Source organism: Bactrocera dorsalis, chromosome 2 (assembly GCF_023373825.1).
Source record: "Bactrocera dorsalis isolate Fly_Bdor chromosome 2, ASM2337382v1, whole genome shotgun sequence".
NCBI classification, from domain to species: Eukaryota; Metazoa; Arthropoda; class Insecta; order Diptera; family Tephritidae; genus Bactrocera; species Bactrocera dorsalis.
Window position 1 is genome coordinate 52,462,026 of NC_064304.1, and position 72,089 is coordinate 52,534,114.

At 36.2% G+C, this 72,089-nt stretch overlaps 1 protein-coding gene and 1 pseudogene across 5 annotated transcripts; both read right to left on the bottom strand.

Annotated features, from left to right (window-relative positions):
- Window positions 1–2,624: 2,624 nt before the first annotated feature.
- Window positions 2,625–37,150, bottom strand: LOC105227753 (uncharacterized). Of its 5 annotated transcripts, XM_049448140.1 has the most exons (4): window positions 36,937–37,117; window positions 13,445–13,473; window positions 11,854–12,707; window positions 2,625–3,357 (listed from the first exon to the last, which is right to left on the bottom strand). In XM_049448140.1, the coding sequence occupies exons 3-4, from the start codon at window positions 11,864–11,866 to the stop codon at window positions 3,080–3,082; spliced, it is 291 nt and encodes a 96-aa protein (XP_049304097.1). In that variant the 5' UTR covers window positions 11,867–12,707; window positions 13,445–13,473; window positions 36,937–37,117; the 3' UTR covers window positions 2,625–3,079. The 5 variants fall into 5 exon arrangements, with proteins under 5 accessions (XP_049304097.1, XP_049304095.1, XP_049304096.1 ...); XM_049448138.1 differs by lacking the exon at window positions 11,854–12,707 and having other exon boundaries at window positions 36,937–37,150; XM_049448139.1 differs by lacking the exons at window positions 11,854–12,707; window positions 36,937–37,117 and adding an exon at window positions 36,662–36,678.
- Window positions 37,151–50,251: 13,101 nt separating this feature from the next.
- Window positions 50,252–54,812, bottom strand: LOC125776364 (uncharacterized; annotated as a pseudogene).
- Between the last annotated feature and the right edge of the window lie 17,277 nt (window positions 54,813–72,089).

Sequence of the window (72,089 nt, forward strand, 5' to 3'; positions counted from 1 at the left end):
TCTATTTTTTTTTTTAATAAATGCTTGAGATTCCGAAAAAAGGGTTTGGATAGAATAGCGGTACCATGCTGTGCAGTCCGTCATTTCCGTCAAAAAACTTGGAGGTATCACAAGAAGACCGTTTCATCGAGATCAGTGTTCAAGAAACCATCGCGGCTGTTGCATCGTAAATTCAGAAAATGCAAGGGTTTCGACTCGCATTTTGGAGTTAGCAGACGGTCGATTTTCCGTACAAAGTTCACATAACAATCGGTAAGTCCTCTAGATTTGCCTAACCGTAAGGAATGTTGCCAAAAAATTATTGAAATGGCCAATAACTTGTAAAATTGCCTGGGAAATGTTTAGTATCGCGCCGGTTTAGTATCGTTTATGGAGAAAAACAGGGGAGGGCTACCCCCCCTCACGCCCCCTTATTGGAAAGAGGAAGGATCGAACTTTTAAATAAATCCTCCCTCGACCTCCTAGAGCCCCTATAGACCTGTAGGGAGCCCTTTGAAAATGACCAAAAATCAGTGTTTTTGCTCATTTTTCCATACAAACTGAAACCAATGCAACCCAGCCAACATTTTTGTATGGACAAGAAATCGAAATAAAGAAAACCAAAATGTTTCAGTGCAATGTATATACATATTTAATTTCATCTATTAATGATACAAAGGGATCCGGGGTGATCGAAGTACTTTCGTGTAGTACTCCTTTCTGCGTTGGCGGCCTTCGGCCGCGCTCTAAAAAAATAACCCTGGTCGAGCGAATACCCGGGGTGACCGATGTACTTTCGTGTAGTACTCCTTTCTGCGTTGGCGGCCTTCGGCCGCGCTTCAAAAAAAAACCCCTGGTCGGTCCAACACCGGCGTGTATCAATTTTTTTCGCATAGAACTCCTTTTTGCGTGGGCGGCCTTTGGCCGCGCTTTAAAAAAATTACCCTGGCCGGTCCAACACCGGCTACGCCATCCACAGTATTTTAGCACTGAACACCTTTTCGCGCTCACTTCATACATTTGTGGCTAACTGGGTTTAATTTGTTCCCTTTTGTTCGTGCTTTCTCGGCAATTTGACAGTTCAAATTAGGCAGTCATTTTGGTTTTTCGCATTATTGAATTTAATGCAGAAAAAGGTGTATTTTATTTGAAGATTTACAAAGAAATTAACAATCAAAAGCAATTAAAAACATTACTAGTGGTTTTTATAATTCATAAGTAAAATATGTGCGTGAAAATATATCCATAATTGGTTTGGTACAATGCACAACAGATGAAAATACACTAGCATATATTGAGAAATTTGCAAAAAAATAGCATTTTTTAAAGTGAAATTTGGGAAAATTTGTGAACCGATTTTTATAAAATATGTTTTAAAATAAAGTTCAATAATTTAAGTATACATGCGTGTTTAAAATTTTCAATTTGGTTCTCTCGTTTAGGTACAGTGAGCCAAAATTAACCGGCGCGATACTAAACCCAACCCAATTGCCTGTTGATATCTGATGAGGCCCATTTAAATCTAAGCGGAAATGTAAAAACGTAAAATTGCCGTATATGGAGTCAAATCCAGAAGTAATCCGGGAGACTGAATTTCACTCACAACGAGTCACTTTCTATGTTCCCCGCATACTTAAGCGTTTTTTTCAGTTGAGTAACAGGAAAGCGATTTGCTTACCTATTTAGCTTTCATCATTTCTGATTTTTCTTAAAACCGTCGTCTTATTGTTTTTCTTTAGCAAGCCAAGAGAGCTCCTTTAGTTATTATATCGTTAAATTCGCGTACCCTCCAAAAAGTCACTGATTTTCACAATTTTTTTGTTGAAATTAACCAATGAGTCCGATTTTTTTTTTATATAAATACATTCATGACGAATACAAAATGATTTTTTATTGTTATTTTTTCGGTATACAATAGTTAAATAAATTGTTAAAATGACACGTAAAAAAAGGCATGTACGATGTCCACGATTGCAGCTGCCATTTTGGTCTAAAATGGAAGCTTTTTTTGTTTTTGTGTTTTTTTTTTTACTTTGACAAAATGGCAGCGGTTTAAGCAAAAAGTGTCGAATTTTACCAATTTTTTCGACAGTTTTTTGTTAGAAAAAAATATGGTGATTCCAAAAAAAATAAAAGCTTCCATAGCGCCATAGCGAATAACGTTGAAAATGTTCTCTCCAAATTGGAACTATATAAACTCAAATCAAAACTCTTCCTGTGAGAGTGGAAACCGCTTTGAAAAACACCATTCTGAGTTTAAAGATTGGAGTTGCAGTATTCCCCACTATGTTTCCTTTCTAAAAGAAACGCTGTAGCGACCTTAATAATATGAATTTCGATTTCAAAATTTGAGAGAATGTTTATTATAGTGTTTCCGATAATGCAACAAAAAAAGTCGATTTCTCGAAAATTTCACAGACGATCCTTTAAGTGCCAAGTGGATTAAAATTGTATTATTATCTATCCTATCGAAATCAATTATGCGTTTACTTCGTTTCTTAGTTTTGGTCAACTTCTGATTTATTAATTATATTTTTTCCAAAAGGTTGTTAAACAAGAAGTTGTCAAATAAAGTTTCATATTTTTTGTACCGTAAATAAAAGATTTTATTTATTGAAAATCATATAGTACATAAAATACCAATATTTAATAAGTTTACAGCATCGGTGAATATTGATATTGGGCGATGCTTTTAAGATCACAGATTAATCTCACTAGTTTTAAAATTAATATAAATTCTAATAATGTTTTTTTTTTAATATTTTTTTACATAATTTTAAGGCACTTATCTTTGTACAATACTAATTATAATGTTTGACATATAAATATTTAAGCGTAAATTCTTATATATAAATTTGCGAGTCATTAAATTTATTCTAACTGGTAAGTTTTATTATATGTTCGAAATTTTTAATTGAAATTGTTAGTTATACTTATACAGAGCGGGTTTCTCTTCACATAAAGAGATTCGATAAGTATAACTTCGCTTAAAATGGTCAACGTGTATACATTTTCGTTCCCTCGGTATAGAACAATATTGATGTGAAAATATAGGATTAAATATGTGTATAAAATTCAAATGCACCATAAAAGAATAAAACTATGAACCCCTTGATAGCGCTTTATCCATAAGATACCATGGTAAAAAAACACTAATAGCCACCGCCGCAACACATGTAGCACAGAGTGCTATAGTTGAAGTAATATTACTAGCAGAATAGCCGCCTTTTTTGTATTCAATATCTTCATGGGGATGTTTCTCAAATTCCAATACTTCAACATCAAAACGAAAACGTACTTTAGAACTGGGAGACTCCTTCCGCCAAACCAAGTGACCCGACGACTCACGTCGCTCCAAACTCCATTTAGGTTCCTGAGCTGTAAAGATTTACAAATATTTGTTAACCAAGTATCTCTCAATAATTCCAATATCAATATATAGTATAAAATAAATATAAATTTTCTGTCTCTATGTCCCTTTGTATACTTAAATCTTTAAAACTACGCAACGGATTTTGATACGGTTTTCTTTAATAGATAGAGTGATTGAAGAGCAAGTATTTTAGAAATACTGTTATTTTTGAGGTTTCTAATAAGATATCGTAAATAATTAAATTTTTCCGTTTACATTGCAAGCGCAGGCTGACCCCTATGATATTTATTAAAACAATGTACTAAGCATTGTTATTAGTTAGTATTAAAAATAATACAATTTCTAAATATTTAGAATAGTAGAACAGAAGTGCAACCAAGTATGCAGTGCAATGGATTATAACTTGCTCAGTAATCAGTCTATGAATATTATACCACATATGTACATCCCAAAAGACTGTTGTCATAACCTTGCCGACTTTTTCGTTTTTCTACTCTTGAGAACCGGTTCATCATATGCGCAGTCCACTAGAATGACTGTCTATTGGACTCCAGTATGAAATGATGTTGCCATGTTTCTATTGTCACACCGATTCGGGTTTATTACGATTAAAGAGCACTCAAACTCTTAAAATGTCGAAAATTTTAAATTTATTACAGATATTCTTATTTTACGTATGGAAAGTATTTACTATTTTTGTATTTGAATGTCATATAAACTTATAACGTCTGTCTAAGGATGTGATCCCCTCGAAGATTGAATATCTAAAATAGCAATAAGTCGTAATAATGATTTTTCTATTGAGTTATTTAGTTATTGAATGTTAGGCATGTTGACAGCCTAGGTCGTCACAATTTAAAAAAAATATATTGTGCTCTAATGGTTTAATTCCTAACTAATTGTTCGATATCTAACGCTACTTTCATAGGAATCCTTGATCTTATTGGCTAAAAACTGGGACATACGATTTTTACAATCTTCTCTTGAGGCGAATTTTTCATCAGTAAAATTATTTGCCATAGACATGAACAAAAAGTAATCACTTGATGCCAGGTGCAAACTATAAGGTGGTTGGTACCGGTTCACTATAATTTGACCACGATCGTTTTTCCTTGTGGTTGTCTTAATCGGCTCACTTTTCAACACCCGTTCCAATCCGCTTCAGTAGCGGCTAGATTTTGTTACGAATCAACAGGGATTCGCAGATGGAAATTCGTTCATGAGATTATATTGTGACACCCATACACCGATCTACTTTTCATATTCAACTTTATTTAAATGACACCAAACGATTTTTTGCCCCATGTTAAGCCCCTGAGCATACAAAACATTATATGGCGTCGGACTCGGGGACCTGAAAAGTCGTGGTTCAACTTAGATTGAGTGAGATGCTACCAAAACTTTTAAACACATATTTTGTGAATATTATTCCCATTTCTTCATTTGTACTTGATTTAAAGTGAAAGAATCAGATGTGCAATAATGTTCTCAGATCAGTGACGTAGCTACAACTTCGGGCGCCCGGGGCCAAGGATGTTCTAGCGCCCCCCTTTATCTACACACCTACAAGTTTCATGAGATGGTTCGAACAAAAGTGAACTTTTACAAAATATCTTCGATATTAAGTATGTAAAATGGTAGCTGTGGATAACGTCTGTATCTGTGATACACTGCACTAGATATAAATTTTCTGGCGTCCATTACAGTCAAACCTGGATAAGCGAGAGTTCAAGGGAGAACAATCTCATTCTCCCTTATAGAGGTTTCTCACTAACCCGTGTTTTTCGCTAATACAGGGACATGGGTAGCGTTTCTCTCGTATAAATGTACAGAGCAATAACAAGTCACAGCAAATACGAATGTAGTAAATGTGTAATATGATAGAACTAATGTGCATAATATGCACAACATATATTATGTACATATGTATGTATATATTTTTAATAGTGTGTATATTTTTATGTTTGTATGTATTTTTATTGTAGCTACTTCCTCCTAAATAAATAAAGCTCGACTGTCGCTTATAGCGGTGTTGATAAGTAGCGGACTCACTTATAGCCGGAACAGTGAAAAACGTAGAATCGTGGCCCGTGTCAGCTGATACGACCTATCTTATGGGCGCGCAATGTAATAGCCCTGACAGACGAGCAAAATTAATACGCCTTAAGCAACGCTAATGCGCATTGAAATTTTATGGTGACAGACGGCAGGCTTGTGCATTTAGACAACTGATAATGAAATTTGTTTATTTATTAAAAAAAAAAAAAGGGAAATAAAAATGAATAAGAAAAATTATTAATTGAAATTTTGGTAATTTTGTAAAATCAATAGAAATTTAACGAAAAAATCCGTTTATTATTATCTACGTCAAAAGATAATAGAGTGAAATTAATAACAATAATTGATTGTAATGCGTAAAAAGTGTGCAAAAAAGTTAAGAATATTGGAAAAATGGATAGCAACAGTGCGAAATCTGTCAAAAAATAGCAAACATTTTAGCAGTGTTGCCTATTATCATTTGGTAAATTCAACCAAATGCACGAAATTCTTGTGCATTACAAACTTCCATTAACATGGGTCAAATGCGCAAATAAATGTAAATTAAGTCCGCTAATGCATATTAGCGCTGTCGGCTGTCAGGGCTATAAGTGAACAACGTCCGGTGTGTTTTACGTGGGTACCTGCTGACGACAACCTTACTCCACGGCGCTCAAAAGCACAGCGGATCAAATCAATGCGTTGATCAGCGCCCTGAGAATGCTAAGCATTTTCAGTACCAATTGGCAGTGTGGAATGGACACACTAACCACCTTGGTCGGGTTCGAGGCCCATCTAAAACCTCTGCCGTGCTTTGGGTCCGGCACCCGGTTGCAATGCAACTCCACATTCAACTGACAAATTCAGTTCTTTCCGCGATTTGGGTTTTAACCACAACCACCACGCTACTCCCCGAGGGGCCAGTTCGCATGAGCAGGTTGGAGTTACCTCCAAGGGCTCCTGCTCCCCGTGGTACCAGAATTAAGTCTCCGGTCAGACCTCGTAGCCGAAACTACTACCAGTTGAGCTTCCATACTGCTCTGGACTGGTGGCCAAGGGTTGGACCCCATACATACATCACTTACACACACCAATCATACAAAAAACTAAAAACCCTAACTTCCAGCTAACCACCTTCGCCGCTTAAATAATTCACGCGCAAACGACCCTAACTGTTCGGTATTCCGACTAGTGGAGATCACGCCACTAACATCTAATCGTCCATCAGTCCAGCTAATCCCCATACCACCCAGATCCCTAATGTCCGAGTACATCGGGCACTCCGCAATTAAATGTGACCAATTCTCTAACCCCGCCCCACAAAAACACCCTGACGTATCTGAAGGTGCCTCTGATGCAAAAATGCATTCAGAGGCCCATGCCCCGTAAGCAGAAAACCCAGACTCAGACAAAATCTGAAATCTGGGTTATCCTCAACGAACCCAACGTCCCGAATGTACTCGTACGTCACTCGGCCGTTAGGACTATTGTCCCAACGTTGTTGCCACCTACACCTGACCCTATCATCTAGAAGCCTCTTGCTCCCTAGATATCCCTCCCTCTCCACATCATCGTCAGAAATCCAGTCATTCCGCAGCAATGACACACTCAAGTTCCTTCTTAACCTGAATGCAACAGCACGCTGTATGACAATCAGGTCAAGAGGGGGTGCACCTAACAAAACCTGCGTCGCATCCGTTGAGACGGTGCTATAAGTGAACAGTGAAAAACGCTAATCTCTTCTTTCTTTGCCGTAGGATGCCGTGGGAATCCACGGCATTTAGATTTTTGCCGTAGAAACGTGTCAGCTGATTGCTCTCTCACAACCCAGGGTTGCCAATATCGACATACGAGGGCTGTCCGATAAATAACCGACTTCAACGTGAAGCTAGCGGCACATCTGAAAAAAAGTTTCTACTTCAAATTGTGCATAATAGCTACTCGCCAAAATTTCAGAAATTTATCTTGCGCAATTATCTGTTGACAGTAATTTTTGTGAGTCTATTTCGGTGATTTCCCCAAAATGGAAAAAATTGAATATCGAGCTGTAATTAAATTTTTATTTTTGAAAGGCAATACGCCTTCACAAATCAAAGATGAGTTGGACTCTGTGTATGGTGACTCTGCACCATCGTTTACCACCGTAAAATTTTGGGCAGCTGAATTTAAACGTGGTCGCAGGAGCTTGGAAGATGATGAACGTCCTGGGCGTCCAAAACCTGTAACCACTAACTACTAGTACTAGACGACCCCCGGATTAAAATTAGGGAAATAGCTGAGATTATGAAGATGTCAAAAGAAACTGTTTGTCACATATTAAACCAAGATTTGGGCATGAGAAAGCTGTCCGCGCGTTGGGTGCCGCGTTTGCTTACGCTAGACCACAAACGTGCGCGCATGAACATTTCCAGCGCTCTGTTGGCTCAGTTTAGAGGCAATAAGACCGAGTATTGGCGCCGATTGATAACTGTAGACGAAACTTGGATTCATCATTATACGCCCGAAACAAAAAACCAATCTAAACAGTGGATTGAAAAGGGGGAACCAGCCCCAAAAAAACCTAAAGCTGTGCATTCGGCTGGGAAAGTGATGGCGAGTGTTTTTTGGGACAGCCATGGAATTATTTTTATCGACTATCTTGAAAAAGGAAAAACTATAACAGGAGCATACTACGCATCATTATTGGACAAGCTAAAGGAAGAAATTTCGAAAAATCGGTCACATTTGCAAAAAAAGAAAGTCTTGTTCCACCAAGACAACGCACCATCTCACACCTCAACAGTCGCCATGGCGAAAATTCACGAATTGCGGTTCGAACTGCTTGACCATATACCTTATTCGGCGGCCAGAGATTTTCGTCAAATGAGGAGGCAATCTCTTTCGTGAACTCGTATTTTGCAGACAAAGACGCCCAGTACTATTTAGAAGGGTTGCAGAGATGGGAGCATCGCTGGGAGAAGTGTGTGGAGTTACAAGGAGACTATGTAGAAAAATAAAAAAAAAATTTTGAAAAAGTCGCGTGCATCATGGTTAGGTTGGTTATTTATCGGACAGGCCTCGTACTGTAGTAATTATAAAAGTTGTCTTCAATATATTTCAAATTTTCTTAAAATAACTCAAAATCAGAGTCGAATGCTTTTATTTATAAATATAAAAACTATTTTTAATAGTTTGTTTTCAGTTTTGATATTTTATATTATAAAAAATTGTAATTGAAAACATAGATGTGTACAAAACTATATATGCGTATTGAGCAATGGCAACATTGTTCAAATGCAAACAAGCGCCATTAAAATAAACGTCAAATGAAAAATCTATTGAATTTATTCAAAAAGGAAAATACGTGTGTGCAAATAAATAATGGACGACGAAAAATTAATAGCTTTAGTACAGACTAAAAATGAACTATTTAACAAGAGCAGTCCATACTACAAGCTGCAATCCAGGAAGGATGCTTTGTGGAATAAAATCGGGAGAGAATTGAACGCAAGTGGTAAGTTGCTTTGTTATTTTTAACTGTTATAACTGTAGTTAATAGTAAATAAATATATTTATAAAGGGGAAATGTGTCGCGTAGATGGTTAAGACTTCGGGACCGGTACGGAAGGGAAGTGTGAAAGGCTAACGCCCCCTCAGGCAGCGGGATGGAGTTCCAAAGGCAGTGGCATTTGTTGGAGGCTATGAAGTTCCTGAAACCACATATCGTACCACGACCGCAAGTTTTAGTATATTCATGGGCACGAGTCGGAAGTGCCATCACCGTTATGGCCCTTGTCGGCATTAAGCCCAATTACAATATCGCTGCCGTCGCCATCGCCTCCTTTCCTAGTGGCGCAAAGCGTAGTGGAGAAACCATCCCCGACTCCTTCCATATCAATCTCGCTGCCCTCACCACCTTTCTCTACGCAGGTGGCAACCAAAAAGGGTAGAAAACGAGGGTAATCTGTGTCATCTACTAGCGAGGTTGACCAGAAAATGATTGAAGCCATCGAACTTAACAAAAATAGATGGTCATCAACGCAGCCAACTCAGCAAACCCAACAACAACAATCCGCAAACCCGGCTGTGCAGTCATTCTGCAATTTAATGGTTTCCATTTTAAATAAAATGGACGAAGAAAAACAAGCTAGGGCAATGGAGAAAATGTTGCAAGCTGCAGAGAAAAGCATAATATTAAATAAAATGAATTTAATATATATTATATAATTTAATAGAGAGTTAATTAATAGAGAGTTATGATGTAGTTATTTTTAAATTATTATTTTAGTTTTATTTATATGTTGTTAAATAATTAATTTATTATCTAAATAGTTCTAAACATATGCTTTTGTTTTTAATTAAAAAAAAAATAAATAAATGATCTCATGAATTAAAAAAAAGGTAATTATTTCTAATTAGGTCCTCCAGCAGCATATGGTCTTCCTGTAATAGCGTCTAAATTGTTCTGGAATGGTACAGATCCTTCATTTATAAAATAGTTAGCAAGTCTTTCTGGTAAGTTAAACGCATTTGAAGGACCTCCACGCACGTAAGTTCGCATTGGTCGTAAAGAGTTGTTTTCATTTTCCCGGCGCCACTCACCGGCATGAACAATGTTATGTCCTTCCACTCGATCTACATATGTAGTTCTCCGGGTAATACCAGCGATTGTGATCGTTCAACATTTTAAATTGTGTAAGGCTATGCAAGCCAACACAATTTTTTCACAATTTTTTGAATTACATTCAATCATTGTTTTCAAAATTCTCCAGAAAAAGGTTCCGGTGACACGTCAGACAGTGGCGCAGGTGGTGGCAGAGTGTTTTGTATTAATGCATTACCAAATGGAGTAAGTCGAAAGATTCCTGCATAAATAATAACAGAAATGCATTATACTAGAATGTTAAGCAATTTAATATACAGTACCTCCGTCACTTTAACTTCCATAGCTGCCAATACTAACTGCTGTGAACGTATATTTCGTTTCACATACAGCCATCAAAACGATGCTAAAGAATTTTTATAATTGTAGAACATCGAATTGGAATTGGTCGGGCACTTAATAGCAACGTGCTTACCATCAATTGCACCGACACAATTCGGAATGTTCCACATATTATAAAAATATTTTGCAATGTCCTTGTATTGAGACTCTGTTGGCTCGCTTACATAAATTGGGGAAAGTAGCTGCCAGAGTACTTCACACGTCTCTAATAAGATTTCGCGTACTGTTGACTTTCCTAACTTATAGCTTTATGCAATGCTCTGCACCGACACGTCTTGTGACAACTAGCTAACAATTGTAAGAAAAGTACATATACATATACATGCATACGTATATAATTTGCAAAACAAAACAAATCAACTTACAGTAATACCAACGAGAGCCTTTCCTCTGGTCCAATCCGCTGCCTTGGCTTTTTCAAGGATTTCCATACCAAATTCAGAATCAAATTATAGACGTCCGGCGGCATCCTTGTAGGCAAAACACGTTTTTCTGGTTCGCTGTTTTTCATTACCAGAGAAGTTTTTAACTGGTAACCACAAAAGCCTCAGTTATTATGAATTGGGCGAATTTTGCACCTTCTCTTTCGTTTTTTGTTTTAATACTTTTTATATAAACTATATAAAGAGAACAATTCGCACAAACTTAAAAACATTTCACCGCTATTGTCCACTTCCATATTGCTGCTGACACAATTTTTAGAATTGTATGAAATGTCAAGCAAATCAAATGTAAACAAAAGAGAACAGCTAATTTCTATGTTTTTCCTACGTGCTCAACTTTTTATAGAGGTCCATGAGAGAAAAACAACTCTCTCTTACAGAGGTTTCCGTTTCTCGCTAACTGATGTTTTGGGAGAATAAAATGACGGGTCCTGGCTTTTACTCTCACTTATAGAGTTTTCTCACTTATCCAGTTCTCACTTACTCAGGTTTGACAGCATAACACTTTATAATTAAAAATGCTTTAACGACATTTTGTAAAATCCAATGTACATGTCTACCGAATTTCAATTTTAGCTTGAATGGATAGCCGTAACCCGACTCATTTCGCCATTTTGGTAATTTTAAATTGTTGCTATCCTCGATTAGCACAGCGTTGGAGAGCAGCGAATCGGGCACCGATTTTCAAACAAACGGGCACCATTTATCTAACTTGTATTCTGACGCAAGCACAATTGTGCTACGCTTCTTTAATTTAGTTTTTCATTATTTTCTATGAACTATTGGGAGTGTTTTATTTGACCAGCAAATTAAGCCAACATATTATGTTTTTCATTCACAATAGCTTCAAAGTTCATTTTGATAAGTGAAAATGTAAACATAATAAAATTACAAAATTTTGTGGTTTGTTTAGGTTAAAATTAATAGAAATATGAAAATTTTTAAAAATTGTTTGTATTAATATCATCAAATGAACACAATAAATACATTTATAATAATTTAATATCAGGTTTACAAATTGAGAAATTCAAACTAACCTTTTCTCCACATCAGACAGTTTGAAACAGATTGAATATCAGCTGACTATTCCCGCCCGCATTGTCAACACACTTCGTTTTTAAGCGAAAATATGAAATAAGCTAAATGCGTTTTATTTGTCCATAATTTAGCTATTAGCTTATGATGGTCGAATAAAACACGGCTATTATATTTGATTTCATGTCCTATACGAGGGCTGCTATATATATTTCTGGCCTAATAATGAAAGTAGGCATATTTATCAACGAAAATGTTTGTTTTTTTTGTTGGATTTGGCTCGTCTTGGAAGACCCATACGGTCGATTGCTGTTTTGTTTCGGGTTCATACGCATAGATCCATGATTCGTCACCTGTGACGATCTTATAAACGTCTTTTGAAGCACCGCGATCGTATTTTTTCAGCATTTCTTTACACCAATCCACACGAGCCTTTTTTGAGCGATTGTCAAATTGGCCGGGATCCAACGAGAGCAAACCTTTTTTACGGTCAGGTGTTCATGCAATATCGAATGTATGCTGGTGGGAGAAATGCATAGGCATGCCTCTATCTGAAGGTATGTTACATGACGGTCTTGCATTATCAGTTCACGTACGGCATCGATGTTTTCTGGCACAACGGCTGTTTTTGGACGACCTTCACGGAATTCGTCTTTGAGCGAGCGTCGGCCACGATTGAATTCGTTGTAACAGTTTTTCACAGTGCTATAGAATGGTGCTTCATAGCCATACAAAGATTTTAGTTCATCGATGCACTCTTGTCGTGATAATCCACGTCGAAAGTTGTGAAAAATGATCGCACGCAAATGTTCACGAGTTAATTCCATTTTTTGGCGGAGATGAATTTTTTAATTCCCTGTAAATAAAACAATTCACGATTAAATGACAAAACGTTCTGAGTGATGTTATGCTAAAAATCTCAATCTTTCTAATGGAAATGTCAGATTGTACCTGGCAAAACTTAGTGTTGTCTAGTCCAGAAATATATATAGCAGCCTATGTATTTTAAAACCAAAGATAAAGGAAATTGTATTTCTATTTGTTATCTGAACCATTCACAATAGAAAAAGTGGTCTAAAATATGAAAACACGTTTATACGTAATCTGTACAATTTCAACTCAATAACTTTGTTGTTGCTTTTACATATGGTATATTTCTTTACAAGAAAATTGTGCGTAAATAGAGCGCGCAGAGAAATGCCGAATAATAGCAATAACAATATCTACACAAATTACATATAGTCAGTGCAACATGCTATGAAATGATAAGAAATGTTATCTAAATTAAATTCTTAAATCACTTACTTAATATATATTGTACTTTCAGCTTCATGTATATTATTTTAATTTTATACAAAACTAGTGCAACACTTCATTTAATAAAGTGGAAAAGTAATAAAAGCTAAAAATCTATATTATTCCTGTTGTTGATTTTAATTTCAAACCCATCTTATAAAAATTTTGTTAATTCTGTGATAATAATTGCGTACAAATGATCTTGTTTTGCCAAGACAACATATTGGAAAGATTACGTCATCTTTATTTTATTATATAAACAATTAATCTAAATTAAATAACTGGAAAAATACTCACGTGTCCCTGTCATATTAAAAATGGCCGGTCTGAAATATAAATATTAGTAATATTGATTAGGAAATGAACGAACATTTTTTGTAAAATATATGCATATATAAATAATTCAAAAATCTTATTACTTTTATACACCTGTAGAATATATATGTTTTATTACTTCAAAGGAATTTTTAACACCTACATAAACCTAAACGATATACTGGCGTACCTAAACAAAAGCATTAACTGTTGCGTTAACGCCGAAGCGGCATCTCTAAATTTATGAAACGAATTAATTGATTAATAATACTAAAATCCATTGGTACAATCACTAATTATCGCGCGACAAGATATTTTTCATAAAAATTACACTTTTTTCGCATACTGCAGCCAACTTTACTGTTTAAGAATTACAATTTCTTCGTTATATATATATATACAAATGGGGGGCTTATTAATAATTTTACTAAAATATAAAGTAACAAGGAAAATAGATACGCGGCTTGTAATGTTCCGAAATCGAATACAAAAGGCTTAGAAACATTTTCGATTCATTTATTCAAGCACGAAAAAAATGGCGGCACAACTGAAAGTTGGCGAAGAAAAACCAAGAATCCGCGGAAATTTTTTGAGAACAAGTTTTTTACAGTTTAACTCATATTTTGCTGTTTTGTATTTTATTTACATTTGATATTAATATGTGAAAAAAATAAGGACACTTTTTAAAAAAATACTATAATAAGTAAAAAAAGTAACTAGTTTTCATTCAGAAATGATGTATTAATTAATATTTTGTTGAAAATTCATTTTTATTTAAAATTGATCAACACCGCTTTGGCATAGAATCAACTAGGTTTTGGTAGACGGAAACTGGAATTGCATTCCATGAAATTTGAATAAGCTGAAAAAGCTCTTCATTATTACTTGGACACTTTTCTATTAACGACGCTTTCACCGTATACCACAAATTTTCAATGGATTTTAGATCCAAGGACTGTGGAGGCCACTCCATTATTGACCCTAAACCACCCGTTTGTACACTTAGCAGTGTTCTTAGGGCCGCTTTCCTGCATAAATATGCACCTAAATGGTATATTGTCTTCAGCGTTCTGTAACATAAATTCTTGTAGTACTGCCAAATAATCGGTTGCCTTCATAGTCCCCTGTACATCGGCTCCAGACCATTGTATGAAACGATCCCCAAACCATAATGTTTCCGCCACAGGTTCAACGGTCTTTATCGTAAATTTAGGGTGCTTGTTCAACCAGTGTTTTGGAAACATTCAGTAAATTCGCTACTTTTCTGTAGAAATTTCCTTATTTCACTAAATATTTAATATGTTCTCGAGTTTTCGGATCGCAATGCTTATCCTCTCCCATATTGATACAATAAAAATAAAAACCAGGGTTAAATTGATTGATATTAAAAACAAAAGTATCATTCTTCCTTATCTCTGCAAAAAACACGTTTTAGTAAGACTATTTTCGTTAATGATTTTAAATAGCACGCTGTGCTTAACTTAACCTTCTTATGGAGAAATACGTGTACCAAGTTTCATCATGATATCTCAATTTTTACTCAAGTTACAGCTTGCACGGACGGACAGACATCCGCATTTCAACTCTACTCGTTTCCCTGATCACTTTGGTATATATAACCCTATATCTGACTCTTTTAGTTTTAGGACTTACAAACAACCGTTATGTGAACAAAACTATAATACACTCCTTAGCAACTTTGTTGCGAGAGTATAAAAATTAATTGTTTGAAACATAACTGGCTCAATAATCGGAATACATACTTATATCGGTTTTCCGCTTGAGACAATTGTCTCATGTCTCTGATTGTCGCAATCTTCATTTAGTGACGCTGTTAGTCAGGAGTCTCATTTTGGTATTCTGGCAGATACACTATACTACTATACAGTATACTACTTTACTGTATCTGCCAGAATACCAAAATGAGACTCCTGACTAACAGAGTCACTAAATTACTATTGTGACAATTAGAGACATGAGACAATCGTCTCAAGCAGAAAACCGATATAAGTATGTATTCCGATTATTGAGCCAGTTATGTTTCAAACAATTAATTTTGTATTCTCATTGGCTAAAAGTGTAGAATTTGACGAAATTAGTAACAAATAACAGTTGACCTAAAGCAAATGGATGTACAAGGTTTGTCGCAAAAGAAACAGGTATATTAAATAAAACAACAAAAAATTTATGTTTTTCAAAAGTTATATTTTTTTATTCAAAGTAGTTTCCTTGTGCTTCGATACAGCGTTTAGCCCGGTCAATTAGCATTTCAAATGAGTGTTTGGTCATTTTTCGCAATGCTCTTGAGAATATCGGTCGTCGCCGTTAGGATAGCTGAAATGTCCTGAAACCAGTGTCCTTTCATGGCCAAATGAAGTTTTCCACATAAGTAAAAATCACAGGGTGGCAGATCAGGTGAGTAGGGTGAGTGATTAATGATTAATATGGAGTTTTTTGTCAAAAAATCAGTGACAAGCGTCGACCGATGACACGGCGCATTATCGTGCAACAGACGCCAGGGCCCTGCCTCACGGTATTGTGGTCGAGCACGACGAATGCGTGACAAAAGACGCTTCATAACACCAAGGTAAAACACAGCATTAATCGTTTGGCCAGGTGGGACGAACTCTCGGTGTACATACCCTCGGAATCGTAAAAACAAATCAGCATTGTCTGCATATGCATTTATAGGCATTTTACGACCGATGACCAAAAGCGCCTGTCACTTTTTGATCGATAACATCGATTGTAGTTATCCAATTGTCTTAAAATTTTTACAAAGTGTCAACAAGAGATCAAACTTTTTATTTCAATTGCCCACCAATAGGTGGCGCCACCAGAAACAGTTATATTTAAACATTTCTGTTTCTTTTGCGACAGACCTTGTATTTTAAGTCATTCGATACTGTTGTTAATGAAAATGAAAATTATCTAGTTATATCGCGGAATAATATCATATAATCATCGGTTGAGAATTGTTCAACTATTATTATTCAATAAAATTTCAATCCACCTCAATTATGCAGCGCCCTAAGTTTGGTAATCAAAAAGATTGCAGGAAATATTATTGTAGCAACCATTTTGACCGAAAATTTTAATGGTGAAATTATCCTCTTTCCTCTTGCAGATTTAAATTGAATTTGGAAATTTTTATGATTAAAAAACTATAAATATTATTGTTAAAAATTAAGAATGATATACCCTCTTTCAAAATCACAAGTATGATCAGCTATCAACTTTGAAAATTAATAATATCTTACAAGTTGAATATAAAATGTATTTTCGCTTAGTTGTAACATTTTGGCAAAAACGTAATTTAACATAACTCGCGAACCACTTGTCCGATTTTGGTGAAACAAATTTAGAAAAATTAAAATTTAAAATTTAGAAAAAGAAAAACTAAAAAAAAAACGTTTTTGCCAAAATGTTGCAACTAAGCGAAAAAACATCTAGATACGTATATCAAAATGACCACCTTAACGAATCGAGTTAAATTTCTCCGAGCAAGCTTCAATTTTATAAAATATAAAACAAAATCTTAACTTTGCACCAAAGATTCATACAAGAACTTAATTTTTACCGGCCTGTTTTTATGGTTCTCTCTGAACAATTCCTTCGAACTTAATTCCGATAGTTTAGTTTGTATAGCAAGTATTTTCTATAGTGGTCCAGTATCGTCGATTCTGAAAGGGTGCATTTCAGATCAATATCTCAAAAACTGATGAACTAACACGCATTTATATAGGCAGACGGATGAACATACAGATGGACATGGATATATCTGCTCGTCATGCTAATCATTTACGTATATGCATATTTATTATAGGGTCTCCGACGCTTCATTCTGGGTGCCACAATTTTCGTGGCAAACTGAATATACCCTGTTCAGGGTATATTTGTATGTAATTAATATATCTTAGTGAAACACTGCACATGTACACCTTTGTCCTCTGAGAAGATTGGAATTGAAAATTATCGATAAGTGAAAGTTGTAAACGGCTATAACCAAGACACAAGCAAATCTACAAAAGTAAGATTAGCTCCGCCTTCTGGTAGGCTTAAAGTTTATATCAAAATCAAAAATAGCAAACACATTTTCTTTCACAATTTTTTCGTATAGTGTGATAACGATTGAAATTACCTTATCCCCGATTAATAAGTTCTGTTGAAAAATACTAAACGTGCCATATACATTACATTTTATATAAACTATGCCATGGTAGAACTACATAGAAAGAGGTTTAGAAATACTTCAATGGGAACGTAACACTATTTCAAATTCCAAAATCAGATAATTTCACTTTGCAATGAATAAGTTGAGATCCAATAAAGGGACCGGAATTAAAATTTTGACAAATATATTTGTTAGGGTGCTGCATTTCCCTGCAACGAATATTATTAAGTTAGATCAAACGAAATTGCCGATATACAACAACATTTAATTAAAATACCGACCAGCATCAACTGGTTTGATGCAATATGAACAATTTTTCAGCAATCACGATAGAATAAAAAGTATGGCCGACTTCGGTTCAAATCAAATCATATGAGCACATTAAACTGAACCAACGTACATATGTATACCTGCAGGTCAGCCTCGTGTAATGTGGGATTGATTTAAATCATGTGAGGCGTGCTCATGTAAAAATATGTGAACTGGGGTCGAATCGTTACATCGTTACGTGATACGTCAATCGTATGCGGTGATTGGCATTATGACATACGATAGCAAACGGATCGTAATGTATTCTCAAGTCACAATAGTTTTTAAATTCCACATTGCTTTGGATCGTATTTTTAGGTCACAATAGATGTAGAACTGTCAAACTAACAAAAAAGCTAATTAAATATCAAAATGAATTCATGTTTGTTTTTTTATTTGAGCTCTAGTGAAAGTAATGGGCATACAAAAATAGTACGGAGGTAGCTAGGAGATCGTAGCAATAGCGTAGGTATAAAAAAAATTATGCATCCTCATTAATAAAATTTTCTTTGTAGATGTATCGTTGAACAAAGCATTGAAATCTTAAAAAGACGGTGGAGTATTTGAAGATTTGACAAGAGAGGAAGGTATTACCTCACAAAAGTGGAAGATTTGATTACATTTGTGAGGCATTACATACATCTGCATAAAATTTACAATTAGTTACGACCCTCAAAAATTGCGATTCTTATCACACACAAGAAATGGACAACGGGGTAGCGAACCGCTTCACCGCAATCGACCAAATAAATAATTTTAATTCAAAAATGTATATATCCTTATTCTTGCAAATAATTTTATTTTCATTGGCAACTAAAATACAAAAATGTGATCACATAAATAATTTTTTTTTAATTTTTAATGAGATATTCCATTAATTGGTTTCTTGTTTATGTTCTTTATTCCTAAAAATTATAAGAAACTTAAAATTTAAAAAAATTTTGCTCACATTTCCATAAATTTGTATATTACGATTGGTAGTTTGCGTTCGAACGACGATTCGAACGAACGGATACGTGTATATACTCGTTCACGTGTGTCATCATGCCAAATTACGATAGAAGCGTTACGATCACGTATATAAGTGTTACGGTCACGTATGTCATAATACGAAATACAGACTTTTACGTGACGAGTGATACGTTCACATATGTAACGATTCGACCCCTGTGCTTATGAACGAATGTTCGAAGGTATTGATCGACTAAAACTTTTTTCTACATACACAAGACATACATATACAAGAGAAAGGCAAGTAAGTGAGTAATGTATCGAATATGTCACTTGAAAGTGGATACGTGTTGGAGGAGAGAGTTTTCTCTAAAACTCAATCCTTGCTTTAAGCTACCGGGCAACTATAACATGTCTTTCCATCAGAATCGACTGCTATTAAGGTAGCGGTAGACGTACTTCTACGAAATAAAACATATTTCAAGGAAGTGAGCATTCACACCAACAGCGAGCGGAAATATTAGCGTTGAGCTCGCTAACTGTACGGTCAAAGCTAGTCAGGAAGTGCCTATACTCAATAGCAATAAAATCAAGCTACTTCATCATCAGTGCCAGAATTGCATCTCCATTGAAATCTTGTGTTTTTGCTCTTGCGTGCGCCCGCTGCTGTGCTACTACAAAATACATACTTTTGGCGTAGAGTAGTCTACAGGAGACCTAGTGAACTACTTGCCGCTAGTTGTCAAAGTTGTATTGAGGTAGAATATCCAAACTTTTTCTTTCTCCTCCATTTTCCAACAGAACGAGCAGAAGACATACTCGCAACTGACATTAGGCTGACACATACATTAATCAGCCAGAGTGATACGTTACTAAAATATCAACAAAAATGCGCTTCTCCGTACCACAATTTGGCATTTCATAACACAATTGTACCTAGGATGATACGAGTATAATGCGATACTTTCTAATTTTCTCTGATTTTTCTCAAAGAATTATTCTTGAATTTCGTGCATTTCTTTTAGAAAGAGCGGGTATTTGTAAATATTAAAAATTGACGTTGTTAGAATTCTACCCAAATGTTATTTAATCTTTGAAACACAATCTTTTTTAAACGCGTTTTTCTCGAAACTACTTTTTTCCACACTTTACCGGCATTATCTCAAGTTCTACATATACAACCGATTTACTTGAAATTTTGTGTGAAACTTCTTTATATAATCCTTTATCATTATATAATCCTTAATCCTATGTTTTTAATATTAAAAAAAAATTCAGGAATTTCAAAAAAAGCGTAAAAAATGATTTTTATTTTCAGGCAGTCGCCATTTTTCAAAAAAATTTGTTTTCGTGTTTCCTGAGGTAGGGACTATAACAGCATCCTTACTGATTAAGAAATTCTTTTGATTTTTTTTTCGGACCACCCGGAGAGTCAGGATCAATGTCACCAGAAAGCGCCATTTTTTTAACACCTGTCTCTCCCCCTGTAATTATTTTAATTTTTAATATTTTTTTGTAAATTTTTTTTTCTGTATTCTTAAGATATCAATAAAAACACCGTAAAAAAAATAGATAGTAAAAAAAATTTTTTTTTTTTAAATAAAATTCAAAAAACTGCCCAAAATTTGATTTCTAGAGTAGAATACCCCCTTAATAGAGTTTTAAAAATGTTACAACTTGCTGAAATCATAGAAAGGGAAAAACCTTGAAATGTAAAACATTAATCGGAAGATCAGAATCCAAGCAATTTTATTTGTATTTTATATATGTATCCGTAGACTTACTAGTGACAGGAAAGAATTCTCTCCGATTTTAATTGTATATCCCATACATTTATTCCTATTTTCGGTCAAAAACTACTATAGATACAGGGGTCCATATATTAGGTACCTTGGGGATTGAACAGTTTTGAATGGATTTCGGCAATAGTTGGTCATAAGGCGGCATACTTTAAAAGAATAATTAGTGCATAGTTTTATCCCGTTTTATTAATTGCTTACAGATGTGAAAGAATCAAATGGAATTTAAAATTGTGCTATATGAGAAGTCCGATTTCGCTCAAATTTGCACTGTAATATTGAAATATGAGAACAATGTCACTATATTTGATTTCACCAAAAAGTGGGTGGTGCTACGCCCTTCTTCTTCTTCTTTACTGGCGTAGACACCGCTTACGCGATTATAGCCGAGTGCTACGCCCATTGTGAAATTTTTACACCGATTCTTATAAATTCCTCTCATACCATATCGGTTGTAAAATTTAATGTCTGGCTATTTAGTTATACAGGGGTGTTGTGGAATCTGATAGTTGTCGGAATAAGAATTGAAACCGATAAAAAATAGTAGATGTCATGAGTTCAGATATTATGATTTGATGTTCGAAACAGAATTTTTATCGGTTTTTAGTATCACGGAATCCAATTTTATTGGTTTTGCTATCAGAAACAAAGCAAGAAGATAGAGCCTGACAATTCCGCTAACTATTCTTTCTTGGATTCCACAATTTTCAAAATTTCTTGTCCGCAGATGCTTCTTGCTACTGCAATATCTTATATATCTTAATTTTGTGCTTATTTAGGGAACTTTATACGTTTTCGGTTAATGGCGTTTTGTGGCCGTGACAGTGGTCCAATTCACCATTTATCTGACAGCATTGTATTCCAGTGCAAAAATACACGAAATCATATAGTTTTTCACTTTCCTATAAGCGAACCAAGCACCAATAAATGTATCGGGATAAGACTTTACCCGATTAGAGAGGTCTGCCACCTTATGATCAAAAATTTTTTTTTAAATCGGACCATAAGTATTTACTCCCCCATATACCGAATGTATGGATCAAAGTTCTTACAACGACCTTTTTATAGAAAATATCTGTTAATCTGTAGGATATCTATATATACATATATACATATATATAAAAGAAAGTTGTTGTTAGTTACACCATTTATAACTCAAGAACGGCTGAACCGATTTGGCTGAAAATTGGTGGAGAGGTAGCTTAGAACCAGGGTAAGGACATAGGATACCTTTTATCTCTTTATGTCAAAATTTAATACAACTCATAAATACAAAAATTATATTTCAAATAATAAGCATTTGTTCAAAATTCATGATTGTAGGAATCATTTGAATATATGCGCACAATTTTAAACAGAGCTTTTTCAAAAATAATAAAATTGCTAAGTATTTGGAATAGAAGAAATGAACTGCAGCCAAATACACAGTGAAGTAGATTATAACTGGTTCTGTAATCAATCGTTGAGTATGTATTATACCACGTGCATCCCAAAAGACTGATGTCATAACTTTTCCAGCCGACTTTTTCGTTTTTGCACGCCTGAGAACCGGTTCATCATGTGCAGTCCACTAGAATAACTGTCGGTTGGACTCCAGTGGGAAATGATGGAGCTATGTTTCTATCACCAATGAAAATTTTCAGCTTTATTCCGATTAGAGAGCACTTAAACACTTCTTAGAATCAGTTATTCGTTGTTTTTGTTGGATTATGAACTTGCGAGGCACCTACTTTGCTCATTTTGCCTGTTTCCAGTTTAGCAAATATTTTTTCAACGGTGGATTTCCCTAAGCCAAAATTCAACAGTATTTTCCCCCAAAAAGCAATGCTTTATTAACACACGAAATGCTTTATGATCCATTTCTTTGTAAAATAACACAAGTTGCTTCACAAAAATTCTATATCTCATTAACAAATAGATATAATCCAACTAATAGAAATCATATAGATGGTAGTATTGGTATTATCTATGTATCAACCACAGGGAACCGTGGACGGGTTCTCTAGTATTATATAAAATTGTAGAGGATCCTTTTTGTCAAAAATGAGTTGAATCGGATTAATAATTCTCTTAGCAACGATGACGGAGGTTTAATGGGGTTTCTGGGTAAACAGTAACAGTTGTAGAACTATACGCAATTCTCACTCTTGGGTCTGCGCCGCGAACACTGGAAACGTAACTAACCCTTGTGTAAGATGCCTCAGCGGAGCCACTACAACATAATTGGTTTAAGAGTTCTCTGATGTTTAATTTCAGCAGGCGTCGGTCTTGAAATAAGCGGCTGGCTATATAAATACAATATTTATACATATTGCTTTATACTACTCCCTCCCCTACCCGCCACGTAGAAATTCGATGGACGGGACAAGGTCGGAGACGAGTAGGTTCTGGTCTAATCTACTACAGCGGCCATATAAAGGATCGCAAGACTCGTGGTGAGAGAAAGTCTCAGTCGTCGAGTAATGGCAACACTGATTTGCGCCCTCGCCCCGTCGGAAGAGAAAGACGATATCACTAAATATGCCTTTTATGAGCGGCTGAAGCGCGCTTATGACAACAGCCCCCTCCACGATGTGGGTAGATGGGCAAAGAAACCAACTACGGCACAACAGACGAACAACTCAGCCTCCATGGTCAACTCGAAATATGGCTGTCTGTTGTATATATTTCAGCATAAAAAATTTATCAAGCTACTTGGGAATATCCGGATCGAAAAGTTCGTAATCAGTGTCCTTGACGTGCGTACGCTCCGAAGACCTAACACTGTGTAACGGCATATTAAGCTGCTTACGTAAATCTGCAAGTGAAACACGAGCGGGGCGGGATAGATGAAAGAGGCCGAAATGCGTGATTATGAAGAGCTTGATAAGCTAGCCGACAGGTGCAACGCTCGAAAATAAAGGGTGGGCCATCTAACGTTTTAATTTTGAATTATTTATATTTCGACATTGAAAACGTCAAATACCATTCGGAATCACCTGTCATCAAATAAACAGAGGAAGAGAGGGAGAGAGAGTATCCAATCCAATAAAGAAGAGAAATAACGATGACGTAGTCAGTTTGATAAGCTTTCTTATTAATTTATACTAAATGTTGCATTATATTCAGATTTTGGCAAAAAATATATTTATGATGGCAAGAATATAATACGAGAATACTTGTATTTTGGAAGAAAATATTTAAGATCATAGATCACTGCAAAACGAAATTCGTGGGAGTCGGCCAAAATTTGTTTTAGTGTGGATCCCACACTATTTGTTGATCGCTTAAAAAAGCCTCGTGTCGATTGGTCGAGAAAAATGATAAAAGACTGCGACAACGGTGCTTATAACATCATGTAGCAAATGATGAATCATGGATATATACAAGGTGCATTCCAAAGTAAACTGGACTTAAAAAAAATTGAGCAAATGGTTTTACGGCCAAATCAATTTATTTTATTCAAAATAGTCTCCTTCTGCTTCAATACAGCTTTTTGCACGGTCCAAAAGCATGTCAAATGAGTGTTTTAGCTCGTTGGACGGTATGGTAGCCAGTATGCCGGTGCTAGCTTTTGGCCTCTGGGTCTGCATAACGCTTTCCTTTCATGGTCAAATGCACTTTTCCGAAAAGGAAGAAGTCGCACGGTGCCATATTAGGTGCATACGGGAAGTGGTTAATGGTTAAAATGTGATTTTTGGTCAAATAATCGTCCTTCGAATGTTGGAGTCTGAGCAATTTTTTGGTCGTCTGTCAATTTGTGCGGAACAAACCGTGCACACCTTTCGTAAGTCCAAATGTTCAGTCAAAATGCGATAAATCGATGTTTTGGACAATATTACTACAATGTTGTTCCTTTTTACTGCCGGACTCATTTTTGGTCTTATCGAAAATGTAACATACCTTACCCTTTTGTTCATTCACATTTATACGCCAGTTGGCTAGCCATTTTTCGACTTTAACCAGTAATTATCAATTTCTTAAATAAGACTCCAACGTTTTATACAATTCTAAAGGTAGAATGTTTTTAATCTTATATAAAATGCCTTCATGTCATACTATACGAAACGCCTGAGCCACGTCTTGAAATATAGCTGAACAGTACTCTCTGTGCTCAAATGCTTGTCTTATTTCGTTATTTACTTGCTCTATCGTGCTATTTTTCACGAAACCCGAATTGGTACGTTGGTATTACTACACATTATTTTCGTGGAGGAAATGAGACGTCTTTGATCTGAAATATTGGTAACTCAATTAGCATTTTTGGGGTTATATTATTATGTTCTTTCGATTTTTTTGGGTTAAGTTCTTTTATGATTCTAATAATTTCAGAAGGTGAAGTCTTAAAAGACTCGAGCGACTCGTTAGCTATGTGCTTACTCAACAGCTTTAATTTGTTCTTTGGGCAATTAGGTTGAAATACCTTTTCTAAGTGATTTGTACAACAATTAACTTTCTCCTCGTCGCTTCGAGCCCAATTTCCACTGAAGTCTCGTATAGGCATGTTGGAACCAATTGCTGGCTTCATGGACTTTTGGGCTTTACAAACGGAGTTTTGTTTGCTTGAATTCCGACACAGCTTCTTTATAGACATTTCAGTGTTGAATTCTTCCTCGCGCCTTTTTTAATTTACGTACAGTAGATTTTAATTGAAACTGAGTGGAAGGGAAGCGTTTTATCCGCCATTCTCGTAATGTACGCCTTCCTTTCATTTACAAGCTTTACTATTTCACTATTAGTGATGGTTTCTGAAACCAAGCGGCTTATAGCTTTTGTTTGGTGTTGGCAAGACACTGCGTTAGTTATTATATCATAAATTGTCTTATGCTTTCATCAATATCTCTTTCTGTACTCACTAATAACGTGGCTACTCACATATTTTTTATAATTTAACCATCAACGAATATGTGTTGTTCACATTGCTTTATTAGTACAGGAGAGTGATCAGAAGATAGGTCAGTACATGTATCAACTGGTATCTGCGATTTATCTATATTTTTGACCAGCAGTCCGCCGGCTTCGCACGGGTATTTCTGTAGACTGGGACCACTATCTTGTTGCAGCCATGATTCGCACCCGCCTTTGTGCAACAAAAAACAGACGTCAACAAATACAAGGTTCGACGTCAAGAAGCTGCAATCCCAACAGATAGCCCATCGATTTTCTACTCGGCTTGCACTCCTGCTCTCTGAGAGCACTCGTCAACAACTCGGTATAAGGGAACTGTGGAACGGCATTTCAAGCTGCTTACGTACAGCTGCAACCGAAACCATTGGTTTTCGGATAATGCAAAAGAACAGCTGGTACGACGAGGAGTGCCGTGTCGCAGCGGAGAGAAAACAGACTGCCTACCTCGCAACGTTACGATCGACCACAACACGTGCGAGGATGGGATAGATACCGAGAGTTGAAGAGGGAAGTGAGACGCATTTGCAGACAGAAAGAGAGAGGCCGAAATGCGTGAGTATGAAGAGCTTGACAAGCTGGCTGACAGGTAATACTCGAAAGTTCTACAAAAAATGCGGCGGCTAACAGAAGGTTTCAAGACCGGGGCATACTCTTGTAGAACCCCAAAGGTGATCTAGTGACCAATGGCCAGAGCATACTAATATTATGGAGGGAACACTTTTCCTACCTGCTGAATGCCAGTGAAAGTACAACGCTGGATTGCCGGCCGAGCTGTTCAAACACGGCGGCGTAGAAATGATAAGGGGCATGCATCAGTTTCTTTGTAAAATATGGTCGGACGAAAGCGTGCCCAACGATTGGAATTTAAATGTGCTCTACCCAATCCACAAAAAGGGGATCAAACAATCTACGCCAACTACCGCGGGATAAGCCTCCTCAACATCGCATATAAGGCTCTATCGAGCGTATTATGTGAAATATTAAAGCCCACCGTCAACAAACTGATTGTAACTTAGCGGTGGAGCTTTAGACCAGGCAAATCATTAACCGACCAGATATTCACCATGCGCCAAATTTTGGAAAAGACCTGTGAAAGGAAAATCGACGCACACCACCTCTTTGTTGTTTTCAAAGCTGCTTTCAACAGCACGAAAAGGAGCTGGCTTTATGCCGTAATTAATACGGCTGTGTAAACTGACGTTGAGCAACGCCAAAAGCTTCGTCAGGATCGGGAAGGACCTCTCTGAGCCATTCGATACCAAACGAGATTTCAGAGAAGGCGATTTTGATATCATCGGCCTCAACACCCGCGCCGTTAGTTCTGCTTTCTCCAGACTGGACAGGGAAGCAAAGCAAATGGGTCTGGCAGTGAACGAGGCAAGGCGAAATATCTCCCGTCATCAAACGAACAGTCCACTCGCGACTTGGCTCTCACGTCACTGTTGACAGTCATAACATTGAAGTCGTAGATAATTTCGTCTATCTTGGAATCAGCGTAAACACCACCAATAATGCCAGCCTAGAAATCCAACACAGGATAACTCTTGCCATTGGTGCTACTTCGGACTGAGTAGGCAATTGAGAAGCAAAGTCCTCTCTCGACAAACAAAAACCAAAAAACCAAACTCTATTAGTCACTCAAAATTCCCGTCCAGCTATATGATGAAAAGGCTTGGACGATGACAACAACTGATGAGTCGACGTTGCGAGTTTTCGAAAGAAAAGCTCTGGGAAAGATTTATGGTCTTTGGCGCGTTGGCCACGGCGAATATCGAATTCTATGGAACGATGAGCTGTATGAGATATATGACGACATTGACATAGACAGCGACTACGCTGGCTAGGTCATGTTGTCCGAATGGACGAAAGCACTCCAGTTTTGAAAGTATTCGACGCAGTACCCGCGGGGCGAAGCAGAGGAAGAGGAAGACCTTCACTCCGTTGGAAGGACCAAGCCGAGAAAGACCAGTTTTCGCTTGGAATATCCAATTGGCGCCACGTAGCGAAAAGAATATACGATTGGCGCGCTGTTGTTAACTCGGCTATAATAGCATAAGTGGTGTCAACGCCAATAAAGAATAAGAAAAATACAATATAAATAAAACTTATTTCATTGGGATAACTCACATATTGGCCGATATATACGGTACAAAGTCAAGTTGAAATTCGAAAATTTCTATATTATGTATGTATATGGGGGCTAAGGAAGTATTGGTCCGATTCAAGAAATTTTTGACATACAGACCATTATAAGCCGTATATATCGGACAGTATGTAATTATCCCAATGAAAATAAAAGAACATGTTTTACTCATAACAATGTATCTTTGTGCCTAAAATAGATAAATTTGAACGAAAACTTGACCTAGCCTATAACTAATATCAGGATTTTCGAATAAAACCAATAAAGGTGACTTTATTCTCTATATTTTTTAAAATATAAAATGTTCGGTTGCACCGAACTTAGCCCTTCTTTACTTGTTATAGATATTGTTGTAACTTGTAACAATAGCGTTACATCTGTATTATTTTCATCCAAAAATCTAATAAGTTCCAATTTATGTTATATACAAATGATCAATACGCTCATTTTTAAAAAAGTTTGCAGTGTTTGGTTTTGTACGTCGATTATGTAAACTGACGTTGTGTAATACCTAGCTCCGTCAGGATCTGGAATATGATATGCGAAATTAAACATATTAGGAGGCGGGGCCAATCCCACTTTTTCAAAATGCTGAAACCAATGCTACTATGATTCAAAGAGTGAAGCAAAGAAATAATTAAAAAACTTATAAAAAACATTAGATTCCCATAAAAAGTCAACGACAAATAAACAAAGGGGAAACAAGGCTACGGAAGTTGTACGAACGTTTGCTAAAAGATTCTGTTGAGTGTGTTATAATGGACGAGGAAATACTCATCTGACAGGTTTTTTGTTTTTGCGGCCTTAAAGCCACTCCATTTTTCTTAAGGGGAACTACGAGTATATCGGCCGACAATTATAAGAAGTAGACACTCTTCGCCTTATACAATTTTATAAATAAACACATCAACATTATTTTTGCCCGATTTGCACTACGTTCATTCCACTCTGGTTTTGTTGAAGGATAACAATTTCAATTTTGTTAAAAAAGAGGAGAACCCTCCAAACACTCCCGAATTTCGCCCAAAATTAAAAAAAAAACTGACTTAAGGCAAATCGTTTAATGAAGGGAATTAACGAAAAATTCGGCATAAATTAAGGGAATCATTTTATTTACTACTTTTAATTAAACGTGGATAAATATGATTACATTTTAATAAAATCCATTACGTTACATATAAAATATTGTGTGCAGTTTATTTTTTTAGTTTTAGGTGATACGTACAACCGTTAGGTGAACAAAATTATACTCTGTAGCAACAGGTTGCAAGAATATAAAAATGAGTAGTTCTCTACAAAACAAAAAATAAAGGTCATTATTGCTATTGGTAGAAGTCAATTAAATTATTTCTGAGTCGAAGCAGATTTAAGTAAATAGATCTTTCGGTAAAAAGTTACCTTGCAGTTTTAAAGGCCAGCGTAATATATTTTTCAAAATCCCCATGTAATGAAAATTTTTCTTTGTTTTCTTTTTACAAAAGATAAAAGATAGATAACATAAACAAATAACCTTTTTCTTTACAAAAGATTGATAAAAGTTGTATTTTTAATCAGCTCTTCTGCTGTATTTATCTCCACTGTATAATTTATAAGAAACATTTGAACTTCAATACTAGCTGGACGTAAGATCTTTGCACACAATTTCTTTCCATTCCTATTTCGACTGAAAGGCAATCAAGTTTATTTTCAAATTTTTTATCACTTCAAGAAGTTCTTCATTTGTTTTCTAGAAATGAAAATATTGCCAGCACTTACTAACTTTTTAGTTTTGACATTGATATAAGATTAGAATGAACACAAAATAATCAGCATCAGGATGCAAAATATTTTACAGTATACATACATATGGCACGAATTTTGATTTTTTTTTTTCGATTAGCATTAAGAGATTTTTCCATATACATATATTCCTAAGCAATTTTTGAGTGTAAGGAATATTGAAATCAGCTTTCTGTAAGTGCAAAAGTTACCATACATATTCTCCCCTGTCATCCACCAGAAAACCACATACTTTAAAAATAGTCATATTTCTTGTATAGAAAAAATTATCAGGATGCTTTCCAGGCAGAAAAAACATGTTGAACTGTTATCTCATATACTTATAAGTAGTTTTCATATTTTTGACCAAATGGTGAAAATGTTGAGTTTTCCTTTTTAAAAGCCAATGACATTCAACCAAACTGTTATTGAGCTGTTGACTTAAGTAAGAAATTCTCATATTTGTGTGCTGAGAAATTATCAACATTTCCATAGCTTACAGTTATTATACTAAATGTAAAGCTGTGTACGTTATATTATAACTGATCTTATCTCTTCCATACAGTAAAGCAAACTCGGCAACAAAAGCTTCCATGAGTTGTATGAAGCATTACTTGCCGAAATTCCTTTGCGCTCCATCTCTGAGCCTCATCAAATATTCTACCTTTTCGTGAAAACTCTTTTGGAATACATTTTAATAAACATAATATTTTGTGATATAATTCATCTTTGTCAAAAACACTTACAGCCGGTTTCACGAAATTTTCTAATTGAAAATTAAGTGTCATTTCATTTTAATTTTGATTTTTATTTAACTTTGCAATTAAGTTTGCAGCGTTTCACCATTATTCATAATTGGCAACCCAAAAATGACAAAACAGAGATGTTAGTAAGAATAACAGCTGATTTATGTAAACAAATAAATTGTACTGATTAATAAAAATGGAGAGTGTAGCTCGAAGCAAGAATTTTTCATCAAGTGACATTTCTACTTTGCTAAGCCTAGTGCATTTTTTCTTTCCCTCATTATACGAGAGCGACGATTTATAAATATATTTATTAAAACCTCGCACTCCATATCACTTTCGTCGTCAGATTCCATTTTTTACAATATAAGTATTTATCTTCTGCTACTTGCAAATCAGCTGATTGGAAAACGTTAACATAGTTGCATATGACAGTATTTAATTAATATTTAAATGGCAAAGGGTGACCATTTAAATACAAATTAAGTCAAATGGTGAAACTGAAATAAATTAATTTTCACTTAAATCAGTTTCGTGAAACCGGCTGTTAATCTGGATTTTTGTAAAATTAAGAGCAACATATTTTACAATTGGCCATAAAGATGTCGAAGAACTTTTAAATATCGGTATGCCGTCCATACATATGTCTATTAGTAATTCCTTTGCATTTTAATTAGATGGCATACATAGAGGATGTATTAAAAGTGCTCTCTCAACTCCAAAATGGAAGTATCCACCAGTTACCATTGGAATTATATCCATTCTTCGGTGGGAAAGGGTTTTAGCAGTGTTTCTCTAGACAGTACAACCTTCTGTTTTTAAAATTTCCAGTAGCTCATTACGGCATACATATATTAGAAATACGATTTACGAAGGTTTTTAGCAGTGTTTCTCTAGACAGTACAACCTTCAGTTTTTAAAATTTCCAGTAGCTCATTACGGCATATATTAGAAACACCATTTTTAACCACCCAAACCACCACGTATAAAGTTACGTTTGATTATCCATTAAAATGAGTTTTTAATGTCCAATTATTATAAATAAGAGTTTCACTTTGATCATCCAAATGTGTTAATATAACTTCATTGGTTCCGACCCTTTTAATAAGAAGTAGCTTCTCGATTGCTTGTAGAACATTTTTCGCTTTAATTTTTGATTGATTTGAAAGATTTCCACGACAATTAACCGTTATGATTAGCCTTTATTTTTTATCTTTCATTTATATATACAGTACATTCAGCATTAAAAGAAAGTCTATAACACCTATTTACTACACTGCTTGTTTTATTGAAGTTTTTAAATTTTAGCTAAGTGATACATTTAGCAATTTATAGCTTTTTAATATGGTATTTAATACTCTACAAGATTATAATAATTCTTAAAACAACAAAAGTTATAAACAGAAAACTTAAAATAATTCATCTTTCTGGCATCAAAAGAAAGTGTACAAAAGAACAATAAGTGGTGGGAACGTATATTGTTCAAAATTAATAAAATGTGTTCAGTTTCGATTTCTCATATAAGGTTCTATCGAGCGTATTATGTGAAAGATTAAAGCCCACCGTCAGCAAACTGATTGTACCTTAGCGGTGTGACTTTAGACCTGGGAAATCAACAACTGACCAGATATTTACTATGAGCCAAATTTTGGAAAAAAAAATCCTTGAAAAGAGGATGGATATACCCCATATGTATATGTTTTTCACCTTAAGAAATGTTCGGTTGCACCCGAAGTTAGCCCTTCCCCACTTCATAAGCTCTTTCATATTTTTAATAGTTGTAATTTGCAACTATTAATTTGTATAAAGAGCTTGACAAGTCGACCGACAGGGCTAATACTTGAAAGCTGTACGAAGGAATGCGGCGACTAACCGAAGATTTCAAGACCGGAGTATACTCTTGTAGAACCCCCAGAGGTGATCTAGTAACCGATGCCCCGAGCATACTAGAATTATGGAAGGAACACTTCTCCAGCTTGCTGAATGACAGGGAAAGCATAATTCCAGGAGTAGGCGAACCCCATTCCCCAGTCGATGACTATGGAGCAGACGTTGTATTGCCCAACCATGAAGAAGTTAAAATAGCAATTAACCGTTTTAATAACAACAAAGCGGCGGATGCCGATGGATTGCCGGCCGAGCTATTCAAACACGGCGACGAAGAACTTATAAAGGCTCATTTGGATCTGGAAGGATCTCTCCGAGCCGTTCAATATCCAAAGTCCCTATCGAGCGGCTTCTTCAATCTGCTACTGAAGAAAATAATTCAAGCTGCAGAACTTTATCGAGCAGGTACAATCTTCTATAAGAGCGTACAGTTGTTAGCGTATGCCGACGATATTGATATCTTTGGCCTCAACACCCGCGCCGTTAGCTCTGCTTTCGCCAGACTGGATAAAAAAGCAAAGCAAATGGGTCTTTCTGCTACCTGACAACAGCAACAGTAATTTAACTTTAATATTATTCGTTAGAATTAGAATTTTCATTTCAATTAAATTTTATAATAGACTCCCTATAACCCACCCCTAATTTTAAGTGGAAAGTATTATGCGAAGCACTCTTGATACTCTAATGGTATGGTTGCGATATATCCAGTTGTTCCTAAAAACAGGATTCGGCTCATCTTGAAACACCCATGCAGTTGATAGATCTTTACATTCGGGCGCATACTCGTAAGTCCACGTTTCAAATTCTCTCACGTCTATGAAATTTTTGGAAGCACAGCTATCGAATTTTTCTCCCAGCCAATCGACACGAGCATTTTTTGAGCGATCAACAAATTGGGAAGGATCCAACGTGAAAAAATGCTTTCTACAATCAAATGGTATGCTAGTCCTATGCCTATAATTGTCTCAAACCCACGATAGGTCACATAACGATCTTGCAATATCAGTTTGCACACACTACACCAATAGGGTCCGGAACAAGAAGGATTTTGGATAATCTAAACAAAATTCGTCTTGGAGTGATCTACGAGCTTGATTGGATTCACCATATCATCGATAAAACTGGTCTGTGATGGACCTTTGCACCCAAAAATTGAATTAATACCGGAATTCTGTACTGTGATACAGTCATAAGTCTCTAAAATTGAGATTTTAAAATAGAGACAATTTCTTTGGGTTGAGATGTACTGAATTACGCGAGAGTCACAAAAATCTCTCAATTTTGAACAAAATGAACAGATCTAATCGACTATTTCATTTCGATATTTAGAGATGTATAAAAACTTGAATGAAAGTAAATATGTCGAAAACAAATGTTAAATCTACTATAACATAGTCAAAAAGCATAATTATCATAAAAAAATATATTTGTTCACGTTGTTTCAGAATATTTATGAAATCTATGTATAATTGATTTATTTTTCGTGGTTGAGTTACTTGCAAAATATGAAAGAAAGGCAATCGATTAATATCTATGATGATCTGTATAAATCTCTGTATTCAAAATGGCAAAACAGAGTTCTTTTTAGTTTTGTGATCTGTTCAGGTGACAATAATTTGTGACTAAAGACTGGAGACTGTTATGAATAGTAACTGGTCACAAATCGAGACTTTACTTCAAAATGTCTCAAATTGCTAGAGACTGCTTACAGAATTGCTCTATAAGTTCATCGATGCACTGTTGCTGAGATAATTCACGTCGAAGGTTGTAAAAAATAATCGCGTGAAAATGTTGGCGATTTAATTCCATTTTTTGGTCAGGTAAATAATTAAATTATACTCACTGAAAACTGGATATATGTAGGTTATTTTTAATACACATATCTAATATTAGGCGTAAATTTTTACTAATGGTTGCTGTCTAACAGTTTATATTCTATTTTATATTGTTGCTTTTGAATTTTAAAAATTATTTTAATTTTATTTTTTACTTGTGTGGATGATATAGGCCTACGGAGGAACTAAGCACTGAAAAATAACTTCGGTATCGCACCTTTTGTACACCTTAGCATTGGTGTTCTAATTATAAACTCCCAAAAAATTTAATCAAAATTCCCTAACATATTTTTCAACGAATTAACATCGCGCAAGATTATAGCACAAAACCAAATATGCCCTGCGAGAAATATTTTATGATACTAAATGCCTTTGGTGCCTTTTATGTTCCAAGTCTTTAAAAGATAAAAGGGAATATATCCTTGAAAGACATTTTGTTAATTTTCATTATACTATTAATTATTTATTAAATTTGCTTAATTTTAATTCCAATTTCTCACTGGGCTACTTTTTTTTCGTGCTCACCAACACAGTGACAGATCCTCTCAAGCCGACCACTGCTCTGTACGTATCTATATAGTTTTCAACTCGTTAAGAGAGTCAGACAAATATGATTAACCTAAGATAACAATTGTACTAGTTTTGTCTGAGTAAAAAACAAGTAAAGTTGTAGAAAGAGTAAGAAAGCTAGCGATTCTGTATAAAAGTCTACTCAATCACACCTACGAACACAATATACATTAGCGGCCTTTACACGGTCAGATATGTGTGACAACATGGCTTGATGTACAAGTTTGACGTTTTCGTTTACACGGTCATGCATGTGTGTGAACTTCATTTTCGTTCAGCTGTTAACGAGTAAACATGGCACGCGCATTAGTGGCAGCTCTTCTGATTGAAGAAATTTTAGGAATGGAGGAAGAGGAAGAAATTGCAAAAAGTGGCAAGAAAAAACGAATTTTGGTGCAAGATTGGCGTAAGAAAAGACCAACACGCTCGCATACAAATTTGTTAAAAGAACTGGAAATATCTTGCCCAAAGCATTACAAATGAATGAAATGAAATGAATTAATTTTACATTTTAAATTGTCCAAGCTAGCGTTACCATGCGTTCATGCGCGACACCATTACTCTTCACTGTCTTTTTTCGACTGAAAAAATGCACTGCGTGCATCATGCAGCCCTTCACACGATCACACTTGTGTGACACACCAGCAGAAATATTAAACAAGTTTAAAAACTTTGAACATGCGTGACAAGCATGTTTTTTTTCCCTTTACACGGTCAAACTTGGTGTGATGTCACACATGTTGTCACGCATATCTGATCGTGTAAAGGCCGCTATTTTGATTAAGAGAACTTTGCTAAAATGGTGAGTATTTTTCCGTCACACTTTCATATAGATATGTATGTATGTATGTACTTAAGTACATACGACAATGAATACACACGCTAGGTATGGGTATGTGAGATGCAATGATTTTGACGAAATATTATATTGAAAAACATCGGACTATGGCCACCGCATTTTACATTATTAAATATACTTCATACAGTTATGTTAAAAGTGTTAGTGTCCCTAACTAAAAGGCAAGGCACTTACTATCCTCTACAATGAAGATCTGGAATTTATTTCGCGATTTTTTTTAACTTTCGTTGCTTGACGCAGTACTTAAATTTCGCACTAAATTAAACTTACTGAAATTAAACAAATAAAATATTTAAACAATAACACATAATACAAACCTCAAACAAATGTACTAAAACTAATACTTTGGTTATTATTATAAGATGTTTTAGTACATTTGATTGAGTTTTGTATATACATATATGTACATATATATACATATACCACTGTGATCAAATTGAAAGGTGAATTTTTAATTTATACTTCGCCTATTGTTATAGTAGATATATGTATGTATATTTCGGCACCTTTTTCCTTTCTTCAATTTTTTTTTATTATTTCACACTTTTCATCGTTTCACTGTTACTAGTATTAAACATAGCCACATCACTATCTCAAACTCACTTATCATTTCATCTCGTAAAAAAAAAGAACGGAAAGGAAATCCACAGTAAGAAATTAATGGTAAAACATTAATACTATTGCATCAAATTTTATTTAGAGAATATCGTTCGTTGTTTATTTCTATTAAGCTGATATGAACACTCCAATTATTTTGAACATGGCTCTACGTATGTATGTATGCACATACATATGTATTCTCTACTGTCAAAATTTCCTTGTCAAAGTTTAGCTAACATTGTTGTACTTTTAATCAAAATACAATATACTCGTAGAACTTTTAATAAACATTTGTAGGTATAATGTAGGTATGTACATATGCCTATACATAAATATACATACTTATATAAGTGTATTTAGATTGAAGTTTACAAATTCCGAAGTTTTATATCGGTATTCTGCTTGAGACGATTGTCTCATGTCTCTAATTGTCACAATCTTCATTTAGTGACTTTGCTAGTCAGGAGTTTTCTGGCAGATACAGTTATACTACTATACAGTATACTACTTTACTGTATCTGCCAGAATACCAAAATGAGGCTCCTGACTAGCAGAGTCACTAAATGAAGATTGCGACTATTAGAGACATGAGACAATCGTCTCAAGCAGAATACCGATATTTATGGTATATGTATTTAATAATGTCGGTATTCTAACTAATGGATGGAAATATATACATACTAGATACGACTTTAGTAAAATCAATAGTTATTATATGCATATGCCTGTAAAGGCATATGCTTCACAGTTTGTAATTATGGTGAAACACTTTATTTATATTTTATCAAAATTCAAACACGTTTACAACACACAATATGTACTAATTGGGCGTAGTATATGACATAACCATTACAATAACAAAATTTTAAATAATAAGATATAAACATACATATGTATGTACATTGTCTACAATAACACAAATGAAAAATCAAACGCGTCAAACTAAGCGTACTTACTCGATACGAATTTATTATTCATGCATTGAAAACTCCCATTAACTAGCAAATAACAAAAACAATAAACGAAAGAAAAATTCATTAATAAGCGAACGATATTAAACGTACTAGACGAACGCGTCTGCAGAGTGCAACTACCGAGCGAGCCTATTGACTATTTCATCTATACCCAAATTCAAAGCTCATTTTTATGCTTTCGCCTCCACTTCGAATTCGAACCGCCCGTCTACTGTTTATCAACATTACATACACTTACTAGTGGCTTTATATGCGACAACCCTCTCAATTCAATACAAACTATGGACATCTTATATACATATATATATAATATATAATATACATATAGTACATACACATTCCATCCCTTGCAGGAAAATGTTTTCATTTGAACCTAATTCAGCTAATTTGAATTCTATGGCTCTGTGTATCAATTAGTAACAAATTTCTCCTAGTTGAGTTGGGGTGAAAAAAATAAACTATGTTGTGAACAAATTTTATATACTGCTCTGCCAAATAGAGAGTAAAATTTTGAAAAATGAAATTCAAAATTCAAATAAAGTAGAAAAAATGTATTGATTTGCAAATTTATTGTTAAATGAGAACTTTAGGCAAAGTGTTATCTTACTACTACGTTAACTGCACTGGATACATATGCACATATCGCTCATTTGCTGCAAGACCGACATAAATCAAAAAACGTGATTTTTGAGTCAATGCTGCAGAATTGTTCGTTATATCATACTTCATGTTGAGTGAAAAATTCATATGAATACCTCTTATATACACCGCTTGAGAAAAGGTGTAAGGTTGGAGTCACCGTGTAAGGTTGTAGTCAGTTGAAAACTTTAAACGCGTTTTCTGGAGAATCGATTTTTTTGACTTATGCCGGTCTTGCAGCAAATGAGCGATATATATGTATATGTATAAATGTATATTGATATTTTCATATTTATTCGATCGAATATATGTATACTTTGTCTTCACAAAATACTTTCATTAGAGGATATTGATATTGTGATCATTTCCAGCACAAAACGTAACATTTTGTATACATATGTAAATTATGAAAGTTTAATTTAAATCTTTTCAAAGAAAAGCTTATTTTAGTCTATTTATTATTTCAAGTTTAAAGCTATGTACGAGTATAAGTTTTCAAATACAGTTAGCCCTTGGTAAGTGAGAACTGGATAAGTAAGAAAACTCTATAAGTGAAAGTTATAGCCAAGACAAGTCATTTTAAGCTCCCAAAACCTCTATTAGCGAAAAACAGAAACCTTTGTAAGCGAGATTCGTTTTCCCTCATGAACCTCCGTAAGTGCGGCTAAGTGCGACTGTTACTTACCCATACCTCTATAAGTAACCGTCGAGCTTTATTTATTTATGTATGTACATATATTATAGTAATAAATGACAAAACAAATTACAAATTTAACATCTGCTATTTTATGACTCATTTTTCCTACCATTGTTATACTCTTGCAACCAGTATTTTAGTTTTGTTCACCTAACGGTTGTATGTATCACCTAAAACTAATACCATGTTCAGGCCGACACTTAATCACACGATTTCGGCTGTTGAGTGGCTAATCCCACTAATCTTATAAATATATAAAGATTTCGCCATACAAAAATGACAGTTCCAAATCAGCATTGGAAATTAGTTACATCATCACAGCTGATTTAGACACTATACAGGGTAAAGAATGTAAACAAACAATTTTTTTTTAAAGCAATGAATCTAGTTTCACCTCAAAATCGACTTAAAAAATTAAAAAATGCATCCACTATTTCTATTATATGGAAAATATTTGAAAAAAAAGACGGCTTTTGTTTCAAAATACTATCTGACAATCTTTTCTTTTGATAAATTTTAAGCGATGACAATGACAGCTGTTTTTTGATCTTTCTAACGCCAGTGGGAACACTGTTGGGTTATGAAATGCTTAAATGTAATCTAATCTTTTAAATTTTCGGTCTGAACATGGTATAAGCGAGATAGATATAGAGTCATATACATATATATAAATAATCAGGACGATGAGAAAAGTTGAAATCCGGTTGACTGTCTGTCCGTCCGTCCGTGCAAACTTTAACCTTAGTAAAAATTGAGATATTTCGATGAAACTTGGTATGTGCGGTCTTTAGTAAATTTCAAGTTTGTAGATGGGCGTAATCGGATCTCTGTCACGCCCACAAATTTCCATTAACCGAAAACATATAAAGTGCCACAACTTAGTACTAAATTAAGATATAAAACTGCAATTCTGTACCAAGGGGCAGCTGTGGGAAAAATCTTTTGAAAAAGTGGGCGTGGCTCCGCCCTCTAAAAAGTTTAATGTACATATTTCCTAAAATCGGAGAATAACGCCGCTTACTCCCCATATAACGGTATGTAATGATAAATGAATAACTAAATGCGTCTCTGCCGATATAGTACGAGAAGGCGTTATGGAAGCCGGGGTAAAAATTAAATGACGGCCTACACCGCCCACGTTTAAGTTAAATCACACAGTAATTTGTCTTTTCATCTTACTTATCGGGAATATCGCAAAATATGTTTGATATTTTAATGAAATGGATTGGATATAACTATAACGAGATTAACCGATAAGTATGGATCAAAATGGTCTAATTTAATTAAGCTTCCTTGGATCACTGTATATCATGTAAGGACATACATAACTCATTTGAGTTGATTTGAATACCAACATGGCAGGCACGAAGCAGAATATAGGTAATGAACCAAACGAGTCTAAGTCTCTTAAGTTATTAAAATTCCAAAAATTATTGTAATACATTCAAGGTTAATAATTAATTTGGCATTTTTACACAACACTGTTTTATATAAAGTTTTGTCAATTCCTGAAAGTAGCTCCTCTAATTTATTCCTTGCGGATTGCTAAAATGTAAAATATTTGGTTACATTTGAACTTAACCTAACTTGTTTAATATAAAGATCTGCAAAAATCTAAAATATTTTCCTGGCCTTGCGAGATTAAAAGGTTTAGTTGAATTTTTTTTAACATTTCAGTACATAATTATGATACGGGGTGTTTATAATTGGAGAGTTTTTGGAATCGATATGATGGTGATTTGAGTCATATTTAATTTTTTGTAAAGTACATAGTACGAGTAAGTTAGTAAATTATGTGAAATCAATCGAAGTATACTAGTATAATTTCATTCTAGCATATAGACTTAGTATACATATAACGGTTAGGTTAGATTAGGTTAGGGTCGATGGCTGATCTGGAGATCGCACAATAATAAATGCAGCCTGTTGTGATGCTATTAAAACATAACTCCTACATTCGATCATAGAAGTCAGCAAACCCCTTATGGCAAAAACAAATTTGAACACGTGTTTTATTTCTATTCCTACTAGCTCCACTCGAAGTTTCTATCTCGTCCACTTCCATACAATACATATTACAAACAAATGTATTTTGCTAAGTTGGTAGGACCTTAATTTCTATGCGAAATATGAACGCGATCTGCCAACCAGTTTGTTTACAGCAGCTTTTTATTTCAGTTCACCTCAGTAATGCGTTGCGATTTTTACATTAGATAAAAGTATCGTACAAAGAATTTGTCTAAAATTTTGTATTTCTAGCCAAATTTTGTGTAAATTTTGAAAAAGGCTTGCGGTGATTCAGTTTTATCCAAAACAGAAGCCTACTAGTGGTACAAAGCCTTCAAAGACGGTCTAGAGATCGTTGAAGGCATGCCTCGTTCTGGACGACCTTCGACCTCTTCAACTGAAGAAAATATTAAAAAGTGAAGCATATGGTGCTTGAAATAGTCAGGCAAGTGTTAGAGAGATGGCAAGAGAGCTCGATATCTTTCGCGAATCCGTTCGAATGATTTTGGTGGATTTTGGATATACAATGCGTTCTTGTTCGAGTCGTCCCATTAAAGCTAATTTTTTTTTCTAAAAGACTTCTGTAAAAATGTCTGTGTTGTTGTTGTTGTAACTGGTACCTAATCCCTGTAAGGATGGTATGTAGGGGTCTATTTAGAATAAGTAGGAGTTTAACCTGCTACAGTATCCAGAACGAAGATGCGCAACTCGAGCTCTTCATCGACAATGGGTCGTGGTTTGACATCAAGTACCGTATTCACTGAGAGGGAGTCGATGAAAATGTTGATAGCTCCACTTTGAATGGTGGAGAGTGCTTGTCGGAAGTTGTTGCGCTCGGAGTCTTGTCGGTGTATTGTTTGATGTCGCTGACGTAGTTGAGGAATAACGTCTTGATGCTCCTAGGAGGCGGTTCTGCTCGAAGCAGGTGACTGCAGGGATGTTTTCTGCAAAAGCACCTCAGCAGAAACTACTGGGAGAGAAGTTTATTATGCTTCTTAACTATGACGCGATGCTTCTTGATGTCTTCTATCGGACACCTGCATAACGAAGCCCGTATCGATATACGCAAGTGTCCGATAGAAGACATCAAGAGGCATCGCGTCATAGTTCGAAGTGCAGCGGACGTAAGAAGAGTGAAGGAGCACAGACTGTCAAAAATCACACCGGAATCTTAAAGCCATCGACTGCAATATTAAGGTCAAGTCAGTTCTCCTTCGTCCAGTTTGTGAATATGGTAGCTGTGGATCTAGTGGGGGGAGAGGGTTAAGTTCCGTGCAGCAAGGAGGCGAGAAAGGTCGGAGAGATAGTCGTTTACCTTTGAACACATTCCATCGTTTCCATTGCCCGATAAACCGTGATCACATTGAAATTTTTAATTTTAAGTGTGTTACGAATCGGTAAATTTTTTTTTTATTATTAATATTTTACATTGTACCTAGTATGTAAAAATAAAATACTAACAACAATACTGGTCTAAATAATTAGGAGAGATACTTAAAAGCTAAATGTAAAGAAATACATTTGCTGCTACTGTTGTCTTACTAGGTCGGAAGGCTTCTTGGGTTTCAACCAGATTTCTCACCCAGCAGTTTCGATGAGTCTGGAGGCTTCCTCATTAACGTGCGGTCTAAGCCTCAGTTCGTGAGACTTTGCTAATTTGGAGATTTTATTTACCACTGAATTCACGCCTAGATCACGGTGCAGGTCAGCAGATCTAATGTACCAAGGAGCATTACCTAAAGTCCCTAGTACTTTACTTTGAAAGCGCTGAATGCTGGCAATACAGCTTTGACTTGAGCAACCCCAAAGTTGGGCTCCGTAGGCCCAAACTGGCTTTAGAACTTGATTATATAATAATAGTTTGTATTGTATTGATAGATTAGCTTTCCTGCCAACTAGGTGGTAAAGTTTGCCAAATTTCATATTAAGCTCGCTCCTTTTTTTTTGACATGCTCTTTCCAGCGTAGCTTATCTAGGTACTTAGCATTGTTATGATGTGGAATAGGAATGTTATTTATATAAATTGGACAATATGCCGGCTTTTTCAAGGTAAAGTCGACATGAATTTATTTGGTGTCGTTTAGTTTGATACGCCACTTAGATGCTCACTTAGTAATTGCGTTGACTGCTGTCTGCACTAGTCGACTAGATACTGAAGTTGACTCTCCAGCTGCTAACAAAGCTGTGTCATCCGCAAATGTCGCTGTCATATATGTAACTAGAATCAGATGGGAGGTCACTGGTAAAGCAAATAAAGCATTGCCCCAACACGCTTCCCTGGGGCACACCCACTTCTATTGGTTGCAAGTTTGAATATCCATCCTCTTGTTTAATGCGGAAGTATCTATCTTTTAAGTACGAAGCAATTATTTCACAAAATTGTTTCGGGAGCATGTATTTCAAGAAGAAGGTTCTGATAGCCATCACGACGGAGGATTTTTTCAAGCGCTATGATGACTCGTTGGCAGGGGAAGGGAACTGCTTTGAAGAAGATGAAATGGACACAATTCACCTTTCAAGTTGATCACAGTAGTATACATATGTACGTATATAACAAGTATAAAACAATACGGGAGCAGGTTGCGGTGGTTGTAGTGCTACTTCTAAACCAGAAGAAGAACTTCTTCGGTTCCCTGTACAGGCGGCCGAGGGTGCCAACTCTGGCAACAAGAGAGGGCCCCGGAAGAAGCCAAGCAAGGAGGGGTTGAAGCCAGAAGCGAGATACAAGACGGCGGTCAGAATATGCACCCGCCTTGAAGGCAAGTCCAGCCTGAAGTAAGAAGAGATGAAAGGGTTGGCTTGGGTTAGAGAGGAGGTGTAGAACAGTGGGCACACTTCGGCACTCATAATTGGTGTGAAAAGCACATCGCTGGAAAGAGCCAGCGTTCAAAGGAGAGGGAACCTAAGGCGCCCTCGAAAAGACATCCTATGAGAAAAAACCTATTTTTTTTGCCCGAATTGGGGTTTTTAAATACCATTTTTGAAAATTTGGAGAAATAAAAGTACGAGTATTTGTTACATTCAAAGCATAGGGTAACTGTGGGAGTGACATGTCGCGATGACAGAGTAAAAATAAAGATACTGTTTTTTTTTGTCACTCCTACGTCGCAATGTGTCTCTCTCATAGTTTGCCCTATGCTTCAACTGAGACATATCCGTTGGTTTCTCAAAATACATATGTTCGGTTAAAGAAACTATGGAGTCTTTTGTCTGGACACGAGGCTTGTTACAAATGTTTCTTGAAAATGAAAAAAAGAAAACATTCATCAAAGCTAGAAAAGTGTATGTTTAAGTTCTATACTATTTTTAAGAAAGATATAAGCCAAAAGATATAAGACAAATTCAAAGACTGAAGAGTATTCGAGTAAAAATTAATACTTTTCATAGTTATTCAGATTATTACATTAAGAGTGTACAATCTTTATCTTTTATAATAAATTTTGTAAAAAAAATTGTTGAAGTATTTTTCTGAATATCAAAAAACAGCGGAGACCGTTTTGCCGCCCCAAAGCGTCGCAGGTGCGGTATAACAAATTCTAACATGGTAACTGGCGAATGAACCGCGTAATATTTTTATCCAAGGCCATAGATTTTAGACTTTACATATCCCCACATGAAAAAGTATAACGGGGTGATATCACACGAATATGTACCAATAATTCCACCGGCCCACAAACCACAACAAATCGTTGTTTTCTCTGAATGAAATGACCGCTCTTGAATTTTTTCAGGTTTACAATGGGGCAATTTTGCTTGTTTATATACCCATTGAGCCAGAAATGGGCCTTGAAGTTGAACAAAATTTGGCTCAACAACATTGGAACTTCTTGAAACATTTTAAGAGCAGATAGAACGAAACGATGTCGCTTGGAAAGGTCGAGCAGTTTCAGTTCTTGCACAAACTGTGTTTTGTACGCTTTCAATTTAACACCTTGCCGTAGAATGTGTTGCTGTGAACGGCGCCAAATCAACCGTGGTCGTGTTTTATTCGGTTGAATATTATCCAATAATGAATGTTTGGTCTCAAGATGCGCCGATTATGTTGAGTTTAACGATTTGTAAACGATGAACACCGTCTTTCCTTAATAAAATGCCAAACAATACCGAACAAAAATAAAAAAACACAAAAAATGTTACACCCATGGTGATACAAGAAAACCTTATAGGAGTCGGGGTCATTCGACAATGGTCGTAGTTTATTTAGCTCAAATCACATATCTTCGGACCTACTAGACCACCAAATTCGGTGTATTATATTATCCAGTTCTATGTTACATTGTGAAAATAGGCGCAAAGCGAATATAAATTCAATCAAATTCTTCAACTTTCTTCTTCTTTACTGACGTAGACACCCCTTACACGATTATAGCCGAGTTTACAATTGCGCACCAGTTATTCTTCCTTTTTGATGTTTGGCGCCAGTTAGAGACTCTATGTGTAGCAAGGTCCTTCTCCACCTGGGTTTCCAACGGAATAGAGGTGTTCCTCTTCCTCTGCTTCCACCGGCGGGTACTGCGTCGAATACTTTCAGAGCTGGAACGTTTTCATCCATTCGGACGAATCTGCCTCTTAACTCGCTGAACTATGTTAATGTCGTCTTTTTTTCGTACAGCTCATCGTTTCATCGAATATGATACTCGCCGTTGCCAATGCGCAAAGGATCATAAATCTTCCACAGAACCTTTCTCTCGCAAACTCGCAGCATCGACTCATGAGATGCCTTTGTTCGCCGAGAGAGGACTTTACCTCTCAATTGCCTATTCAGTCTAAAGTAGCACCTGTTGGCAAGAGTTATTCTGCGTTGGATTTCGAGGCTGACATTATTGTTGGTGTTAATACTGATTCAAAGATGGACGAAATCGACAAGTTCAATAATTTTATGACAGCAGATATTTTGTCTAGCGTTCGTTCACTACCAGACCCATTTGCTTTGCTTCCTTACCCAATTTAAAGATTCATTTAGGTCCAATCAGTTTGTTAAAGGTGGACTGTAATCTTTCACACAGTACGCTCGATAAAATATGCGATGTTGAGGAGACTTATCCCACGATAGTTGGCGCAAATTGTGGGGTCTCCCTTTTGTGGATTGGGAAGAGCACACTTAAATTCTAAACGTCGAGCATGCTTTCGTCCGACCCTATTCTACAAAGAAGGATGTACATGGTCGCTATCAGTCCTTCGCCACCATCGCTTTCCGAAAACCCACGATTTTGATTGCAGCTGTACGTAAGGATCCTGAAATACCGCCCCAAAGTTTCTTGATATCGAATTGCTGACGAGTGCGCTCAGGGAGCAGGAGTGCAAGTTGAGTAGAAAATCGTTCGGCTGTCTTTTGTGATTGAAGCTTCTCTATCGTCGATCTACAATGTGTAAAGAAAGACTGACTTGGCTACCTTATGAATTGAAAATAAAGTGGCTCAACTCGTATCAATCAAAGAGTTGTGTCTGGTTTTTCCAAATTAAAAGCACGAAAATATTTAAGCAATTAACTTTTTTTATTGTAACGGGTGATTTTTTTGAGGTTAGGATTTTCATGCATTAGTATTTGACAGATCACGTGGGATTTCAGACATGGTGTCAAAGAGAAAGATGCTCAGTATGCTTTGACATTTCATCATGAATAGACTTACTAACGAGCAACGCTTGCAAATCATTGAATTTTATTACCAAAATCAGTTGGCAGAAAATCCGCTTTTTTATCGACAAATTTTGTTCAGCGATGAGGCTCATTTCTGGTTGAATGGCTACGTAAATAAGCAAAATTGCCGCATTTGTGAAGAGCAACCAGAAGCCGTTCAAGAACTGCCCATGCATCCCGAAAAATGCACTGTTTGGTGTGGTTTGTACGCTGGTGGAATCATTGGACCGTATTTTTTCAAAGATGCTGTTGGACGCAACGTTACGGTGAATGGCGATCGCTATCGTTCGATGCTAACAAACTTTTTGTTGCCAAAAATGGAAGAACTGAACTTGGTTGACATGTGGTTTCAACAAGATGGCGCTACATGCCACACAGCTCGCGATTCTATGGCCATTTTGAGGGAAAACTTCGGACAACAATTCATCTCAAGAAATGGACCCGTAAGTTGGCCACCAAGATCATGCGATTTAACGCCTTTAGACTATTTTTTGTGGGGCTACGTCAAGTCTAAAGTCTACAGAAATAAGCCAGCAACTATTCCAGCTTTGGAAGACAACATTTCCGAAGAAATTCGGGCTATTCCGGCCGAAATGCTCGAAAAGTTGCCCAAAATTGGACTTTCCGAATGGACCACCTAAGACGCAGCCGCGGTCAACATTTAAATGAAATTATCTTCAAAAAGTAAATGTCATGAACCAATCTAACGTTTCAAATAAAGAACCGATGAGATTTTGCAAATTTTATGCGTTTTTTTTTTAAAAAAAGTTATCAAGCTCTTAAAAAATCACCCTTTACTACTCGTTATAATATTTTTTTAATAATTATGATCCCTCTTATGGTTTTCAACGGACCTGCAATTCATTTTTATGCATATCAACTCAACCCGTCAAATTTCGGTAGAAGTGCTGTCAAATTTCTAAATTATCAAACTGTGATGTGATGTGATATCACACGAATATGTACCAATAATTCCACCGGCCCACAAACCATAACAAATCGTTGTTTTCTCTGAATGAAATGACCGCTCTTGAATTTTTTCAGGTTTACAATGGGGCAATTTTGCTTGTTTATATACCCATTGAGCCAGAAATGGGCCTTGAAGTCGAACAAAATTTGGCTCAACAACATTGGAACTTCTTGAAACATTTTAAGAGCAGATAGAACGAAACGATGTCGCTTGGAAAGGTCGAGCAGTTTCAGTTCTTGCACAAACTGTGTTTTGTACGCTTTCAATTTAACACCTTGCCGTAGAATGTGTTGCTGTGAACGGCGCCAAATCAACCGTGGTCGTGTTTTATTCGGTTGAATATTATCCAATAATGAATGTTTGGTCTCAAGATGCGCCGATTATGTTGAGTTTAACGATTTGTAAACGATGAACACCGTCTTTCCTTAATAAAATGCCAAACAATACCGAACAAAAATAAAAAAACACAAAAAATGTTACACCCATGGTGATACAAGAAAACCTTATAGGAGTCGGGGTCATTCGACAATGGTCGTAGTTTATTTAGCTCAAATCACATATCTTCGGACCTACTAGACCACCAAATTCGGTGTATTATATTATCCAGTTCTATGTTACATTGTGAAAATAGGCGCAAAGCGAATATAAATTCAATCAAATTCTTCAACTTTCTTCTTCTTTACTGACGTAGACACCCCTTACACGATTATAGCCGAGTTTACAATTGCGCACCAGTTATTCTTCCTTTTTGATGTTTGGCGCCAGTTAGAGACTCTATGTGTAGCAAGGTCCTTCTCCACCTGGGTTTCCAACGGAATAGAGGTGTTCCTCTTCCTCTGCTTCCACCGGCGGGTACTGCGTCGAATACTTTCAGAGCTGGAACGTTTTCATCCATTCGGACGAATCTGCCTCTTAACTCGCTGAACTATGTTAATGTCGTCTTTTTTTCGTACAGCTCATCGTTTCATCGAATATGATACTCGCCGTTGCCAATGCGCAAAGGATCATAAATCTTCCACAGAACCTTTCTCTCGCAAACTCGCAGCATCGACTCATGAGATGCCTTTGTTCGCCGAGAGAGGACTTTACCTCTCAATTGCCTATTCAGTCTAAAGTAGCACCTGTTGGCAAGAGTTATTCTGCGTTGGATTTCGAGGCTGACATTATTGTTGGTGTTAACACTGATTCAAAGATGGACGAAATCGACAAGTTCAATAATTTTATGACAGCAGATATTTTGTCTAGCGTTCGTTCACTACCAGACCCATTTGCTTTGCTTCCTTACCCAATTTAAAGATTCATTTAGGTCCAATCAGTTTGTTAAAGGTGGACTGTAATCTTTCACACAGTACGCTCGATAAAATATGCGATGTTGAGGAGACTTATCCCACGATAGTTGGCGCAAATTGTGGGGTCTCCCTTTTGTGGATTGGGAAGAGCACACTTAAATTCTAAACGTCGAGCATGCTTTCGTCCGACCCTATTCTACAAAGAAGGATGTACATGGTCGCTATCAGTCCTTCGCCACCATCGCTTTCCGAAAACCCACGATTTTGATTGCAGCTGTACGTAAGGATCCTGAAATACCGCCCCAAAGTTTCTTGATATCGAATTGCTGACGAGTGCGCTCAGGGAGCAGGAGTGCAAGTTGAGTAGAAAATCGTTCGGCTGTCTTTTGTGATTGAAGCTTCTCGACGTCGAACTATCCTTGCGTTATGTTCGCTTCTAATATAGTACTACAGATAACCATATTTCGGGCCCGGCGAAGTCGATCAGCCTCAACCCATTTGAGGATGTTTCATCAAGGACGCTGAATTTACTGATCGTTGTGCCAAAGACACTTTTTTTGCCCACTCTGAAGTGAAAGTCGCCAAGCACGATTAACATTTTGGCGGGGCAAGTTTCACAGGCGCGCCGAGCACTCATAGAAGATATCTGTGGTTACAGCGGCCTTCTCTTCGGGGCATAGGCGCAAATCAGCTATACAAGGTACTTCCCAAAGTAAACAGGGCCTTTTGAATCTAGCGCCTCCTGGTAGCGCCATCTATGTATATGTCGACGTCGGTGCGTTAGAATCTGCTATCTTTATCGATTTTCCAGTGAGTTTCATGACATTTCATAGATTGGAACTTTTACAGAAACGTTTTAATTGATGAAACAAGTTTATGGCGATGATTGCCTATCCCGTAGCAGGATGCACGAGTGGTTTCAACGTTTTCAAAGTGGTCGTTCGGACATAAATGACGATCAACATGTGGGCCAATCAAAATCCGTGATCACCGGAAATTCCATCGAATTTGTGTGTAAATTCATCAAAAAGCAGCCAAAATCATCATTGAAATTCATGGAAATGGAATTGAACATCTCCAAAACATCGATTTATTGCAATTTGACCGAAAGGTGTATGCACGGTTTGTCCTGCATAAATTGATTGACGATCAAAAATTGCTCAGACTCCAACATTCAAAGGACAATTATTTTACAATCATTAAAAATCAAATTTTAACCATTAACCTCTCACCGTATTCACCTGATATGCCATCGTCCGACTTCTTCCCTTGAACCATGAACGGAAAGCGTTATGCAGACGTAGTGGCCATTCAAAAGGCTTGCACCGGCATATTGGCAACCATACCGGCCAACAAGCTAAAACACTCGTTTGACATGATTTTGAAGCGTGCAAAAAGCGGTATTGAAGCAGAAGGAGACTATTTGGAATGAAATAAATTGATTTTGCCGAAAAACCATTTTTTGTTTTTTTTTTTTTTTATAAGTCCTGATTACTTTAGAACGCACCTTGTATGTTGAAGACATTCGCTTTGATGCGGATTGTGGCTAGACGTTCATCCACCGGCGTGAATGCCATGACTCGGAGGCGGGGTTTCTCTTCCAGCACGAATCCCATACCGAATTTTTGTTTTGCTTTGAATTATATGTATTTGTTCAAATGAAAGAATGGATATCATTCAAAAGTTATTTACGGCAACAGGAGTGTTCTTTACAGTTGCCTTGTACGTATATAGTGGAGAGTCGCAATTCTCTAATGGGACCTACATAGGATCTACAATGTGTAAAGAAAGACTGACTTGGCTACCTTATGAATTGAAAATAAAGTGGCTCAACTCGTATCAATCAAAGAGTTGTGTCTGATTTTTCCAAATTAAAAGCACGAAAATATTTAAGCAATTAACTTTTTTTATTGTACTACTCGTTATAATATTTTTTTAATAATTATGATCCCTCTTATGGTTTTCAACGGACCTGCAATTCATTTTTATGCATATCAACTCAACCCGTCAAATTTCGGTAGAAGTGCTGTCAAATTTCTAAATTATCAAACTTGACTAGAGTATCAAAAAATTGCACTACTACCAAGTACATGCAGTTGAAGATTACTGCATTTATTTATGAAAAATATTCAAATCAGTTATTTTGTATAAATACATAGAAAGCTGACAAATTTGCTGAGCCTATGGAAAAAAATCCGAAGCTGGGCGAAGAAAGCTACAATTTGAAAACAGTAAATATAACGTTAAGGAACTGTTTCGAACATAAAGAGTCGGTACAATCTACTATTCCCAGAAATATGCCTTTTGTGAAAAACTAGATCTGTGAAACCGTTTGCTCCTCTTCAGTCATTTATGTTTTATCTAACTGTGATCAAATTGAAAGGTGAAAGGTGAAATTTCCTTCAAAGTAATCCCCTCCTGCTGCAATAAACTTATGCCAACGAATTTTCCAGACATTATAGCCCTTTGAGAAATCCTCCGTCGTGATATCCACCAGAGCCTTCTTAGAAAGCGAAACATCCCCTCCGCAGGGTTGTGCGCTGGGTTTGGGACCCGCCACGTAAAAAATCATACCAATGAAAAGGAACAAGTCTCGGATGAGTGACCCCCCTTTTTATGACGACTATGGCAAACGAAATAAGGACTACGAATTGAGGGCATGCAGCGGGAATGTCCGGTCCCTTAATAGGGAAGGTGCCACTGCCCAGCTGGTTGATGTCCTCGTGAAAATAAAGACTGACATCACCGCCGTCCAAGAAATGCGGCGGACGGGACAAGGACAGAGTCGAGTAGGTCCTTGTGCCATTTGCTAAAGTGGCCATATAAAGGAGCGCAAGTTTGGTGTTGGATTCGTGGTGGGAGAGAGACTCCGTCGCCGAGTACTATCATTCACTTCGGAGAATGAACGTCTAACCACAATCCGCATCAAAGCGAGGTTCTTCAACATCTCGCTGATTTGCGTCCACGCCCCGACGGAAAAGAAGGACGATGTGACCAAAGATGCATTCTATGAGCGCTTGGAGCGCTCTTATGATAGTTGCCCACACCACGATTTAAAAATCGTGCTTGTCGACTTCAACGCCAGGGTAAGCAAAGAAGGTATCTTTGGCACTACGGTAGGTAAATTCAGCCTCCACGACAAAATGGTTATCTGTGGTATTAGATTCCATCATAAGAAGATTCATCAAGCTACCTGGCTGTCTCCGGATCGAAAAACCACCAACCAGATCGATGATGTTGTGATAGACGGAAGACACGTCTCCAGTGTCTTAGAAGTGCGTGCGCTCCGAGGTCCTAACATCGACTCGGACCACTATCTTGTTGCAGCCAATATTCGCACCCGCCTCTGTGCTGCAAAAAACGCACGCCAATAAATACAAGAAAGGTTCGACGTCGAGAAGCTGCAATCACTATTGCCAGATAGCCGAACGATTTTCTACTCGACTTGCACTCCTGCTCTCTGAGAGCACTCGTCAACAACTCGGTATAAAGGAACTGTGGGACGGCATTTCAATCCCCTTGCGTACAGCTGCAACCGAAACCATTGGTTTTATCTCGCAACGTTACGATCGACCACAATACGTGCGGGATGGGATAGATACCGAGAGTTGAAGAGGGAAGCGAGACACATTTACAGACAGAAAAAGAAAGAGGCCGAAATGCGTGAGTATGAAGAGCTTGATAAGCTGGCCGACAGGGTTAATGCTCGAAAATTTTACGAAAAGATGCGGCGGCTAACTGAAGGTTTCAAGACCAGAGCATACTCTTGTAGAACCCCTAAAGGGGATCTAGTGACCGATGTCCAGAGCATACTTAAATTATGGCGGGAACAGCCTGCTGAATGGCAGTGAACGTATAACGCCAGGAGAAGACGAACCCGATTCCCCAATCGATGACGATGGACAAACGTTCCATTGCCCGACCATGAAAAAGTTCGAATAGCAATTACCCGTCTAAAGAACAACAAAGCAGCGGGAGCCGATGGATTGCCGGCCGAGCTATTCAAACACGGCGGCAAAGAACTGATAAGGAGCATGTATCAGCTTCTTTGTAAAATATGATCAGACGAAAGCATGCCCAACGATTGGAATTTAAGTGTGCTCTGCCCAACCCACAAAAAGGGAGACCCCACAATCTACGCCAACTACCGTGGGAAAACACTGATCTTAATGAAGGAAATTATAACCCAAAAAAACTTTTCTTTTCACTATATACGATTTTTTAATTGTATGTAACACACTGTGTATTAAGAGAAAATTCACTGCTGGACACTGTTGGCGAGCTCGATGATTCACGTCACTCCATCACTTGGCGGTTTAATACAAAACAAAAGAAAAGTGCGGTGGTTGTTGCGGCGAACAAAAGAAAGTTTGCGGTCGAAAGCCTTGCTTTGCGGATGAAATGAAAATAAGAAAGATTCCGTTCGGATATACATATCCCTTTTAATAGGTTGGGTGGTGAATATTTGATTATTACGAGTCGTCTCGTGGATGATCGTGTGGTTGTTGTGTTGTAATGATGAGCGGTGTTAGGCGCTCTGCTTGATGCGTGTGTGTGTATTGGTGTGTGCTGTCAGCTGTTAGGTGATGAAGTGTTGTGACGCGATGTGAGATGTTGCAGAACGCTCATAACTCATGGGAACATCGTGTTGCTGGCGATGAGCGTGGCGTGGTGGAGATGGCCGTGAACGTGTGATGGTTGATTGGCTGCGTCGTCGTCGCCGGATAGGATCGCTGCGTGGTCTGGTACGGGAGTTGGTGCGATTGGCTCGTGTGGGAAATCGATGGAACAGAGTGTGGTGCGGCCTTTGGCAATATTGACAGGCACCGTCGGCCCAGCACTCTATGGTGGCGTGCTCATCTGTCAGACAGGTAATGCAATGCCCATGGGCCCTTGCAACCTGCTGTCGTTGAGCGGACATATTTAAAGATGGAGCATCGTTTCAGGGCGTGTGGGCGATGGCACAGGCTGCAACATGGAGGCCCCTGTGGCTCCAATAGCTGCTCTTCTCGTATCTCCCTGACTGCTGCGGCGGATGGCGGTGGTCGCATAACTCTGGTCCTTGGAGCGGCTACGGGTGCAGCCGACGCTTTGGGTGTAGCGATTTCGGACTTTACGGTGTGGGAGGTGGTTTGGGTCTCCTCTACGTCCATTTCTATGGGAATATAAGATTGCATTAAATTGATTTTATTTATAATGTTAGGATGTAGTTGTATGTATGTATAATAGGTTGATCTTCAACGCACTTGTTTGAGTTTATTTTTATGTACAGATTATAAAGCGGGCTAATTTCGAATTAGCGGAATTGATTTATTATTTTTCCATTAATTTTGAGAGTTATTTTGCGGTTTTTGGTTAAAGTTGTTCTTCGCTGTTTGGAAGAAAACACAGTTTGGTGACTGGTCGAGTTAATATGCCGGTTTGTGTCCTCAATGAACTTTTTCAATGCAGCCTAGTCGCCATTCTGTTGGAGGAAGGCATTCGTCCTGTATGATGACGCATTCTCCTGCATTGGCTTCCTTCTAGGCCGTTTTTCATCGATATCTCTTATGGAGATCTTTGAGATAGTCTTCCTTCCATCTGTGGCTGAATTTGTAATGGAGAATCTTAATTCTTTCCCATCGCTTTATTAACATACAGTGAGTCTCCTTCTGTCTCAGGTATGGCAAGAAGAGGAGCTCCTCTGAGGAAATGACCTGGTGTAAGAGCTGTGAAATCGGAGGGATCTTGCGAGAGGGGTGATATCGGTCTTGAATTTAACACGGCTTCGATACAAGTGAGTAGTACACTCCTCATAATTGAATTTATGATTACCAGCCATTTTTTTTAAATGGGATTTAAAGCTTTTTACTGCTGATTCCCAAAGTCTGCCCATATGTGGAGAACATGGACCAATCGATCCCTTGGGATGCATATTTGTAAACAATTTCAGGGGAGCCTTCTTTCATAAAATTTATAAACTCCTTCTCTGTTGCTCTTTGGGCTCCGACAAAGTTTTTCCCATTATCGCGTCAGTAGTCAGATCTGAACAAAGCTCGAGGTGTACTGCCTTTGTCGTTAAACATACAAAGGCAGCCACATACCCTTTTCTGTACGAAGAAGACCTTAACATGGAGGCCTTTACCTGGAAAGGTCCACCAAAATCAATGCTAGTGATGGTAAAGGGTAGAGCATAATTGCAGCGTTCAGGTGGTAAAACTGCCATGATCTGCGTACGCATTTTGTGTTTGTACATGGTACATGATTTACACATGAAAATCGTCCATTGGTTCATATAAGCGACTACCCTTAGTGCTCTAGGAAATGAAGAAAATCGGTGGAGAATATCATCCTCTTCTGGAGTGATATGAAAATTGTATATTTTCCGACTTTCCGGAGGTATGATATTCCGAGCAGGAGACTTTGGCCAGAATTCTGGAGATTCTGTTAGCCATGTGGGACCGTTCCACCAGAGTGTAGTGCTGGTGCGGTGGAGTGGCTTGCAACCTCTTGTCCCAATATCCGCTGGGATATCTGCACTTGCAACATGTTGCTATTCTGATGGACCAACTAAGTCTAAGCTTTGAGATATTCGGTTAGATACATAGGTCTTCCAGGTATAGGGTGGTTTTTATAACCTCTTTTGAGATGGGTTTGGAGTATTAAAATTAATTTTGCTAACAGAAGAGCACCATTCAGTTCAACCCGTGGCAGACTGAGTGTCTTTAAAGGTGCAACTTTGGCTCTGGCTACCAAGAGGTGTGCAGATATTTTATTATCATACTGAGTGCGTACGTAGACTGTTGCGCAATAAGCCTTTTCCGAGGCATCACAGAAACCGTGTAATTCTGTGTTAATGTTAGGGGTGAAATTTACCCATCGAGGGATTAGAATTTGATAAAGTATACAAGTTGTTAGCAAATTGAACCCATTTTGTTAAACGTACAGGTTTTACCTGTTCATCTTATTCAGTGCCTTCTTGTCACAATTCTTAAATGAGAATTTTTGCTTGAATCATTATTGGCGAAAGCCATCCTGCGGGGTGGAAAAGTGTTGCCACCGAGGAAAGTATTTGGCATTTTGTAATGGCGGGCATTGCAGACATTGACTCAATTGTATATGAGAATTGATCTTTCATCGCTTTTCATTGAATCCCTTTTTTGTTGTACTGGCCGTTTCAAAATTAAGGAAATCTATATCTAATAAGTTTTCATTTTTTATGTTTTTTATTATTTCGGGATGATTTGATGTAATTTTCTTTAGGGGGAATCCCGCTGAATTTAGTGCTTTGATCACTTGAGATAGTGATTCGCACACTAATGACAGATTGTGGCTACCTGATAAAATATCATCAACGTATGTTTGTGTTTGTAACACAGAAGTTGCTAAGGGCAAATTTGTTTCACACGTTTTTTCCAATTCATGCAGTGTCCTGATCGCGAAATAGGGTACACAATTGATGCCAAAGATGATGGTTTTAAGTTTGTAGTCGCTGATTGGACTATTACTTGATTTACGGAAGACAATTCGTTGGAAATCTTGGTCATCTTTGTGTACTAGAGTGGCCTAGAGCTATGGTTTCAGGAAAAGTTGGTTTGAATGGTAGTCACACAACATAACGACCATGTTCGTTTCTTGTTGTTGTGGACTTGTAATAGGCTTCGCATGCCTGGTCTTCTTCCGAAAGCTGGGTAATTTGGAGTAATTTTTCTATTTCCCAAAATTTTTTAAGTTGATTATTTAAACTCGTTTGAGATATTTTCCATTTGTGTGGTGAAAGAATTGGTTTTTTCAGGGACTTGGCCACTTATAATCCACCCAAAGATTGTATTTTGGGCTAACAATTTATTGAAGATTTTCTCTATACCTTCAAGAAATCAAGTCACTGCCTAATAATATGTCGATTTGTGATGGGGTATGACAATTGGGATCTGCTAATTTGAGATGTGAGCATTTTTCCCAGTGTATTTTATTTACTTCATAGCTTGGAAGCAAATTTGTAAGTTGCGGTAGAACGATCTATTCTAATATCCGCATTTGGAGATACTATGGTAATTGGGCATATTTTGTTCGAATTTTGGATAATTCTTCCGCCCATTCCCGAAATTTGGAAATTTGAATGTTTTATTGGCAATTTGAACCGATTTTGAGCCTTTGATGATATAAAAGATCTTTGAGAGCCTTGATCTATTAGTGCTCTTAGTTTGAATAAATCACCCTTATGTTCAATGGTGATGACCGCAGTGGGTAAAAGAATTTTGCTTTCATTTTCTGAATGAAGCGCTTGAATTTTTGCTGCTTTAGAGCAACATGGTTGTTCTTCACTTTTTTCGAGATTTGAGGTTTCGGGACTACTTGATTTAGTTTTAGCGACTAACCCCGTAATTTTTTGAAATTGATTTTGCTTCATATTTTGAAAGTTAGTAATATGAAGCAGTGAGTGATGTCTTCGTTGACAGTACACACAATTAAATTTGCTTTCACAGTCTTATGTCGAATGAGCATTCGACAGACAGTTGATGCAAAGTTTATGTTGTCTGGCAAGGTTGTTCCTGTCAGAAACGGATAATTTTTTAAATTTCTCGCAAAATCTTATGTTATTACCTCCCTTACAAATTTCACATAATGGCTGCCATTTACTTGTTTGGTTTGACACGAAAGTGTGACTTTTATTAACGTGTCTATTGTATTGCATAATATTGCTGGCTTGAGGTTTAAACAAGTTTTTACTTGAGCTTCCCAAGCCAGCTTAAAATTTTCGTCATTTAAAGTGAAATGTACCTTAGATGGTATAACTTTTGTGCTTGTGAGAGTTTAGGATGGTTTATATAAACGGCAGTCCCGAAAGGACGGCCATTGATCATAACATCGATTAAAAACTTCAGTATCACAAGCTGGTACTTTTAGATATATGCCTTTATATAGGTCTTCTTTTGGTATTGTAACTACTCTGGGAGGGAGAGTAGTGGCTCTACTTGGCCTTACTAAACTTATTTGTTCAGTCATCATTTCTTTTTTTTTCAAAACTGATTCTGTGTTGTCAGTAATACGGGAGGTTTGAAATCTTGTACAATATCTTACAAAACTATCACTTTCAGTGATAAATCTAGATATTCAGGGGTGTTGTGGAATCTGATAGTTGTCGGAATAAGAATTGAAACCGATAAAAAAAGCAGTAGGTGTCATGAATTCAGACATTATTGATTTGATATTCGAAACAGAATTTGTAACGGTTTCGGGTGTCACGGAAACTAATTTTATCGGTATTGCTGTCAGAAACAAGGCAAGAAGATAGTCGCTCACAGATTTGAAATGTAAGTTAAGAAATCAAGTTATTTTATTGTTATGAATTGATTTATCAAAGCATAAGAATAAAACACGAAATGCCTTAATTATTGAGTTTCGGAAAAACCCGCGGATATTTATGGGGGAGCCTGCTTTAGAAGCTTAAAAAATCATTTTTTTTTATTTCTAGGATTTATCTTAATATATAAAAATCCAGTGTCCGTGTATATGTTCCGAATGAACTCAAAAACGAGTCAACTCATATTCATGAAAGTTGGCATATCTTCTTCTTCTTAATTGGCGTAGACACCGCTTACGCGATTATAGCCGAGTTAACAACCGCGCGCCAGTCGTTTCTTTTTTTCGCTACGTGGCGCCAATTGGATATTCCAAGCGAAGCCAGGTCCTTCTCCACTTGGTCCTTCCAACGGAGTGGAGGTCTTCCTCTTCCTCTGCTTCCCCCGGCGGGCATATACATACATGTAATTTGTTCCAACTTAGATAATAGGATAGTTATTATTCAAATTAATCGTCTCCACAATTAATAATTAACATCTATATCTATCTTATATATATAAAAGAAAGTCGTGTTAGTTACATCACTTATAACTCAAGAACGGCAGAACAGATTTGGCTGAAAATTGGTAGGGAGGTAGCTTAGAGCCAGGAGACGGACATAGGATACTTTTTATCTCTTTATGTCAAAATTTAATACAACTCATAAATACAAAAATTATATTTCAAATCATAAGCATTTGTTCAAAATTCATGTTTGTAGGAATCATTTCAATATTTCATTTCTTCAAAAAAAAAAAAAAAACAATAAAAACAACCTTACATCTTCGTCTATATAAATATGTATGTATGTAAAAATGAATCGCCAAAATGTATGTACGCTCATAACTTTAATACGACTGAACGAAATTTGATAATTCTTTTTTTAAAATATTCGTTTAGGTTCAGGGATTATTCGAATAATTGCCGGAAAACCCCTAAAAACAGTCCTTTTCTTTTTCTCATACAAACGAATGAATGTTTGTTCGTTAGTAACGCTAAGAGAACGGCTGAACCAATATTGATGAAATTTTAAGAGGTTGTTTGTTGTGGATTAAGGAAGGTTTAGAAATAAAAACATCTTATACTTTTCATGAAAAGTCGGCAAATTGGATAATTCCAAAAAGTAACTTTTTTCCATAAACATTTTTTTTCAATTTCTGTTTTGTTTTTCAATATTTTGATTTGGAAATTATTTGAATAGTTCAGTCTCAATCGCTTGCTTTTTTATTCCGGCTATTCAAAAGAAAAATTATTTGTTCAATTCACAACCTGTCGTAAAGCATCGTAAAATTATAAATTTTTACACTTTTTTTTTTATAATTTTACGATTTACGATGCTTTACGACAGGTTGTGAATTGAACAATTGAAAATTATTCAGTGAAAACTTTACGTGTGTTTCACACAAAGAGGTCAATTGCAGATTGAAATTTGTTACGAAGCCACCAAGAGATCGCCCTAATATCGGTCGGTGTTCTTTTTGACATCAAAGTATTGCAGCCCAAGACAAGGCAGGAAGTACTCCCAGGATGCGGTGACATATGTGCGGAATTATGGATCGCGGTCAATCAGTAAGCGATCGTCACGATGGCACAGCACGACTTTTCAAACAACAGTTACGATGTTTGATTGACTTTAGCTAGATGTACTCTGTTGAGTGGCAAAAGAGAGGTTTGCCGCACGCACATATTCTTCTTTGGATGATGGTTACACCAGATCAAATTGATGAAATCATTTCTCTGGAAATTCCTGATGTAGAGAAAGATCCAGTATTATATGAAGTGGTGGAAAGCAATATGGTTCATGGACCCTTTTCGGTTTATATGTCTAACAATAAATGCACGAAACACTATCCGCTTGCTTTTCTTTCGGAATTGCAAACTGGAAATGATGGATATCCACTCCATCGTCGTAGCTCATCAGACGACCATACAACTTAGAATAGTGAAGATCGAAGTTGACACCATATGGATCGTACTATATTCTCCACTGTTGTCTAATTCACATTCAAAACTCATATCAATGTTTAGTATTGCAGTTTGGTGTAATCTATAAAATACGTTTGTAAGTACGTCACCAAGGGAAGCAACATGGCGGTCAATGGTCTTAACGATACGGTCCATACGTGAACTGCAATAAAGCGCTTTGTAGGATATTTACTTTTGCAATTCATGAACGGTTTCCGATTGTTGTGTGTCTCGCAGTTAATATGGAGATTGGCCAAAGAGTTTATTTCAGCCCAGAGAATACATTACAGCCGGTGGTAACACCGCCAACAACAAAACTAACATTGACGAGTTTTTTTCTCAACTTTCGTCAGTGATCCGCTTACGAGAACATTGCTCTATTTGAAAATACCTTGCATTCATGGCAAGACCGAACAGTAGATGGACATTCAGGTGTGTTCTCAACTAATGCATTAGGATGAATTTGCACAACCCACCCAAAAAACGATGATTGCTTCTACCTTCGGTTGCTACTAATTAATGTACGCGGCGTATTGCGTACTGTGAATGGTATGGTGTGTGCAATTACAATTGCTGGAACACGATAATCAGTGGAAACAAACGTTGGACGATGCGATAGCTACTTCGAATGCAAATGAAGATCGCACACTTTTCGCGATAATTATTTCACCATATCAGCCTTTAAATCCGCGTCAATTATGAGATACGAACAAAAATGACATTGTCGAAGACATTTTACATCGTATTTGCTAAAAATTGGAAATGGGTCAATTCCGGTTGATGCTTCCGGTGGTTTGATATCAATTCTATCTGCGGTTTATCAATTCACGAAAGATGAACTCATCACCAATCTTCGGACATTGGCCAAATTATCGTAACTATGATTCCTTTAATGCACGCGCAATATTAACTGCCAAAAAATACAGATGTTCTGGAAGATTCAAAGTCAAATTCCGGAAGACTTGCGCTCATACAAATCGACCGATCGTCTTTCCATTGAAGACGTCGCCGTGAATTTTCCAGTGGAGTTTATAAATTCTTTGGAGAGGCTTGGTATGCCACCGCATCATTTGCGTCTCAAAGTTTGATCTGTCGTTATTATGTTTTGCAATCTGCAAGCGCCGAAACTATGTAATGGAACCCGACTGATTGTGACGCAGCTATCGAATACAAAAGGCTGAATGCTTGATTCAACGAATTTCTTTGAGTTCCAACGATTTGCCATTTCAGTTTCCAGCGAAAATTGCATTTGAGATGACACTCAACAGGACACAAGGATAGTCGCATAGTGTGTGCAATAAGTTTGGAAATTCTATGTTTTTCACACGGCCAGATATACGTGGCGTGCACACGAGTTGGAAAGCCATCTTTTCTGTACACCGGAACAGAAACCAAAAAATTTTGTTTATGAAGCTGCGTTACATTGAAAAAAAAAAAAATGAAATGATAAATTCAACTTTCTTTTCATTTCAAAACACATAATTTCACGCAGGACAACGGCTGCGGGGCCAGCTAGTACATATATAAAAGAAAATTGTTGTTAGTTACACCATTTATAACTCAAGAACGGCTGAACCGATTTGGCTGAAAATTGGTGGGGAGGTAGCTTAGAACCAGGAGGTAAGGACATAGGATACCTTTTATATCTTTATGTCAAAGTGTAATACAACTCATAAATACAAAAATTATATTTTAAATCATAAGCATTTGTTCAAAATTCATACTTGTAGGAATCATTTCAATATCTTAATATATAAAAATCACGTGTCACGTTGTTTGTTTGCGATGGACTCTTAAACTACTGAACCGATTTTAATGAAATTTTTAACACTGTGTGCAGTTTGGTCCAACTTGAAAGATAGGATAGTCTATAACTCTCCTTATAGTCGCACTATTTATTTATTGCAAATTATTTGTTTATTATTAGCAAAGAGCTATCCACCAGTTGGTGGCGCTAAGAGCGGTATTGAGTGCGGTATGTTACAGTAGATGGCGCTACAAACATTAAAAACATTAAATGAAAATGCGTTGTTTGAAGTTTATATTATTTGTGGTAAAGTTATACGAGTCTATGACTTCCAAAAAAAAAATAAAAATTGGGCGGGGCGAAGTTCGCCGGGTCAGCTAGTATGCGTATAATTTTAAACAGAGTCTTCTCAAAAATAATACAATTGCTAAATATTTGGAATAGAAGAAAAGAACTGCAACCAAATGCGCAGTGAAATAGATTATAACTGGCTCATTAATCAGTCGTTGAGTATGTAATATACAACGTGCATCCCAAAAGGCTGATGTCATAACCTTTCAAGCCGCCATTTTCGTCTTTCTACGCCTGAGAACCGGTTCATCATGGGTAGTCCACTACAATGACTGTCGATTGGACTCCAGTGGGAAATGATGAAGCTATGTTTCGATCACCAATGAAAATTTTCAGCTTTATTCCGATTAGAGAGCACTTAAACACTTCTCAGAATCAGTTATTCGTTGTTTTTGTCAGCGAGGCACCTACTTTGTTCATTTCGTCTGTTTCCAGGTTAGCAAATATCTTTTCAACGGTGGATTTCCTTGAGCCCAAATTCAACAGTATTTTCCCCAAAAAGCCAAATGTTTTATTAACACACGAAATGCTTTATGATCCATTTTTTTGTAAACTAACACAAGTTGCTTCCCAAAATATTATATCTCATTAACTAATAGTTATAATCCAGCTAATAGAAATCATATAGATGGTAGTAGTAGTATTATTTATGTATCAGCCACAGTGAAGCGTGGACGGGTCCTCTAGTAGTTATATATTGAAACATCATCCCCAAATTTTTTTTATACGAAATTTTTTTTCATTTGCCTTTAAAAAGCAATTGTGAGATGCTTATCGCATGTGCATATGCCAGTCGGCGGGCAGGATGCAGGTCGCGATTTCTATCGGAAACAAAAAATTCAAAGAGTATCATATTTTTTAATAACTTATGTTCAAGTTAAGCTGGGAAAATATCAAAAAAAAAACTGTAAAATCCTAAATTTTTTTTTAAATTTGAAAAAGAGTGGTTTTTGTCTAAAAAATTTTTTACTGTAAACACATGTTAAAATTTAATTTTTCTTAGTATATTTCAGTTTAAATAGAAGATAATTTAATGCCAAAGATAATAAACTTTGTCCCAATTCCATACGACGTTTGGTTTTTTTATCTTGCCCGCCAATTAAGAAAAATCGTAAAACTGAAAAATCGAGAAATCGCGCGTCAAAGTTTTCGCTTTCTGCCCAAGCGTTCATATACATACATATGTATGTATGTAGATATCTGCTCGGTCACTATTTCCCTTCTAGCGTCAACAATATTTCGAATTCCCATCTATAACTTTGTTGTAATATTCTTAGATAATTTTTAAAGAGATTTAAGCAAAGAAGAATTCAATTTTTTAAAGAAGATTTACAAAACATAATGAACGTAACTTAACACCCAAATGAGTCTGTATTCATTCGACAAATGTTATCTCTTTCAATCTTTCTTTAATTCGGAACTCATTAAAAACTTCAATAGGATTGCTTCTAAATGTATTCATTTGCAAGTTTTGTCGCATTAGTAAACACCGAAACACGAAAAGACTAAAATCCAATCAGAATCTGTGACACCATTGATAATCAGAATTGGTTTGCAATTCTGACAGCTAAGCAATTCTGTCTTGGATTCCACAACACCCCTGATTGTCTGATCTTTTGATTTTTTTTTTGTTTTATACTCTGCTTTGATCGAGTAGCTTCTGCAGCTGTGCCTTGTGGTTTATCTTCATCAGCCATTTTCGGAATTTCTAATGATAGAGGTGTTTTTGGCTTAACCTCTCTGGATTTGTCAGATTTTTTTTTTCTTCAAAATTATGTTATTTATTGTATCTGCTTTTTCTTAAAGCCTAACAATAAGTAATGAAATCTTAAATCTATTTAAAAACTAGACAGACTCAAGCAAGTGATTGAGCTGTTTTGGTGTTACGTCGCTCCTTAATACGCAGGCATATCTCTTCTTTTAAGTCGTGTTTGATCGCAGGAATGTACCAAAGCATTAGCCAAAGGGTTTGGGTGATCTCGGAGTTTAGATATATATTTAATTCTGCTGTCTTCTACTACTTTTTTTACCATAGGAATACCAAGATCTTTATGGATATTTTCGTTACGCATGTACCATGGTGAACACGTGATAGTTCTAAGCATTTTTGATTGGAACCTTTGTATTATGTCTATATTAGTTGCACAGGTCGTACCCCACAGTTGAATACCATACATCCAAATCGGCTTTATGACCGCATTATATAAGAGCACTTTGTTGTCTAGGCTAAGTTTGGAGTTTTTATTTAAAAGCCAATTTAAATTTGCAGCTCTAATCTTCATACATGTTATTCTACTAGATACGTGTTTTCTCCACGTGAGCCTTCTATCTAGGTGAATACCAAGATATGTTACCTCGTTCGCTTGGGGTACTAAGATATTGTTTATTTTTACTGCCGGGCATGCTTACACTGCTTACACTTCTGTTCATTTACATTTATACGCCAGTTCGCTAGCCATTCTTCGACAGAACTTAAATGCTCCGTTAATAATATTCTTGATGCTAAAATGTTGCATTTGTTACGGCTCACTATTGCTGTGTCGTCCGCAAAAGTTGAAGTTAATACATTGTTAGCTGTAGGAAGATCTCCTGTATATATGATGTATAGTATTGGGCCTAAAACACTGCCCTGGGGTACACCAGCCCTTATCTGACGTTCATCAGATATGAAATCTCCCACTTTTACCACAAATTTTCTATTTTTTAAATAAGACTCCAAGGTTCTATACAATTCTAAAGGTAGAATTTTTTCAATCTTACATAAAAGTCCTTCGTGCCACACCTTATCAAACGCCTGAGCTACATCTAGAAATATTGCTGAACAGTACTCCCTGTGCTCAAATGCTTTCCTTATCTCGTTAGTAATTCTATTTACTTGCTCTATTGTGCCATGTTTCGCACGAAATCCGAATTGATGCAATGGTATTGTGTTATTTTCGTGGAGGAAAGGATACATCTTTGATCTTATTACTTTTTCAAATACTTTTGAAAGACAGGGTAGAAGACTGATTGGTCTGTATGAAGACGGCTGTGTTAAGTCTTTCCCAGGTTTATCTATCAAGATAATCTGCGACTTTTTCCACGAAATTGGATAGTATCCGAAACTAAGAATTGCATTGAAGAGCAAAGAGAGCACCTCTACAGCAATAATTGGTAACTCAATTAGCATTTTTGGGGAAATTTTATCATGTCCCAGCGACTTTTTTGGATTAAGTTCTTTGATGATACCAATGATTTCAGAAGGTGAAGTCATAAGAGGCTCGAGCGACTCTTTAGCTGTGTTGGGTAAGATTGACAGCTTAAAGTTGTTCTTTGGCAAATTGGGTTGAAATACCTTTTCTAGATGATTTGCAAAGCAATTAGCCTTTTCCTCGTTACTTCGAGCCCAATTTCCTCCCAAGTCTCGTATAGGCATGTTGGAGTCAGTTGGTGGCTTCATGGACTTTTGGGCTTTCCAAAGGGAATTTTGCTTGTTTGAATTCGGACACAGCTTCTTTATATACATTTCGGTGTTCAATTCTTCCTCACGTTTAAGCGCGTTTTTTAATTTACGTACAGCAGATTTTAATTGAAGCTGAGTGGAAGGGGAACGATTTATCTGCCATTCACGTCTTGCACGCCTTTTTACATTTACAAGCATTTCTATTTCTCTATTAGAGATTTTTCTGAAACCAAGCGGCTTATAGCTTTTGTTTGGTGTTGCTAAGACAGCTGCGCTGGTTATTATATCATTGACTTCTCTTATACTTTCGTCAATATCTCTTCCTGTATTTATTTTGTACTCAATATTAATGTGGCTACTGACGTATTTTCTATATTTTAGTCAATTTGTTTTATAAGAAGTTAGACCCACTTTTGGATTAACGAATATGGGTTGTTCACATAATTTTATTAGTACCGGAGAGTGATCAGAATATAGATCAGTACATGTGTCTGCTGTTATGTGCGATTTATCTATATTTTTGATTACAGCAAAATCAATTAAATCTGGTATTTTCTTCCGATCACTAGGCCAATATGTCGGCTTACCAGGAGATATTATTTCAAGGTTATTGTGCCTATTTATAACAGTTTGATACAGCTGTCGCCCTTTCGGATTAATAAGACGTGAGCCCCAGTACGTGTGTTTTGCGTTGTAATCTCCCCCTGCTAGAAATCTTTGACCTAGTGTTCCAAAAAAGTCTTTAAATTCGATTTCTGTAATTTAAAAACGAGGTGGACAGTATATAGCCGCAAGGTTTAAGTCACAAACCCGATTTTTTAGTGATATTGTTGTAGCTTGTAACTGTGGTGTAGCATAAGATTCTAGAGCATAGTGGTTTAAACGATTTCTAATCAACACTGCCGTGCCACCATGCGCTTTTCCATCCGGATGATTTGTAACATATAGTCTAAATCCCGGAATATTGAAATTATTTTTATTTGTTAAATGAGTTTCTGAAATTAGCATTACTTCTATATTCTTTTCAGACAGAAATCTGATAATCTCTAATTTATGTTGGTTAACACCGTTAGCATTCCATATACAGATATTTAGTAAGCTCATTTTTTACTTAATAAATTTTGCAGCATTTGATTTTGTGATTTTATTAAATCTTGGATCATGTTTTGCATGGTAGACATAAATTGTGTCATACACTGTGTAAGATTTATAATCATAGTTTCAATACCTCCATTTGGAGGATTTTGCGGCAGTTGCATTTGCACAGTGTTGCCTTTTACCACATTTGCATAGCTTCCTTGCATATTATTATTGTTAGAAGTAATAGGATTTGTACTTTTTTCTGAGGTTGCTATAATTTCATTACGGGGCGTTTGTAACATTTGGTTACGACGTGCTTGAATTCCCTGTGACAACTTAGATTTCAGATCTTTATATACAGGGCAACCTCTGTAGTTAGCGGTGTGATTCCCTCCGCAATTGCTGCATTTTTTATTTAACTCTTCTTTCTTAAGGGTGCATTTAGAAGTGGGATGTAAATCACCACATACCATACAAACACTGCGTAGAGTGCAGTATAATTTAGTATGCCCATATTCTTGACAGTTAGTACATTGTACCGGACCGTTTCTTTTATGTGGTTCTTCCACAGTTACTCTACGATGCAGCAAATATTTCAAATTATAAATGGGATGGGTCTCATTTTTTTTAAGTTGATTCGAATTCGGCAACAATTCTATTTTAAACATTGGCTGTGGTATTTTGTTTCTATTAAATATATTTACAACTGTTTTAATTCCAAAACCACATTCTTCCAATGCTTCTTTGACTTCACTAGAGTCTACGGCGGACTCTATACTAGAGGTTTACGCCGAGTGCTTTCGCTTCGGCGGCGGCGTAAAGCACTAATAGAACCAGCGGCGGCGGCGAGGCGCCGGCGAGCCGGCTTTCTTTGCAACAAATTTATGAAATAAATACAATAGATATAATACAAACAAAATAAATACTACAACAAATTGGAGAAAAAATTTTTATTGAAAAAAGATGTTTCCAACGTAGTAATAAAAAAAGTCGTAGTACAATTGGCGTAAATGCCCATTTAATAAAGTAAAACAAAACAAAACTTCACAGTTCAATTCATAGTTATATATCGATGAGATCATGCTATTGTGGTATTAATAGCCAAATATTCAAAGAAATTTCGTTAAATCTTCTTTACAGGTCTCATAGTTGTCATGAATGAAAATTATTTTATTCACATTGTGAGGACTCAGCTGAGATCTTTTATTTGTTATGGTGAGACCAGCAATAGAGAACACACGCTCACTTGGTGTGCTGGTTGCAGGAATGCATAAAACTTTCACTGCTAATGTAGATAATAAGGGCATTGCCGTTGCCTTTTCCTTCCAAAAAGTTAAAACATCTTCACATGATGATATACTTAATAACAAATGACATTCCGCTTCTAAACTCATATTTTTCGAACTTGTAGAGTGCTTTTGGGCAAGTTTTAATATTTTACTAGTAGATGGAGATTGATTATTATTCTGGTCGTCGATTATTTGTTCAGTATCACCAACTAGGTCTTTGTACATTTTTATTAAAAACTCCACTTTTGTAAAACATTTTTGCGAACAATATTTCAAAACACAATCCAATGCGCTGAATCGCGGATCCAGTAAAGCGGCACAAACTAATATGTCAGTAACAGGAAATCTATAGTATAATTTGCTTTTTATATTAAATTTCAATTGCTCAATTAGAGTTAAGTTCATGTTTTTTTCTGTCAGATCACTATCATCATGCTCTAAAATTGACATAATCTCAGTTCTAATTATCAATGCTAAAGATATTGACGGAGATGAATCGCCCGAAAGGATGCTCACAGCTTCTTTGAATTTTTGTAAAAAATCTTTTAAGTTATATAAAAGCTGTGCCTCCTTTTCTAGTAATATTAAATCATTTTTCTTGTTTGCTGAGATTATTTATTTATTGTCGTCCTTTGACAGCCAACACTGTCTAGCATGGCTAAAACGCTGTGCCACCTAATAATTATGAATTAAATAATAAAATTAATACAAAAAGTTGTTGAAAAATGTACTTAAAACGAAATATGTAGTGAACATGGTCAATGAAAAACTTTTTTATATTTCAAATTTACCTAGTTAGGACCGAGTTTTTAAGCGTGACGTTTCGTTTGTCTACCAAACTACCTCGTAAGTCCTCCAGATTATTTATATTTATGTAAGATTCTAAAGGAACATCATCTAGCGGACCAAATTCGTCATCGTAATTTACCCATGCGTCAATCTTCGGATGCAAGGAGTTCTTCCAAATTATCTATCTTTGATAAAACTTCTTTTTGTAGGTCATCAGCATGACATCTTAAAACATGAGTCTTGAAACGTAAGGCACTTACAATGCTTTTGCATTTTACAATTAAATTCTTTAATTCCGGGACGGAATTGTAGCCATCTACATTCAGTAAGTTATGTAGGCCATGTCCCTAAACCAATGGCTTTCTTAATGTTACTTCCTTGATCAGTAACTATGAAATTAGATCCCAATTGTAGTTTAAACATATTTGTTATTTCTTCGAGTTCACTTAAAATATTATTTGCTGTGTGAGATTTTTAAATATATTTTGTTTCTAACGTTAAGTGTTTCATTTCAAAACTCTTTGTCAGATAATTAAACGTAAAAGTGATATAACTTCTTCTTCGGAAGTTATCCGTCCACAAATCGAATGTTAATGCGAAATGTTTTTGTCCGGATATTTTACTGGCGACAACCTTAAGAAGGGTCTCATATACATCATCCAATGCTGTTGTTGATAGGGTTTTGTAGTGTGGAATATCATCATCAGCAACTACAACTTTGTATTTTTTAAGAAAGTCTTTCATTCCATTATGAGAAATTATATGGAAAGGAAGCAAATCTCTTGCCATCCACAACGCTAGGTCTCTTCCCAGCACCCATTTTTTATCTACTATAGACTTTTCCTGCCCACTTTTATGGAAAAAACTGGTTACTGATCCACTTGTTGTCCATGAAGTACTCTGAGAATAAATTTCGCGTACATTGTGTTCATTTTTTAAATGACGCGCTAAGTTTCCTGTTAAGCAGTTTTTACTAAATGATTGAATCTGAGCACTAGAAAAAATTCAAAAACTTTTTTGTGTAATAAAAACTATATACTGCACTCGTTACCATGCAAAAAGTAATGATGGGGCGTCCTTTTTCTGTTTTTCCAAACATAGATTACAAAAAACCTTTTCCTCGTCAACAATGTTTTTATTATCTACCATCAAAACTCCAAAATAGTTCCATACTTTACTCTTACAATTTCCACTCAACCGCTGAAGTTTTATTGAATAATCTTTCACTGACTTATCCATCTATTAATTGTAAGAAATTATTAATTTTTTGCTAATACACTTCATTAACAAACTTTCCTTGAATGCTACTATGCAACAGTGACGAGCGACATTAATTAATGCAATATAAGTACATACATACTTACATAATCCAAAATCAGCTGACAAATCTGTAGATGGGATTTAATCGATTATTTAGCGATTTCATTTCAAACGATGTGGTACGCCGAACCACGCCGCCGCCGCCGCCGCGCCATTTTCTTGTTAACTCGGCGGCGGCGCGTTTGAACTGGTAAAAATCGGCGGCGGCGGCGGCGTGGCTCGGCGGCGTAAATGTCTACTCTATACCCTTGATTACAACAACTAGGCCCTTAGAGCTCTTCAGTTGATACGAATAATAATTTTTGTTTTTATTTGACAAAAATTTAACTATGTCCATAAAACTTTTTTCAGTGTAGGACTGAATTTTTGTTTCATCTATATTGCCTTTTTTCAAGGGCACTATATGGAAATTATTAGTACCTACAATTTTACTTATTTCAGCAACGAGAGCATTTGCTACGTTCGCGCAAATATATTGGAGGTGGTTTGGCATTAACGACTGTGGTGGTACCCTTGGCATCGTCGTCTGTTCCATTGCTTAGTAAGGCAAACCTATTGCCTATTGGTGTACCGCTTTGGAATTTCTTGGGATTGACCGCTGACTTTGAAGGACTTAATTTCCTTTTTATGTTAATATAGCGGTCAATGCCAGTTTGTACAGACTGGACTTTTTTTATTGGTACATTCTCACCTTGCTTTATGTTGTTCTTCGCTGCCTGCGTACTTGCTGGTACCTGTTTAGTTGGTGTGATCATGTTTGCTGCTGGCCGTTGTTGACTGCCGTTCTCTCCTGCTTTAGTTTTTTGTAAGCTCTGCTTATGGTGCTGCTCAGTTGGTCGCTTTTATGACTCATCCTTCTCACCGTTGCTTTGTTTGTTTTATTTCACACTTATTATTTGTTTAGTTTGTTATGTTTTTTGTTTATAAACAGTTTATGGTTTTTTATGTTTTGACTTGCACTTTCGGCGTTATTGCCTAACGTTTGCACTGAATGCACTTTTTTTAGTATTTGTTTATTTTGTTTTATTTTTGTTTTTATTTTTTTCGAAAGTTTCTACGGAGCGCATGAAAAACACGTCCGTATAGGTTGAAAGTTCGAATTTGTCAGATAGCATTAATTTGAATAGAGTTTAAAGCTTTTGGCTTAAAGTTTTTTCTAATAAATAATTGATTCAAAATTAATATTGCTAAAGTAATGTAGTCAAATAGAAAGAGTATAAATTAAAAATTTTGTTAACAGAAGATTTGTTTTTGTAAAAAAATTTTTTTTTTTTGTAAAATATATTATGTGATAACATTTTTTATTCGCTACCACAAAGATTAAAGTTTTTTTTCTTTATGTAAAAGTTCGATAATTTTTTTTTTTAATGTGACGGAAAATATTTGAAGTATATCAATCAAAGTATCTCGCGCTTATTTTGTATATTTGTATCTGCAAAGGGATTAAGAACGCGAAAGAAAAAGTACAACACGTAAAGTCGTTTGTATGTATCTATTTATTATCATATGTTTGCATATGCATATGCTTTGCTTTGCTCGTAGCCCTTGTAGGTTTGTAATTGTTATATAATATATGTATATATGTATGTATATATGTTATAAAAATGTAACACATAACAATTCGCTAATCGCACATAAATTTATTACAACGCGGAAAAAGTAGTAGGAAGTAATATATATATATATATATATATATTATATATATATGGTTATATATTTATGTAAGTATGTATATGAGTTGAATTATATACATAAATGTGTATGTACTAAATAATTTGTTCAAATGTGAAGAAAGAATAATTGAAATGTAATGTGCAAAAAAAAATTGTATGTATGTATTATATAATATGTCATGCGGAAGATGCATATGTTTACCGGCACATTGGTACATACATAAATGTAATGCCTTTTTTTTCTCTTTTTATTCTTTTATTATTTCTTTATTAGTTCTTTTTTTTATTACCTTGTGGCTTTATAGCCCTGACAGGCGAAAGCGCTAATATGCATTAGCGGGCTTAATTTACATTTATTTTCGCGTTTGACCCATGTTAATGCAAGTTTGTAATGCACCAGAATTTCGTGCATTTGGTTGAATTTACCAAATTTGAGTAGGCAACAGTGCTCAAAAATGGCGGATTTTTGCTATTTTTTGACAGATTTCGCACTGTTGCTATCCATTTTTCCAATATTCTTAACTTCTTTGCACACTTATTTCGCATTACAATCAATTATTGCTATTAATTTCACTCTATTATCTTTTAACGTAGATAATAATAAATTTTTAAATAATTTTTCGTTAAATTTATATTGATTTTCCAAAATTACCAAAATTTCTATTAATAATTTTTTTTTTCATTCTTATTTCATTTTTTTTAATACATAAACAAATTTCACTATCAGCTGTCTAAATGCACAAGCCTGCCGTCTGTCACCATAAAATTTCAATGCGCATTAGGGTTGCTTAAGGCGCATTAATTTTGCTCGTCTGTCAGTGCTATTATAGCCCAAGTGGTATCGCTGGAAATTTGTAAGCAACGAGTACTTGTCTTGTACATTGCTTTTGTAAGTAGTTTTTTTTTTGTAAGTGTGTT

Coding starts and splice junctions, on each gene's coding strand:
- LOC105227753 (XM_049448137.1), bottom strand. CDS start 37,018: ATGAATTTTTCTTTCGTTTATTGTTTTTGTTATTTGCTAGTTAATGGG. Junction 3,358..36,936: donor GAATAATAAATTCGTATCGA/GTAAGTACGCTT, acceptor AAATCTTTACAG/CTCAGGAACCTAAATGGAGT.